The following is a 72,089-nucleotide window of genomic DNA, read 5'->3' on the forward strand; positions in this document are numbered from 1 at the left end:
AGTTATTATAAGAATATTTAAAGTGTGTGAGTTTGGAGGAGATCACATAATTTGCGGTATCAGATTTGGGAAGAATGCAAGATGATGAACGAAAATTAGGAAGGGTTATTTAATAGTGTTTATTAAGTAATAAAATTTGTAATCGTGTATATTGATGATTTATTGAGATTTATAGGGAAACAAAACAAAAACAGCTAATTTTAAGCGTGTTAGTTATCAATTATCAAATTGAAATGAATATATTTTTGAGTTGGAAAATAAAAATTGAAGCTTTAGAGTGATGACACGTGGTAGAAACATGATGTAGAAAGATGACACGTGGCATAAATAGGATTCATTTATTAGAGAGGTAGATTATTATTATTATTATTATTATTATTATTATTATTATTATTATTATTATTATTATTATTTTGCAATAGGGTTTTTTCCAAAATAGACCTTATATTTACAGTTTTTTTCTATTTAAACCAAAAAATTTATTTATTTCCTAAAAAGACCACACATTTTGATGTTCCTTGTTATTTATTATGCATAACCGGTTGACTAGTCAATAGCCGGTATCACGAACGTATCCTTCTTGCGTACCCTTTCTTTTCTTGCGTACCTTTCTTTTCTTCTACACTCGCTAGGTTTCATTCGTTCACTTCAAGATACACAAGTCGATATGAAAATCTAGGGCTTTTCTGAAATCGCACAACAAGAAAGTCATGGCATCCAACAACGATGCCAAGAAGAAAACTAAGAAACACAAGAAAAAATACGCAGATTATGAGGATCCCGAAGATGAAATTCAAATATCAGACATGCCCATGGACTATGAGAGGTAAAAGGTAATAGTTGTTTCATTCCAATCTGTTAACGATCTTTTCTTACCAAACTTTTTGAAGACGAATATGAGATTTTTGGTGAAAAAGATGAATATGTAGATGATTTAGTTCATCTAGAAGATGACGAGAATGACATTGGTGGTTCCAATTCTGTCCATGATCCCACCATAGAGTGGAATCTCATGGAACCAAAGGTTGGAGAGAAATATCAAAATTTTTCTCAATTGAAAAATTGTCTTATTAACTATGATGTGGCCCATGGGTACCCCCTAAGGTTTGAGAAACTTGAAAGTACTAGGTTAGTAGCTAGATGTGGTAGAGATACAGACAAAAAAATGTGATTTTCGTTTGTATGCATCATGGATGAACACAGAAAGAACAGTCCAAGTAAAGTTAATGAAAAAGAAGCACTCATGTTCAAGAAAGTTTACTTTGGACACCTTGTATCCCCTCAGTGGATTGCTTCTCATCTTGTGAAGGAGATTGTTTTCAACCCATCTATTAAACTTAAAGAATTAAGGGAACTCATTAAGATAAAATTCAAGATCACCCTATCTATCAGTAAATGTAACAGGGCTAAACATAAGGCAATGGTGATGATTGAAGGGAAGGCTAGTGATCATTATGCTAGAATTTGGGACTATGCTGCAGAAATACAAAGATCCAACCCTGGTAGTACTGTGCAAGTGGGTGTAAACCTTAATCCTAATGGAAAACATTACTTCCATAGATTCTATGTATGCTTTCATGTATTGAAACATGATGGATTGCTGGATGTAGAAGAGTGATAGGATTAGATGGATGCTTTTTGAAAGGGCAAGTTGTAACGACCCAATTTTCACGTCCAAAAATTTCGTTTTAAAAACATTACTTTAGAAAACATCAACAGTTAAAAACATTGTTGGATCAAACCATAACACAACGTAGTCCATGTTTAAAAGTCAAATCATACAATCCATCAAAATATCAGAGTACAATCCCAGAGAATCTCGTAAATGCGGAAACCAGTGTGTGTCGATGATGTGCCGCTACCGCGCCAGCTCCTTCCTCTTTGAAGAAGAGGTGCCTGAAACCAAAACTGTAAACTGTAAGCACAAAGCTTAGTGAGTTCCCCCATCGTACCACATACCATACAAACACATAACATACATACTGTCAGGCTATTCTGGGGTGCCTGACTACCCGGTACGGCCATTCTGGGGTGCCGACCTACCCATGCGGCCATTCTGGGGTGCTGCCCTACCCGTGTCAAGCCATTCTGGGGTGCTGACTACCCATGTCAAGCCATTATGGGGTGCTGACTGCCCATCGGTCCTAACAACCGATCCTCGGGGACTGGTCCCCTCCTACTACCTCTATCGCATAACATAACAGGCCAGCATGCAAACATATCATCACGTACTGTCAGACATTTCTGGGGTGTCTGACTACCCTTCAGTCCTAACAACCGAACTCTACTACTATCACATATAACATATCATGCTAGCATATAACATATCAGGTAGTAGCAACCTAGATGATATCACAAAGACAATCATCTAACATACGACTCCTACTGGTGGGCCGGCATTGTGGTCGTAGACCCACCACTACTGGAAGGTAACTCACCTCAAAGTAGCTGCTGATCTGATCGGGAACTGATTTTTTGCTACTACTCCGGAAATCCTCCGGCTGCAATTCCCACAACATACTCAATCAAACACTGCTAACTGCCCTTTGGGTAAAATGACCATTTTACCCCTGATCATGCCCTAAGTCAAAGTCAGAGTCAACTTTCAGTTGACCCGACTCGTCGAGTTGGCTCTCCAACTCGCCGAGTCCCTACCCAGACGATTGTCCTGAGTCCCGTTTCTACTCGTCGAATTAGGCTATGACTCGACGAGTTCTTCTTCTAAACTGATATTCAAGTCCTTCATCCTACTCGCCGAGTTGTATGAACAACTCGTTGAGTTCATCTTCATCCGATGAACACTTATGCGGCGACTCGCCGAGTTGTATTGTAACATCCAAAATTTCAGGACAATTAAAACTTTTCAAATCACCCATTTTATTAACGTTGTTACAAAAAGGTTTTCAATACATTATTAAACAGAGTAATTTCCCAGGTTCATATCATAAAACACCAACGCGAGGAACGGTACGATCACGCCTTTGCCTTGCCACAGACTCTTGAGAACCTGAAACATGAAACCACAACTGTAAGCCCGAAAGCTTAGTGAGATACCCCCAGAATACCAACCACATATACGCCTTTCCAGGCCCTGACCTTCCGGTCCATGTGTCTCAGGGGACTTCCGTCCCTGCTGGGTAAACCTTCCGGTCCTACCCACGCCGACCTTCCGGTCCATCACACAACATATCGCCTTCCGGCCCATAACATATTGCCTTCCGGCCCATAATATAATCGCCTTCCGGCCCATGACATACATAGCACACATATAACAAATAACTTACCACATATAGCATACATATCACATATCATAGCATTACTCTAACAAGATACCGGTCTAGCCGGTCACTATCATAACATTACTCTATGAATCAGTCAACATACTAAATGCATACATACGCCTTTCCAGGCCATGACCTGCCGGTCCACATAGTAATGTCTTCCGGCCCATAACATATATTGCCTTCCGGCCCATAACATATAACAACTGGCAACTACCCGGATTTCCATCCGATAAAAGGGTTGGCATTGGTGCCATAAACCCTAGCGATATAGTGAGGATAACTCACCTCGAAACTGCCGACTGAACAGATAGCTCAAGCTGCTCCGATCACTGATACGATCTCCACCCCTGGATAGCCACCAATGCACTGGACTCAAACGATAAACAACAATTACCAAAATACCCCTGGAACCACTGGTAAATCCTTGGTCAAAGACAAGGTCAAAGTCAACCCCTGACTGACCCTACTCGCCGAGTCAACCCTATGACTCGCCGAGTCCCCATACTCAGAACCTCACTTAACCCGCGACCTAACTCGCCGAGTCACCCCAAGACTCGCCGAGTTCAACGACTCTGAGTCCACTCGCCCTTGACTCACCGATTCCTTAAGATTCCCTTTCTACACGTCGAGTATCCCCTTTTTACTCGACGAGTTCCTCCTGGAAGAATCGCGGGGCCACCCCGACTCAACTCGCCGAGTTTGAAGAACAACTCGACGAGTCCCAGTTATTCTTCAAGCTACTCGCCGAGTCTGTTCATCAGACTCGTCGAGTCCATGCCATGCAGTCGATCAAACTGCTTCCTGAGATAAGTATTGTCCCGAAATACACAAGCATGGGACCTTCTGGACCTCTAAGGTCCTAATACAGGGTTATAGTCGTTTAGGGGACTAGGGTAACATTCAATCTATTCACAAAAGGGTTCCATAAACCCTAATTCCATAATCACATCAACATAGCAGAGTATACTCGAATTCTTACCTGGATGATGTATCCTCTGTCCCCAATCCTCAGAATGTGACTCCCTTGCTGCTCCTTTAGCCAATCCCTTCTCTTCCTTGCACAACAACTCTTCCAAGATCAACAATGGTCCTTAGACTTTGCTCCAGATGCACCCACTCGATTTAGGGTTCTTCCCAGAAGGCTAAACTGAACAATGACGGCCAATGAGTGCCTCTTATACGTCCCAAACCTGAACGGTTAGGGTTTTCGCCAAACAGCGCAGACTCGCCGAGTCCATATCTGGACTCGTCGAGTCCAGTCGCGAACCCGCGACCCGGTCTGCGATCCTACTCGGCGAGTCTAGGCTCCAACTCGCCGAGTCCCCTCTTAGAACACCCCCCAAAACATAATTATATCAACATTTGAAATTTCGGGCTGTTACAACTCTCCCCCACTAGAACTAGACTTCGCCCTCGAAGTCTCACTCTGAAAATAGCTCCGGATGCTGCTCCCGCATCTCACGTTCCAGCTCACCAGTCATTTCCGATCCCTTCCGGTGCTGCCACCGGACTAATACTAGAGGTATCTCCTTATACCTCATAGCCTCGATCTTCCGATTTCTGATGACCACTGGCTTCTCGGCATAATTTAGGCTTGAATCCACTTGAATGTCTTCTAATGGAACCACTGCCGACTCATCGGCTATATACTTCCTCAATTGCGACACATGAAAAAATATCGTGAATTTGTCTCAAATCTGTGGGCAACTCCAACCGGTAGACCCTCAGGCCTACCCCCGCAATCACCTGAAAAGGCCCAATATACCGGGGCCCCAACTTGCCCCTCTTCTTGAATCGAATCACTCCTCTCCAAGGAGAGGCCTTCAGGGGTACGAAGTCACCGACCTGAAACTCAAGCTCGGACCGGCGTCTGTCTGCATAACTTTCCCGTCGACTCTAGGCGGTCAATAACCTCTGTCTCATCTGCTGAATCTGCTCTGTCGACTGAAGCCCGATCTCTGTACTGTCCATCGCTCTCTGTAATCGAGAATTACCCAAGATGCAACTCTGCTCTAAATCTCAACGATCACTCGACCCATAAGGGTTAGGAACCCATGAACCACCGGATCCCCGATCCAAAGCCCACTTTGTCCATTCCGGACCGACTGAGAGATCCATTATCACTCTCAGAGCAACTCTCACAAGTTCTCCTTTTGCCATCACATACACCTGCTGAACTAGCCCCAACACCCGCAGGTTGGAAGACCCGATACACTGATGATATCCTCGAACATCTCCCAAGATGAACCACTACATCCATCCTACACTCCGATCAGAATCACACTGAGAATTTAAGATTCTCTCTCCCCCTGCATCCCTTCTGAGCCTCAACAGACATCCCCAAACCGGATGGGTTCCTACTTTGCTGCCGCGAACACGATGCTCGAAGCCATACTCGAATTACTCTAACCATAACTCTGCTCTGCAGCTTTCATTCTCGTGAACTTGCACTCCCCTTCGGAGTTACACACCTTTCTCTTTTCCTTCCAAGGGACCCTCTTGGCCATAATGCCACTCCAAATGGTGCCACGGTGCTTGCCCCAAGCGACACCACCCTTTTTGCTTAACCGCTATTCACATACTCTGGTTCTCATTGCAGGGGCTCTCAATCCCATGTACTCTCTCCACTCATCAAAATCACTGCCTCAGCTAAACAAGATCACTAACCCGGGGCCAGACCTTCCAATGCAATCACACTGTAACATACACGATCCGCAATCTCAAACTGCTCCAGCAATACCAACAGAGTCTCCAGCATGACTGGACCGACTCTCATAACACATACTAGCCACTCGAGGCCATATCTCTGTGGGTCCGTACACCCAAACTCTGCGAACCCTCAGGTTCTAACTCTGGGAACCTTCCGGTTCCAGCTCTAGAAACATGCACAACATAATCCCGTGGGATTAATGCAGTACAACCCATCACGTACCTCAAACATACAAATACTCTGATCGCATAACCCCGGTTACTTACTCAAGCTTGATCCCGGCCTTCTCCCAGGCCTCCACAATCAAATGCCCTAGGTCTGTATCCCGCCCCGCATACCCGACACTCGCTCTCGTCGGCCTATACTCTGAGCTGACAACACTGCTGAATCCCAACAGCTAAGCACCCTCACATACTCATCGATCTCCCGGAGAATTCTCCAATTCTCCCCCACTAAAGCACTGACTAACTGCCACCGATCGTCATTAACGACCTTTCAGAACAATCCTGCACAAGAGAACATTTAGCCACTGACTGCTTCCCACAAGCATGAGCAACTCTCAGCAAGACACATCTCCTCCTTGATCTATCCGCTCAAAAGAATCTGGTCTCTCAATTATCCACTCCACAACTGCAGATGCTACCCGACATTCAACCCAGTGCCGCATTACCACTATCAACTCTCACGAACGATAACCAACGGAATTCCCAACAATAACCCGTAACCAAACCCACAACTTGCCAAAGGATGAATGCCACATCGAAAACCGCACAAGGCTATCGGCACCAAAACACCAAACTATAACCATACCAACCCATCAGGGAACAACGAATGCCAAAGCGAAAATCTGAAGCACCAAATCCATAACCATGCCCAACCCGCGAAATAACGAATACTGCATCGAAATCCACACAAGATACCAGCACGAACAATACGCCACAATCAACGCAAGGCAATCATGACATCAAGAAAGCCTCATACCCGCAGCTTCCTCCGGCACTGCTCCGTCTCCCTCTGCCGCAAGCCGATAAGTACGACCCTGAGCCCTTGGGACTCCGCTCCGTCCTGTCCTCCTCCTGAACTCCTCGAGGTGGCCGGTGCTAGAGCCTGCACCGGTCCTGCAGAAAACTGTGGACAGTTGACCCTCAAATGTTCAACCTGCCGACACTGATAACAAATCCTCAAATCCCGAATTGGCACTGACTGCCGACAATCCCGTGCACCGTGCCCCTCCTTTCCGCACTTGCAGCATGCACCACCGGACCAACAAGCTCCGGTGCCATCCCTCCCACACTTCCCACAAGTGTGACCGCTCCGATCCCCCATTCTAACGTCTACAGTCCTGGACCGTTTCAGCGCCGACCGCGACCGCATCGGGGCCTGCCTCAGCTCACGCAACTGTAACTCAACCTCTAACTCACGCCACATAGCGGCCTCCTGTAACTCCAACAAGGTCTCACACTTCTGCGCAGACACGAACTGTCTGATATCCCTCTTGAGCATACTCAGATCTGAGCCCGCTCCGAAGCGAACGCAGGGCAAAACATCGCCCTCTCAATACACATCCTGGTGATCTCAGTCACCGACTCCGAATCCTGCTTCAGCTCAAGGAACTCCCGAGCAAATCTCTCCCTCTCATCTCGCGGAACATAGCGAGTACTGAACATCTCTCTAACTGATCTCCCTGAAACCGCGGCCCTCTGCGCGTCGGAATATGACCCCACGATCAATCTCCACCAATAGGTCCAGAGCACACCTCGCCCTCTGATCAGCAGGGCATAAACTCGTGGAGAAATACCCCTCCACGTCTGATAACCATCTCATAGCAACAATCGGGTCCTGAACCCTATTGAATGTGGGGGGCTTCGTATAATAGAAGTCCCGATGCTGAAAACCCCGACTAGCTCCTCTCATTGCCACTGCTACAGCCGTTGTAGCCGCCGCGGCAACCGTCTCTGCAAGAGCCGCATATCGCTCCTCGAAATACTTAATCATGGCGGTCTGGATCGACCCAAACAACTCCGGCAACTCAGCCCGGAACAATGCAGCGACCCCATCACCCAGGATCTCGCGAATCCTCGCATCCCGCTCGCTCGTGCTCATCCGATAGAGAACCTCCGACGGCACCGATCCACCCGGAACTCGCTCCCCAGCTCCCGATCCTGATCCGGATCCACTACCATCATGCCTCGAAATCTCCATACTGAAGGCACCCTACCAATCTCAGACACTTCTCAAAATCCTGGGATCCAACTCTCGCAACCCCACCCTAGAGACCATGGTTTCCCTGATACGCGTATGGGTCCTGTGCTTTCAGTAGTACGGGCCCATACTACCTTCCACACCTACCCATATTTGTATGAAGTACTACCACAATACCCTAGGGAACATGCATAACAACTATCAACCCTCACCACTAGAGGAACACTGAGAACATCCCATAAGGGACCCTAGGCTACAGGCATCACATATCAGGCAACATTATCATGAATTCCTGAAGATCCCTAGCCTAACTCTAGCATGCTGTTCTATCAAGCTCAAATAAACAAATATCATGTATGGTATCTTGGGGTTACTTACTGGCTCCGGCTGATCGTACCTCCGCGTCCTCCTTTTACCAAATTTGAAAACCATTTTAATTTCTTATTTAAAATCCTCCTCGATTTGAGACTGGAGTCACACGAATGTTTCCCCAATGCTCACCTCAAAGTAGTTGCTGATCTGATCGGGAACTGATTGTTTGCTACTACTCCGGAAATCCTCCGGCTGCAATTCCCACAACATACTCAATCAAACACTGCTAACTGCCCTTTGGGTAAAATGACCATTTTACCCCTGATCATGCCCTAAGTCAAAGTCAGAGTCAACTTTCAGTTGACCCGACTCGTCGAGTTGGCTCTCCAACTCGCCGAGTCCCTACCCAGACGATTGTCCTGAGTCCCGTTTCTACTCGTCGAGTTAGGCTATGACTCGACGAGTTCTTCTTCTAAACTGATATTCAAGTCCTTCATCCTACTCGCCGAGTTGTATGAACAACTCGTTGAGTTCATCTTCATCCGATGAACACTTATGCGGCGACTCGCCGAGTTGTATTGTAACATCCAAAATTTCAGGACAATTAAAACTTTTCAAATCACCCATTTTATTAACGTTGTTACAAAAAGGTTTTCAATACATTATTAAACAGAGTAATTTCCCAGGTTCATATCATAAAACACCAACGCGAGGAACGGTACGATCACGCCTTTGCCTTGCCACAGACTCTTGAGAACCTGAAACATGAAACCACAACTGTAAGCCCGAAAGCTTAGTGAGATACCCCCAGAATACCAACCACATATACGCCTTTCCAGGCCCTGACCTTCCGGTCCATGTGTCTCAGGGGACTTCCGTCCCTGCTGGGTAAACCTTCCGGTCCTACCCACGCCGACCTTCCGGTCCATCACACAACATATCGCCTTCCGGCCCATAACATATTGCCTTCCGGCCCATAATATAATCGCCTTCCGGCCCATGACATACATAGCACACATATAACAAATAACTTACCACATATAGCATACATATCACATATCATAGCATTACTCTAACAAGATACCGGTCTAGCCGGTCACTATCATAACATTACTCTATGAATCAGTCAACATACTAAATGCATACATACGCCTTTCCAGGCCATGACCTGCCGGTCCACATAGTAATGCCTTCCGGCCCATAACATATATTGCCTTCCGGCCCATAACATATAACAACTGGCAACTACCCGGATTTCCATCCGATAAAAGGGTTGGCATTGGTGCCATAAACCCTAGCGATATAGTGAGGATAACTCACCTCGAAACTGCCGACTGAACAGATAGCTCAAGCTGCTCCGATCACTGATACGATCTCCACCCCTGGATAGCCACCAATGCACTGGACTCAAACGATAAACAACAATTACCAAAATACCCCTGGAACCACTGGTAAATCCTTGGTCAAAGACAAGGTCAAAGTCAACCCCTGACTGACCCTACTCGCCGAGTCAACCCTATGACTCGCCGAGTCCCCATACTCAGAACCTCACTTAACCCGCGACCTAACTCGCCGAGTCACCCCAAGACTCGCCGAGTTCAACGACTCTGAGTCCACTCGCCCTTGACTCACCGATTCCTTAAGATTCCCTTTCTACACGTCGAGTATCCCCTTTTTACTCGACGAGTTCCTCCTGGAAGAATCGCGGGGCCACCCCGACTCAACTCGCCGAGTTTGAAGAACAACTCGACGAGTCCCAGTTATTCTTCAAGCTACTCGCCGAGTCTGTTCATCAGACTCGTCGAGTCCATGCCATGCAGTCGATCAAACTGCTTCCTGAGATAAGTATTGTCCCGAAATACACAAGCATGGGACCTTCTGGACCTCTAAGGTCCTAATACAGGGTTATAGTCGTTTAGGGGACTAGGGTAACATTCAATCTATTCACAAAAGGGTTCCATAAACCCTAATTCCATAATCACATCAACATAGCAGAGTATACTCGAATTCTTACCTGGATGATGTATCCTCTGTCCCCAATCCTCAGAATGTGACTCCCTTGCTGCTCCTTTAGCCAATCCCTTCTCTTCCTTGCACAACAACTCTTCCAAAATCAACAATGGTCCTTAGACTTTGCTCCAGATGCACCCACTCGATTTAGGGTTCTTCCCAGAAGGCTAAACTGAACAATGACGGCCAATGAGTGCCTCTTATACGTCCCAAACCTGAACGGTTAGGGTTTTCGCCAAACAGCGCAGACTCGCCGAGTCCATATATGGACTCGTCGAGTCCAGTCGCGAACCCGCGACCAAGTCTGCGATCCTACTCGGCGAGTCTAGGCTCCAACTCGCCGAGTCCCCTCTTAGAACACCCCCCAAAACATAATTATATCAACATTTGAAATTTCGGGCTGTTACATGTATGAACAGCTCGCCGAGTCTGTTCTTGATCTAAGGAGATTGCCTTGAACTCGCCGAGTCAGGGCATCGACTCGCCGAGTTCCTCCATAGATGAGTTCAGCTTCCAACTCACTGAGTCACACCCCGTGACTCACTGCACACTCGACACTACAAAAAGGGGACAAACTATGAGACTTGCGAGCAAACTCGCCGAGTCACATGAACGACTCGCCGAGTCGTTGCCATGCACCTACTAAATACACAGATTTGCTCGATTCCAGTCCATGCCATTCACAGATCTGGACTCCTAGAACACGAATCACACGTAAAGTTTCCAACTTTACGTGTAGATATTCACCCTTAAGGGTTTTAGGGTTCAAAATGTACCCAAGAGGGTAGATCTAGGGTCTTCATGCAATGGGGGTCCATAAAGGCAACAGATCTGAGCTCCTGGAGCTCAACCATGCCTAGATCTAAGGTCCAATCAGCCTATTACGAAATAATTTGCACATACAAACTTGGGGATTGGCTCAAGAATGACTTAAATGAAGTAATAAGCATAGAAACAAGGGGAAAACGGATTATACCTCAAAGGAACTGCTGAAGGAGTACAAAGATGCCTGGATTCCTTCCCTTCCTCTTGACCTACTTCCCCTTTTGCCTCAAAACCTTCAAGAACACACAACAATTGCCTCAAACTCTCAATGAACAAACTTAGAACGAGGGTTGGGAGCTGGCCTGGGGCAGATATGTTGCTTAAATAGGGTGCAAACCCCTAGAACTTAGGGTTTCATCCAACAGCGGTGACTCGCCGAGTCTGGAATATGGACTCGCCGAGTCGCCAAGTTAAACATGTCCCGGGTCTCGTCCTTACTCGACAAGTCGGGCCTATGAATCGCCGAGTCCAAGGCAAAAAGAAGGAGAATACTCAAATAAGATTTACGTACCAGAAACCAGGTGCTACAAATCTCCCCCACTTATTTTAGACTTCGTCCTCAAAGTCTGCTGCTCGATCCTGAAACAGCTCGGGGTAATGCTCCATCATCTCATCCACCGGCTCCCATGTCCATTCCGAACCCTTGCGGTGCTGCCATTGCACCTTCACTAGCTCCACTTTCTTGTTCTGCAAATCCTTCGACTTCCCGTCGACGATTGCGACTGGGCGCTCAATGTAATTCAGGCTGTCATCAACCTGAATATCCTCTAACGGCACTACCGCTGAATCGTCCACTAGGCACTTCCGCAGTTGAGAAACATGGAAAGTGCTGTGGATCTGGCTGAGCTCGGCTGGCAGATCCAGCCTATACGCCACCTTGCCCACCCTGGCTACAACCCTGAACGGTCCGATGAATCTCGGGCCCAACTTGCCCCGCTTCCTGAATCGAATGACGCCTTTCCAAGGCGGCACCTTCAGGAGAACCATATCCCCGACTTGGAACTCCAAGTTAGATCGACGCTTGTCGGCGTAACTTTTCTGCCGACTCTGAGCAGTCTGAAGCCTGCTCCGGACCTGCTGGATCCTCTCGGTCGTCTTGAGCACCACTTCGGTGCTCCCCATGACTCTCTGGCCAACTTCACCCCAGCATATCGGGGTCCTGCACCTTCGTCCGTACAATAGCTCAAATGGGGGACGGTCAATACGTGTGATAGCTGTTGTTGTATGAGAACTCGGCCAGGGGAAGATAGGTATCCTAGCTACCACCGAAGTCTAGCACGCATGCCCGCAACATATCCTCCAGAGCTTGGATGGTCCGCTCGCTCTGGCCATCCGTCTGCGGGTGAAAGGTGGTGCTAAAATGCAAACGAGTGCCCAACTCGTCAAGAAATCTCTTCCAAAATCTGGAAGTAAAACGCACATCCTTGTCCGAGATCACCGATACCGGCACCCCGTGCCGCGCCACGATCTCCCTAATATAGATGTCGGCCAATTTCTCGGCCGATATGCTCTCCTGAATCGGAATAAAGTGAGCACTCTTGGTCAATCGATCCACGATGACCCAGATCGAATCCACTCCACGCGCGGTCCTGGGAAGCTTCGTAATAAAATCCATCGTGATATCTTCCCATTTCCACAGTGGAATATCCAACGGCTGCATCTTACCATGCAGTCTCTGATGTTCGGCCTTGACCTTCCTGCAGGTCAAACACCGCTCAACGTACCATGCCACATCCCTCTTCATGCACGGCCACCAATAATCTAGACGAAGATCCCTATACATCTTCGTCGCCCCGGGATGAATAGAGAATCGGGACTTGTGCGCCTCCTCCATCAAAATCTGGCGCACGCCTCCGTGATACGGTACCCACACCCTACGGTGTAGTGTCAAAAGTTCTCAGCTATCATAATCGAAGGAGGAAACCTGACCCACCACACGCTCGCTCTTCCGATGCTCTTCCTTGATAGCCTCCTGTTGAGCCTCCCGAATTCGCTCCAACATGGGAGTCACCACGGTCATCCTCATGCATATGTCCCTGATCGGCGCCGCCTTGCGGCTAAGCGCATCGGCCACCACGTTGGCCTTCCCCGGGTGGTAAAGGATCTCGCAATCATAATCCTTCACCACATCCAACCACCGACGCTGCCTCATGTTCAGATTCGGCTGATCCATGAGGTACCTCAGACTCTTGTGGTCCGTGTAGATGGTACGTCGAACCCCGTAGAGGTAATACCGCCAATTTTTGGGGGCAAAAACCACCGCCCCCAACTCCAAATCATGCGTCGGGTAGTTCGCCTCGTGAGGCTTGAGCTGCCTCGAAGCGTAGGCAATGACATGCCCCATCTACATCAGTACCGCACCCAACCCTGAAATGGACGCATCACAATAAACCACAAAATCCTCTACGCCCTCTGGCAGGGCTAAGATCGGTGCCTCGCACAATCTCTGTCTCAGCGTCTCAAATGCAGCCTGCTGCTCGGGTCCCCATCGAAAGACCACGGCTTTCTTCGTTAGCCGCGTCAGGGGTACGGCTATCTTGGAGAAATCCTGAATAAATCTCCGATAGTAGCTCGCTAATCCCAGGAAACTCCGAATCTCAGATGGAGACTTCGGAACCTCCCATCTCATCACGGCCTCGACCTTGGCCGGATCGACCAGAATCCCGTTCTGGTTGACGAGGTGTCCAAGAAATTGCACCTCGCGCAACCAGAACTCACACTTGGAGAACTTGGCATACAAGCTCTCCCTCCTCAGGGTCTCCAAAACCTCCCTCAGATGTTCCTCATGCTCCTCCTGAGTCTTGGAATAAATCAAGATGTCATCGATAAAGACTATCACAGACCGATCCAGCATCGGTCTGCACACGCGGTTCATGAGGTCCATGAACGCGGCAGGAGCGTTGGTGAGCCCAAACGGCATCACCACAAACTCATAGTGGCCATAGCGCGTCCGAAACGCGATCTTCTGCGTATCCTCCTCCCTGACCCTCATATGATGATAACCTGAACGTAAGTCAATCTTGGAGAACCAAGATGCTCCCTGAAGCTGGTCAAAGAGGTCATCAATCCTCGGGAGTGGGTAACGGTTCTTCACCGTTACCTTGTTCAGCTCCCGGTAATCTATACACATCCAATGCGACCCATCCTTCTTTTTCACAAATAGGATCGGGGCTCCCCAAGGCGAACTGCTCGGACGAATAAATCCCTTGTCTAGCAGCTCCTGCAGCTACGTAGACAACTCCTGCATCTCGGGAGGAGCCAACCGATACGGTGCTTTGGCTATCAGAGCCGCACCAGGAATAAGGTCAATCCTGAACTCCACCTGTCGCTCTGGAGGTATCCCAGGTAGCTCCTCCGGGAAAACATCTGCAAAATCTCGAACCACCGGAACCTCACTCATTGTCGCCTTACCCGCCTCCTGGGTATCCATCACATACGCGACATATCTTGCGCATCCCTGCTGAAGATAGCGTCTAGCCCTCGCTGCTGAACATACAGTGGGTCCACACTGCGGCCTTTCGCCATGAATCTCTAACTCTCCCCCGCTTGGGGTCCTGACCCGCACTAGCTGCTGCGCGCAATCTATCACCGCCCCATTAGGGCTCAACCAATCCATGCCAATAATCACCTTGTTCCCGCGCAACGGAATGGGAACCAAGTCTACTAAGTAACGCTCCTTAAACAAACACAGAACGCAATCTCGAAACGCCATCGATGCACGCACTGATCGATCATTAGCAATCTCTACCTCTAAAGGGTAATCTAACTCGCCCGAAGTCTCATGAAACTTCTTGCTAAGTGCAAGAGAAACAAACGATCGGGATGCACCCGAATCGAACAATACCCTAACTGGGATGTCGTTCACATGGAACAATCCTAATGCATACATATACATACGGAGCACATATCAATATCATAACATCATAAAATAAAAAAAATAGAGGGAAAGAATCATACCCGTCACCACATCGGGTGCGGCGCGTGTCTCCTCGGTAGTCAACTGGAATGCTCAGCTCCTCACCACCGGAGCCTCTGCCTTGCCCTGCCGGCCATCCGTGATCCGCAGGGTCGCTGGAGCTGGCGCCTTCACCGGTGCTGAAACTGTCAACTGGGGGCAATTGGCCTTCTTGTGGCCCCTCTGGTTGCAGTGGAAACACAGCAACTCTGATGTCTGGATAACTGCTGCCGGAGCAGTGCAATCCCTGCTGATGTGCCCAGACTTGCCGCACTTGTAGCAACCTGATGATCCCATCCTACACGCCCCCTCGTGTGGCCTTCCGCATTTCCTGCAGCGGCTTGGTCCTGACTGGCCTTTCGGCCTACCATCTGATCCCTTGGGCTTCTTCCCCGAAGCCCCTCTTGCCTGTCCCTCCTCTAATTTCCGTTTCCGGATGTGCTCCAAATCTATCTCCCTCTCCCTCGCCCTGGCAATCATAGAGTCCAAGGTAGGGCAAGCCGAAAAGCTAACATGCTCCTGGATGTCAGCTCGTAGCATATCGTGATAACGAGTCCTCCTCATATCTTCGTCACCAGCATACTGGGGCACCAACAAAGCCCTCTCCCGGAACTTGGCGGTGATCTCCGCCATAGTCTCCGTCGTCTGCCTCATGTCCAAAAACTCCCTGGCCAGCTGCTGAAGCTCGACAGCCGGCGCAAACTCTGCCCTGAACCTGGTCACAAAGTCCGACCATGTCATAGCCTCGATAGCTGAGGCTCCCAATGAGTCACCCACTGACTCCCACCAATCCCGAGCTCGGTCCCGTAAACACCCCGCTGCATACCTCACCTTCGACCCCTCGGGGCAGAAGCTAGTCAACTGTGCAGACTCGATGTTTGCAATCCTTCGCCTGGCAGCAATGGGGTCTTTCACCCCATGGAAGTCCGGCGCACCACTGCCCCTGAAGTCCTTGAAGGACAGTGTGCGAGATCCCGACTCGCTAGATGCCAAATCACTCCTGAATGCCCGCAGGCGATCCTCCATCAACTCCATGATCCCCTCCTTGATCGACCCAAAGAGGATGGGGGTCGACTCAAGAATGCCTCTGGTGATCTCTGATGCGATGAACTCGCATAGACCCTCATTTACCGGTTCGGAACCTGATCCCGAACCTGACCCCTCTCCCGAACCGCCATCTACCAGCCTCGATCGAAGTACCACCATTCTGCAATACATCACAACAATCATTAGAGATACTGATATTTCCTGAGGGATCACATTTACTTACAAGTTCCCTGGTCTTGTCTTGGCCTTCCTTGGTTCGGGTACAGATCCTCTGCTTTCAGTAGTACGGGCCCATACTACCTTCCACATCTATCCGTACCTTCTTCAAGGACTGCCTCGACTCCACCAGATCCCTTTCGCTATTGCTGATCACCACTATACTCATCCCAGGCTCGCCCTAGGGAAATCTCCGACTCTACTCGATCCAGTCCTCAGCTGCTGCAGGCCTCCTGGTAATGCCAATTAGCCATTACCCGAATACCACCACACGCAACGAGACTCAGATAATCCTTCGAGTACCCGACTCGTCCCTACCACGGTTGGACTCAAACAAGAGCTGCGCAGTAGGATCAAATCTGGTACTCTAAGATTATTCAACCCTGATCACATGTGACGTGACGTATTCCCCTAGTAGCTAATTCCCATTATTCGGAGTCCCACATAGCACGAAGAAAGCAGCATTCAGACAAGGGTAACAATCTCAATCGACTCTATCTGCTTACAGGAACTGCACTAGCATAAAGTGCTAAGCTCATACTATTAGGCATAACCTAGTCAGGCTATCCTACCGCTGTCTACTCAATAACTAGCATGCAATTTTCATTCAACCGGAACATATAAAACAGGCACATAAGGCATCACTCCTAGATCCTTAGTCCTATTCTAGCATGATGTTCTACAAAAGCTGATAAACATAACATAAACTTGTATGGGTACTTTGGGGAATACTTACTTGAGCTCGGCCGGTCGCACACATCACACACTTCGTTCTTTCTTAAACTCTTTTCTCAATTTCAGAAAACATTTTCGTTTTAGAAATCTTTTAATCCCTCGATTTAAGTTCAGACACCCCCGAAGGTGAGTCTAAATCCCTCAAACCAGGGCTCTGATACCAACTTGTAACGACCCAATTTTCACGTCCAAAAATTTCATTTTAAAAACATTACTTTAGAAAACATCAACAGTTAAAAACATTGTTGGATCAAACCATAACACAACGTAGACCATGTTTAAAAGTCAAATCATACAACCCATCAAAATATCAGAGTACAATCCCAGAGAATCTCGTAAATGTGGAAACCAGTGTGTGTGGATGATGTGCCGCTACCGCGCCAGCTCCTTCCTCTTTGAAGAAGAGGTGCCTGAAACCAAAACTGTAAACTGTAAGCACAAAGCTTAGTGAGTTCCCCCATCGTACCACATACCATACAAACACATAACATACATACTATCAGGCTATTCTGGGGTGCCTGACTACCCGGTACGGCCATTCTGGGGTGCCGACCTACCCATGCGGCCATTCTGGGGTGCTATCCTACCCGTGTCAAGCCATTCTGGGGTGCTGACTACCCATGTCAAGCCATTCTGGGGTGCTGACTGCCCATCGGTCCTAACAACCGATCCTCGGGGACTGGTCCCCTCCTACTACCTCTATCGCATAACATAACAGGCCAACATGCAAACATATCATCATGTACTGTCAGACATTTCTGGGGTGTCTGACTACCCTTCGGTCCTAACAACCGAACTCTACTACTATCACATATAACATATCATGCTAGCATATAACATATCACGTAGTAGCAACCTAGATGATATCACAAAGACAATCATCTAACATACGACTCCTACTGGTGGGCCGGCATTGTGGCCGTAGACCCACCACTACTGGAAGGTAACTCACCTCAAAGTAGCTGCTGATCTGATCGGGAACTGATTGTCTGCTGCTGCTTCGGAAATCCTCCGGCTGCAATTCCCACAACATACTCAATCAAACACTGCTAACTGTCCTTTGGGTAAAATGACCATTTTACCCCTGATCATGCCCTAAGTCAAAGTCAGAGTCAACTTTCAGTTGACCCGACTCGCCGAGTTAGCTCTCCAACTCGCCGAGTCCCTACCTAGACGATTGTCCTGAGTCCCGTTTCTACTCGTCGAGTTAGGCTATGACTCGACGAGTTCTTCTTCTAAACTGATATTCAAGTCCTTCATCCTACTCGCCGAGTTGTATGAACAACTCGTCGAGTTCATCTTCATCCGATGAACACTTATGCAGCGACTTGCCGAGTTGTATGAACAGCTCGCCGAGTCTGTTCTTGATCTAAGGAGATTGCCTTGAACTCGCCGAGTCAGGGCATCGACTCGCCGAGTTCCTCCATAGATGAGTTCAGCTTCCAACTAACTGAGTCACACCCCGTGACTCACTGCACACTCGACACTACAAAAAGGGGACAAACTCGGAGACTCGCGAGCAAACTCGCCGAGTCACATGAACGACTCGCCGAGTCGTTGCCATGCACCTACTAAATACACATATTTGCTCGATTCCAGTCCATGCCATTCACAGATCTGGACTCCTAGAAAACGAATCACACGTAAAGTTTCCAACTTTACGTGTAGATATTCACCCTTAAGGGTTTTAAGGTTCAAAATGTACCCAAGAGGGTAGATCTAGGGTCTTCATGCAATGGGGGTCCATAAAGGCAACAGATCTGAGCTCCTAGAGCTCAACCATGCCTAGATCTAAGGGCCAATCAGCCTATTACGAAATAATTTGCACATACAAACTTGGGGATTGGCTCAAGAATGACTTAAATGAAGTAATAAGCATAGAAACAAGGGGAAAACGGATTATACCTCAAAGGAACTGCTGAAGGAGTACAAAGATGCTTGGATTCCTTCCCTTCCTCTTGACCTACTTCCCCTTTTGCCTCAAAACCTTCAAGAACACACAACAATTGCCTCAAACTCTCAATGAACAAACTTAGAACGAGGGTTGGGAGCTCTGGGGGGTGAATGGGGGCTGGCCTGGGGCAGATATGTTGCTTAAATAGGGTGCAAACCCCTAGAACTTAGGGTTTCATCCAACAGCGGTGACTCGCCGAGTCGCCAACTTAAACATGTCCCGGGTCTCGTCCTTACTCGGCGAGTCGGGCCTATGACTCGCCGAGTCCAAGGCAAAAAGAAGGAGAATACTCAAATAAGATTTACGTACCAGGAACCAGGTGCTACACAAGTAAAGGGTCAACTCCTAACAACTATAGGAAGGGATGCCAATAACCAAGTATATCCTATATGTTGGGCTGTGGTAGACATTGAAAACAAGCAAAACTGGAAATGGTTCTTGGAGCTTCTTCGTGAGGATGTTGGAGTACAAGAAGGTGGCGGTCTTACAGTTATATCAGACCAGCATAAGGTATATTGTTATTCTTGTCCCTTATGTCATAAATTTCAAAGTTTTTCTTGTCCATTTTTTCATAAAAAAAGGTGTCAAATAACATTGCTATTCTTTTAGGGGCCACTTGAAGCAGTAAAGGAGGTCTTGCCAAATGCGGAGCATAGACAATGTGCTCGCCATATATATATGCAAACTTTAAGAAGTCATATAAAGGAGAAGAGTACAAAGATCTATTTTGGGCTGCTGTTGGTTGCACTGTCGAACCTGAATTCATATATGTGATGGAGAGATTGAAGGCTATAAATGTGGGTGCATATGAATACTTAATGTCCCATAACCCGAGCTCATGGAGCCGTGCTTACTTTTGTCAAGGTAAGTATTACATTTTCCTTTTTACTTAAATTTGTCTTTATACTTTAATATAGCACTTAACATTTGGTGTTTGCACTTAACATTTGTGGTTTGGACGTTTTTGCCCTTGTTGATGTGCTAGATTGAACAAAGGAATGAGCAATTCCAATGCAACCAAAGTGGATGAATTTGTAAATCAAAGCGGATAAGGTTGTTGTAATTTAAGTAAAGCTGAAAACAGAATTCTGAAAACAAAAATCTGAAAATTAGAAATCTGAAAATCAGAAATCTGAAAAATAGGAAATCTGAAAAACAGAAATCTGAAAATCAGAAATTTGAAAAACAAAAATCTGAAAATATAAATATGAAAATAGCAATCTAAAAATCTGAAAATATAAATCTGAAAATAGCAATCTAAAAATCTGAAAATATAAATCTGAAAACAACAATCTGAAATCTGAAAATAGCAATCTGAAAATCTGAAATCTGAAAACAACAATCTGAAAATCTGAAAAACAGGTATGTTTATTTGAAATCTGAAAAACATAAATATGAAAATAGGTGTGTTTATTTTTTAACAGATAGAGCATGTGAGACTTTTGAGAATGGTGTTAGTGAAAGCTTCAATGCGATGATTGTTGATGCTAGAAAGAGGCCATTGCTAACAATGTTGGAGATGATACGTTTAAGTGTCATGGAGAGAGTTTCTTTTATGTATAACCTACAACAAACGTGGGAGCCTCCTATTTGCCCTGCAATCATTAAGAAATTAGAAACATTTGGTGAACACTACAGGTTAGTACATTGCTTGTATTTGGAAACATGTGTTGGCCTATTACAACTTCTAATAAGTGCATTTAATGTATTTATAGGTCATGGTCTGTCATACCAAGTGGTGGAGGGATATTTGAGGCAAGGTCAACCTATGAGTCATACTGTGTAGATTTGCAGTCTTGGTACTGCTCATGTAGACTATGGGAATTATCAGGGATTCCTTGTGTTCATGCAATAGCTGCAATGTTTTACAATCAGCAAAATCCAGAGGATTTCATCAGTCCTTGGTTTTCAAGTGAAAGATTCAAGGATAGTTATGCTACTTTTTTACAACCTATGAATGGTAGCAACCTATGGCCAACAACTCCTTATGAAAAACCTTTGCCACCTATGTCTAGGCAGATGCCTGGGAGGCCTACTGTGAACAGGAAGAAGCATGCCAGTGAGAAAGGAGACGGTGGATCTAGGAAAAGAACTGTTAAGTGTAACAATTGTCAAGAGTTTAGACATAATAAAAAGTCATGTAAGAATCCTACAAAGGAGCCTGAGCCCAAACCAAAAAAGAAGATAGGAAGGCCAAGTGTGAAGATTGAAGGTACTTCAAAAAGACCAAGAAAAAAAAAACTAAAGTTCTATGTGCATATTCACAAGCAGTTGTTGATTTGAGGGAGTCTGGATACATTTCCCAAGAAATTGAGGAGCTAATGGGTACAAGGGATGATGTTACCCAAGAAAATGTGCAACTACCAACAATGGATGATGTCACACTTGAAGCACAAGGCATTGCAGAAACACAAATGGATGATGTAACTTTTGTACCTGAAACTATTGCACCTGGTTCGACCCCGGCAGAACCAATGACATTGGACTAATAGAGTAGAGGTGATTGTATTTTTGTAGAGGGGGTGGGGGTATTTTTGTATAGTACCATTAATATGGCCATTTTGGTCTTTTTGTTGCAACTTATTATTTGGCATTTTTGTAAGTGTTAATGATGGCCAAGTTCACACCCACATGTTATTTAGAAACTGATCCACTTTGGATTAACATTCCCCTTTGTAAACTGTTTATGAAATGTTGTGTACTTTGTTTATTTTCTATATTCCTTTTTGTCTTTTTCTTATTAGGACATTCTACTTTCAAATATCTATCAAATTATATCATATTAGTTTATAATAAAGGCCATATAACAGCCCCATATTAACAATTTTTTTTTAACTTAACAACCCTTATATTAACAGTTTTTTTTTTTTTTTTTAATAAAGTTACCCTTTTAGGAAAAACCAAATTTAATAATGAATGTATGCCTTAAAAGGGTAAAATTGAAAACTGAAAATAATATATATATATATATATATATATATATATATATATATAAGGTTAGGTTATTTTGTTTTTAGTATCTATTGTGTGCATGTATGACTGATTCTGGACCAATCATTTTAGTTATTTTAAGAAAGTAATTAATGCATATTACATCTTGAAGATATAATAGGTATTAATTACATCTTCAGCATTTAATATGCATTAATTACTTTCTTAAAATAACTAAAATGATTGGTCCATAATCAATCATACAGACACACAATAGATAGTGAAAACATTTGAACCTAACACTCTATATATATATATATATATAGAGAGAGAGAGAGAGAGAGAGAGAGAAAAGTACTTATATTATCCTACGAAACCTAACCAACTATTTTCACGACCCGATATTAAAAAAAAAAAATGAAAAAAGGTTTTTACAACATTTGGGTCGGATAAAACCCACATGCCTTTCACGACCCGATATATTGTAATCCAATCGACGGTAACTTAAGGTCTTAAACCCTAACCCTGGTCACTGACGAACCATCACCGGAGTAACCTCTCCTCCAGCACCGACACCATTGCAATCAACCATGCCGAATGCCGACGGAGGTCCACCGGAGGTAACCCTGGAAACATCAATGGGTTCTTTCACCGTCGAGGTAAAATATTCGACTACTCTCGAGCTTTTCTCACTGTTACAAAAGAACTTTGAACAAACTAATTGATGTCAAATTGATCAGATGTACGATAAGCACTCCCCCAAAACCTGCAAAAACTTCATTGAACTATCTCGAAGGGGTTACTACAACAACGTTAAATTCCACAGAATCATCAAGGTCTGTAACTCCAAAAATCCCCAACTTTCAACACTTTTGTGTTTTCGTTTGTCGAGTAATGATAATAATCCATGGAAGTAAGTGCTAATTCTGGATAATTGTTTATATTTTTGTAACAGGATTTCATAATTCAAGGAGGTGATCCCACCGGCACAGGAAGGGGTGGAGAATCCATTTATGGGTACGTTTTCTCATCTCCAATTAAGCTTTCCTTTTACGATTTTTATGCTTCAATCTTACGAACTTGTTAGATTCGAGATTGTTGAAGTTAATCCATACTTCTGGAATCCGTAATCCCAATCAAATCTGTCGTTTGAAGTCTGAACACAAAAAAGTAGATATCAAAACTCGAATTCAAATTGATTTTTCAACAATCTACTGGCAAGTTGCGCTTATGTTTGAGAAATTTGACTTTTTTTTTTGACATGAGTTTGTTTCCATTGTTGAAGCTCAAAGTTTGAAGATGAGATCACTCCAAAGCTGAAGCATACTGGAGCTGGTATCATATCCATGGCTAATGCTGGTCCAAATACAAATGGGAGTCAGTTCTTCATCACCTTAGCACCAGCTCAATCACTTGATGGTAATTATATTTTTTCAAAAAGGGACTATTTTGATCAATTTGCTCCATTTTAATATTTATACTTATCATAATTTCAGGAAAACACACGATATTTGGAAGAGTATGTAGAGGAATGGAGATTGTGAAGAGACTTGGTAGTGTTCTGACTGATAATACTGATAGGTATATTGCTTTCTTATTCTATTTATTTGGAAAATGTATGATTGATTTTGATAAATTCTTGTCTTGTTATTATTATTATTATTTTTTAATGTTTTGTTTTGTTTTAGGCCTGTTCATGATGTGAAAATACTACGAACAAGTGTTAAAGATTGATGGTTTTTGGCACCATAGATTTCTCAAAGCAAGGTGTTGCTACTATCCATAATCCCATGAATGTAATCGAATTATATAGGGCTTCATATGTATGCAATTTAACATGAAAACATTAGTATCTTGTAATTTGACATTGCAACAAAATTATGATTTACTCCTCCATGTTCTAATTTGGTAAGTTATTGGCTTCTTTACTTTACTCTTTATTTTTACTCTAATAAATAAAATCATTTCTTTCACTTGTCATTCTCTCATACATCATGTTACATGTCATTTTGTGATAATTTTAGATTAAATTATATCCATATATGTCATTTTTTTTTTTCTATTTTATTAAATTTCATATAATATTTAAATGAAAAAACACAATAATAAATGCATATCAAACTTTTGTGGTTTTTTTTCTTCATTTTATTAAATTTTGTATAATATTTAAAGGTAATAAATATAATATAAATAAAACACGTTTCTGCCATTTGTAATTCTCTCATTTATCATACCACATGTCATTTTTTGATAATTTTAGATTAAATCATATCTATATATCTCATTTTATGCTTTTTTTTTTTATTTTATTAAATTCTATATAATATTTAAATATAATAATAAATGCATATCAAAATTTTATTGTTTTTGTTTCCATTTTATTAAATTATCTATAATATTTAAAGATAATAAATATAATATAAATAAAACCATTTCTGCTACTTGCTATTCTCTCATGTATTATGTCACATGCCATTTTTTGGTAATTTTAGATTAAATTATATACATCTATGTCATTTTATTCTTTTTTTTTATTAAATTTCATATAATATTTAAATGTAATAAATGTAATAATAAATGCATATCAAAATTTTGTATTTTTTTATTAAATTATATTATTCTATATAATATTTAAAGGTAATAAATATAATATATAAATAAAACCTTTTCTGCCACTTGTCATTATCTCATACATCATACCACATAATATACATATATATGTCATTTTGTGTTTTTTTTCCCAATTTTATTAAATTTCATATAATATTTTAATGTAATAAATATAATAATAGATGAATATCAAAATTTTGTGGGTTTTTTTTTTCATTTTATTAAATTTCTTGATAATATTTAAAGGTAATAAATATAATATAAATAAAACTGTTTCTGCTATTTGTCTGTCACACCCCCAAACCTGAACGGCGGAAACGTTCGGGGGCGGAGGACGTCATGTACAATATCATAACAAATGAATAGTAAAGAAAATACACACCACCATCATATACATAATTGAAAAGTTACATGATTGTAGTATTACATGTTTGCAAAAGTCAATTACAATATGATGTACAAAAGATTAAACTAACGCCTGAGCGTAAGTCTTCAAAAGCTGTTGCTAACCTGGTTTAGCAATTTCCTGAGAATACAAGTTATTTCAAAGAAAAAGTGTCAACATTTAAGTTGGTGAGTTCATAAGTAGTGTTTTGAGAAAATGTATGTCATTTGAAAGTTCACGTTCGTTTTCCAGAAAATCCGATATTTTCTTAATAAAGTGGGTTGTGAATCATTGTTGTATAAAGTGAATGTTTGAACCAGGAAAAATCCTATCTTTTCCTAAAAGTGAAATGCAGTCTCAAATGACCAAGACCGTAACTTGTAAGCAAATCTGACATGCTCAAAAGAATGATGTTGTAAATCGTTATTGTACAAAATGAATGTATTTGCACCAGGAAAATCTCATATTTTCCTAAAAGTGTGGTGTAGTCTTATATGAACCAAGACCATGAATGTAAGTAAATATGTCATACTTAAACCGGGAATGTATAGTTTTATTATTAAAATAAAACTAGTTGTGGCAGTGTTTATCCTGAATTCTGAGCATGCTGATAATACCCTATAATATAGTTATTACCCCCCCCCCCCCCCCCCGAGCATGATTGAGTTAAGTATTACTACGTGCATGAGTCATTGTTTCTGCGTGTTGTGAGTTCCTCATAACCATACTAGACGCAGTACCTATGTTGACATTTGTCACCCCGGGGACTGTAGCTAACAGTCAGGGTGCGGAGTCGTCAGCCCCGTATAGATCTATACACACTTGTCACGCTCTCCCTCCAAGAGACTCTGGTTATAGGTGGGGACTTTCGTTTGGTACAAACAAAGCCATATGACATCACATGATTGCTAACAACAAGTTCACGAGTAATATGATGAAAAATCGTTTGTATGAAATGATTCCCTTTTCTACCGTGTTACAAAGGCGAAATGATGATTTGAGCTTTCTTGTAAAAGCATCATGTTATAGTTGAAATGGTTACCCTTGATATGTTGTAGTATGCAAACGTATAAATAAAACATATTTCTATTTATAAAACATATTGTATCCTAAGAGCGTAAAGTTGTGTTGTGAGGTGTTTTTCATGATAACAACTTCATATGATAGTTAAAATAACAGTACGAAAAGTATAGCAAAAGATTGGTGTTTCACACGATTTTAACCGTTTGTTTATTTATATCCCCCCCCCCCCTAAAAGTGTTTCAAAAGCATTCAAAAAGCATTTAAAGTGTGGTTGTAGGGGTATGAACTCACTTGATTGAAGTGGTTGTTTTGAAGTAGTCGAGAGAAGAATCGAGCAGAACTTCGACTAGAGAGAGTTGAAATCTCGGGATTCTCGGGGATCTCGGGAGTGTAGAACTTCCTTCGGGACTCGAGTATGAAAAACCGGGGCTTTGGGAAGGCTTATCGAGGTAATCACGCAGAGTAATGACACTTAGATGGAAAGAGATGAGCACCAAACTCGGCACCCTTAAGCTTCTATTTATAGGGGCTGATTTGAGGTCTCACGTCGTGAGGTTTAGTCAGCATTATCCTCTTCGACGAGTTGACGTGTCTGACACTCTGGAACCCATCAGTCATGAGCTCACGTCGTGTGTAACGACCCAATTTTTCAAGTCCAAAAATTTCATTTTTAATTAAACACTTTGCAAAACATTTGAAAATAAACAACATTCGATCATATCATTTCTTAAAACATATTACGTGTCTGAAAACCAAAACATGGAATCAACTATAGTGTCAGAGTACAAATCCCAGAATAATCTCTTAGTGCGGAAAACAAGAGGTGTGTATGATGTGCCGCTACCATGCCAGCTCCTACCCCTTCGCTGAAGAGGTACCTGAAACCAAAACTATAAACTGTAAGCACGAAGCTTAGTGACCCCCCTCCCCCCCCCCCTTCAATACCTCATACCCTACAATCATAAAATGAACAGCTAGGAGATACGGGCCTCGCCCACACTCATGGAGATACAGGCCTCGCCCACACTCCGCTACCTGGGAGATACGGGCCTCGCCCACACTCCGCTATCTGAGAGATACGAGCCTCGTCCACACTCAACTACTAACTGAAACATACAAGTATCACACAGACAACGAGTATAAGCAATTCTATCATACTGACATATAACATAATCAAACTCAACTATGAGATACGGGCTCTGCCCACACTCCGATACTAACATATCGTCTATACGGGCCGACCTTGGTGCCTTAGACCCGTTCCTACTATAAGGGAACTCACCTCGACAAGTAGCTACCGAAAGTCTGACTGCTAGACGTCTGGCTGTTGCACCAGTAATCCTCCGGCTATAAATCTATAAACAAAGATTAGCCACTCATAAATACCCTTAGGTCAAATGACTGACCCACCCCTGGTCCAAGGTCAACTCCTTGGTCAAAGTCAACTTCCAGTTGACTAGACTCGCTGAGTCATGGCACAGACTCGCCGAGTCCTTCTCCTACTAACCCGGTCCTACTCGCCAAGTCCCTCTTCCCACTCACTGAGTCACCCTTAACTCACTACATGGGACGATTGAACCGATTTGCGATCCGACTCGCCGAGTCCAAGAACAACTCGCTGAGTCCCCACGAGCAGATCTCTTACTCGCTTCCAAATCCTCACCAAAGCATCCTTTATGAGGATTTGGGTTCCTGGGACTATTGCTACACGCTAAATTGCTAATTCCGCGTACAGATGCGAAGGGTTGGACCTTCAACACCTAAACCCCTCTTACTCAGTAACAGTTCATATGACTCGCCGAGTTTGAAGAACAACTCGTCGAGTTCTAGGCAATCTTCATAGGACTCGCCGAGTTGTTCATCCAACTCGCCGAGTCTAAGACCATCTTCATAGAACTCGCCGAGTTCCACTTTGGGACTCGCTGAGTCCCTTCGACCCACTTCCCATACAGACCAAATCTGAGACATGCAACGCTTCTAAACCATAGATCTATGCTCCTAGGGCATGCTTATCACGTAAAGTTGCAAACTTTACGTGCATGCATGGCCCCATAAGCTCAAAAAGGCAAACCCAAGCTCTTTAAGAGGTCATACACTTAATAGGGATCTCAATAACCCAAACCACAGAAACTTTACACTTCCAAGATGTCCATAAGGTCCTAATCTGAAGTCCTTTCAGAACATAGAGCATAACACATGGAGCTTGAGGTTTTAGGGCTTGAAAACCACTAATTTGGGACAAAAAGGGGATCTAATGAACTAGTGATCAAGGTAAGAACTTTTCTACCTGAATGGAAGCTTCTCATAGTGTAGATTCCGGATCTACCTCCCCTCCTTGCACACTTCAACCTCTTCCTTCTTCTTCTAAGCTCCAAACCTTCTTCACAAAGCCAAAATCACTCTCGAGAACAATATGGGAGCTAGGGTTTCGCTCTGCAACTCTTTGGAAGTGTTAGGGACAAGGGAGGCTGAGTTAGAGTGTTTAAATAGGGTGCAAACACCCGGGTTAGGGTTTTTGCCCCAACAGGGCCTACTCGCCGAGTCCAAAGCTTAGACCCCGCGTCTCATCCCGCTTCTACTCGGCGAGTTGGTCCTTCAACTCGCCGAGTCCAAGGCGAAAATGCATAATTTAAGAAATATTAATTACAAGGAATACGTACCAGGAACCAAGTGCTACATCGTGAGCATGGTTCCCTCACGTCGTGAGGCTGAGTCAGCCTCGGGTTTTGTGTCCCGAACTTGTAAAATCCGTAACTTTCGCGTACGAGATCCGAGTTCGACGTTTTTTATATGCACGCGTAGGTGTGAAAAGGCTCTACAACTCTCGTTTAGAATCCATTGGCTAATTTTGACTTTATTTTTTTTATATTATTTTTAACAGACCTGGACAGGAAAAGTCCGTTAAAAATCCATAACTTCTTCATCCGATGTCCGTTTTCGTCAGACTTTTTACCGTTGTAATACCATCGTTGAGACCTTCGATTCTCGTTTAGGTTGTGTCGGTTAAAAATCACTCGATCTCTATTTCGAGTTTTTAGCTGTCTACCGCTATATCCGAAACTTCGAAAAATCATAACTTCCTCATACAAAGTCAGATTTGGACGTTCTTTTTATGTATGTTCACGGTTTTGGGATATATATGACTTTCATTTAGACACCTAAGGTTGAAAAGTATCTTATTGAAATTTCTCGTTTTATGCTTAACGGTGTTTTACCGGTATTGTCGCGGATCTTTGATTGATCATAACTTATTCGTTATAACTCGGATTTTAGTATTCTTTATATCATATGAAAACCTTGTTACGATATCTACCACTTGGTATATCCCAATTATGGTTTTATAAAAGTTTAATTTTGACCCTAATTTGGCTGGTGTTACATTGTCATTCTCTCATTCATCAAGCCACATGTAACTTTATGGTATCTTTAGATTAAATTATATCTATGTCATTTTGTGTTTTTTTTCATTTTATTAAATTCTATATAATATTTTAATTTAATAAATGTAATAATAAATGCTTATCAGAATTTTGTGGTTTTTTTTTTCATTTTATTAATTTCTATATAATATTTAAAGATAATAAATATAATATAAATCAAACTATTTCTGCCACTTGTCATTCTCTCATGCATCATGTCACATGTCATTTTGTGGTAATTTTAGATTAAATTATATCAATATATGTAATTTGTGTTTTTTTTTCTATTTTATTAAATTCCATATAATATTTAAATGTAATAAATAATGCATAGCAAAATTTTGTAGTTTTTTTTTCCGTTTTATTAAATTCTATAAAATATTTAAAGGTAACAAATATAATATAAATAAAACCGTTACTACCACTTGTCATTCTTTCATGTATCATGTTACATGTCATTTGTGGTAATTTTATATTAAATTATATCCATATATGTCATTTTGTGTTTTTTTTTTCAATTCCATTAAATTTCATATAATATTTAAATGTAATAATAAAGGCATATCAAAATCTGTTTTTTTTTTATTTTTCCATTTTATTAAATTGTATATAACATATAAAGGTAATAAATATAATATAAATAAAACCATTTGTCATTCTCTCACATCATTTCATATGTCATTTGTGGTAATCTTAGATTAAATTATATCTAAATATGTCATTTCGTGCTTTTTTCCATTTTATTAAATTCAATATAATATTTAAATTTAATAAATGTAATAAATATAATAACAAATGCATATCAAAACTTTGTGGTTTTTTTTCCATTTTATTAAATTCAATATAATATTTAAAGATAATAAATATAATATAAATAAAACCATTTCTGCCACTTGTCATTCTCTCGAGCATCATGTCAAATGTTATTTTGTGGTAATTTTAGATTAAATTATATCCATATATGTCATTTTATGTTTTTTTTTTCATTTTATTAAATTACATATAATACTTAAATGTAATAAATATAATAATAAATGCATATCAAAATTTTGTGTTTTTTTTTTCATTTTATTAAATTTCATATAATATTTAAATGTAATAAATATAATATACATAAAACCGTTTCTGCCAATTGTCATTCTCTCATACGTCATGCCAAATGTAATTTTGTGGTAATTTTAGATTAAATTATATCTATATATGTCATTTTATGTTTTTTTTTCCATTTTATTAAATTCTATATAATATTTTAAGTAAAAAATATTATATAAATAAAACCATTTTTTGCCACTTGTCCTTCTCTTATGCATCATGCCACATATCTTTTTGTAGTACCTTTAGATTAAAGCTTATATATATATATATATATATATATATGTGTGTGTGTGTGTGTGTGTGTATGTGTGTGTGTGTGTGTCATTTTGTGTTTTTTTTTCATTTTATTAAATTTCATATAATATTTAAAATCAATATTAATAAAACCGTTTTTGTCACTTGTCATTCTCTCATACTCCGCATCTCATTTTATGGTAATTTTAGATTATATTATATCCATATGTCATTTTTTGTTTTTTTTCGATTTTATTTAATTTCATACAATATTTGAATGTAATAAATGTAATAATAAATGCATATCAAAATTTTGTGTTTTTTTCCATTTTATTAAATTCTATATAGTATTTAAAGGTAATAAATATAATATAAATAAAATCTTTTTCTATCACTTATTATTTCTCATGCATAACGTCACATGTCATTTTGTGGTAATTTTAGATTAAGTTATATCCATATATGTCATTTTGTGTTATTTTTTCCCATTTTATTAAATTTCATATGATATTTAAATGTAATAATAAATGCATAACAAAATTTTGTGGGTTTTTTTTTCATTTTTATAAATTCGATATAATATTTAAAGGTAATAAATATAATATTTAATGCATATCAAATTCATTAATGTAACTTTCCTTATAATTTATAAATTTCTAAATTTAATCTTATTATTTTAATTGTTTATTTATTTAAATTATTTGTTTAATTTTTATTAAAAAAATAAGCACTTCAGTCTTATAGTTAAATATTTTTCTCTTTTTCCTTCTAAATTCAAACTTTCTAAAATTTTCGATCTTCTTATATTTTTTAATTTTTTGAATAAACTCATGTAGTAATGGGTTTCATAATTAGTTTATAAATAACTATTGTATTAAATATGATCAAGAAAGCTATATAATTCATAATTGAAATAATGTTATAATTATTTTAGTAGAGGATGGATATGCAAACATTGTTGGTGACTTTTAATCGGTTACATTTTTTTTAGTTTTAGACTTTTATCAAAAAAGCAGTCGGATGAGAACACCAATCTGAACTAAAACTAGGCTTTTGGTCCTAGAAAGACCAAATAAAAAGAAAAAAATAATTAGATTCATATACAAATTAAAATAAAAAGAATTGGACTCACGATTTTTTTGTTTGTAAAATCGAATTCTACAGAACCGGATAGAAACTTGACTTTGTGATAAGAGTTGGTACTCACCATAATTTTTTCCATCTTTGTGTTTAAGTTGATTTGATGTATGTGAAGATGCATATATCTACTGTTTTAAAAGATTAAATATTTAAAAATAAATAAATAAATAAAACAACCAAGAAGAAGATTTTGGGCTCTCAACATAGATCAAAGACCTTATTTCTAGAATGAGGAGGCTTACATACGTCAAGAATCATAATCATAATCACATTGGGGGCAACTCACAATAATACGAACATATACACATATTACCACTACATTTTCCAACACCAAATGGCTCTTTTTTGCTACACGTATCTTCGCATCCTCTCACCTCACATTTCCTCATGTTAATCGTCTTTTTGCACACGTGCTCCGGGATTCTGATACCATGAGCAACACCAAACACCATAGTTGTGGTTGCACAAGCTATTCATCTCAAAATAAATATATATATTCTTTTTAATAAAATGAAGAAATAAAGAAGTGATTTATGTTGGAATTACTATAATTGAATGAGAAAATAGAAATCATACCTGAAAAGAGTAGGAGTATAAGCAAAAGTGTTGGGAATTTGCTTGATTTTGATGTCTTCATTTTGAGGTTTGATGGTTAGGCTTAAGGAAGGTATGTTATGTATGCATTAGTTTATAAAGGGTTGTTTTGTTTCCTCTCTTTATACAGTTTGTAAGCCTCTACTTTATTCTATGCCTCTTTATTGTGTGTTTTTTAAATGATTATTGTGAATTTAAGAATTAAAATCTAATAAATATTTTATTAAAGTAAATGATAGTTGGAAAACTTTATATTTAATCTCAATAATAAATTTATTTTAGCAACTTCTATCAAGTTATAACAATGTGTAACGTGGTAGATTTTATAGAATATAATGTTCTAATAAGAAAAGGGTAAATGACACAAAAAACACTCTTTTTACACAGAAATTCGATTTTGACACTGTGTTTTTTTTTGTGTCAATTTTGACACTGTGTTTTCCAATTTGTTACAATTCTGACCACTTGACCGGTTAACCAGGTTGCATGCTGACATGGCATGATGACGTGTCAGTTTTGATGACGTGGCATGCTGACATGATATGTTGACGTGTCAAAATTGAATTTTTTTTCTCACAAAAAACACTAAGTTTTCATTTTTTTTTTTATTTTGACACTACGTTTAATTTTTTTCTTTCAACTTTGACACTGTGTTTTTTTGTTCCAAATCGAACATCATTTTTTCCAATTTTGTTCAATGTTGACAATTTTTTATTTGAAACCGTATAAATATTTTTTTAATACATTTAAACCGTATAAATATGTTTTTTTTTTTCATTTAAAAACCATAGTTTTGTATAAATACATTTTTTTTTACACTCAAACCATATTTTTATGTATAAATATGTATTAGCTATATAAAAATTGTATTTTACATTAATATGCAACTTTAAAATGTGTTTGAAGGTTTATAGGCGTGTAGTTGATCAAAATTTGGATATCAAGTTTGCAACCCATCAAATTTTTACATCTTATTAGAAGTTTATGGTTAGTTTGATTCTCATGATATAACTAATGCTTTGAATGTAAAAAAAAAAAACACCTTGTATTTAAATAAAAATATGGTTTTTAAACGAAAAAAATATGTTTATACGGTTTAAAATGTAATAAAAAAAAATATATTTATACGGTTTTCAAATGGAAAATAGACAAAATTGAACAAAATTTGATAAATGATGTTCGATTGAAACAAAAAAAACATAGTGTCAAAATTGAAATAAAAAATTAAACATAGTGTCAAAATCGAAAAAAAGTGAAAACTTAGTGTTTTTTGTGGAAAAAAAATCAATTTTGACACGTCAGCATATCATGTCAGTATTCCACGTCATCAAAACTGACACGTCATCATGCCACGTCAGCATGTAACCTGGTTAACCGGTCAAGTGGTCAGAATTGTAACGAATTGGAAAACACAGTGTCAAAATTGACACAAAAAATAACATGATGTCAAAATCGAATTTCTATGTAAAAATAGCGTGTTATTATAATTAATAAGGTAGATTTTTCAAAATATAATATTGTAATAGAATAAATAAAAATAAGATGTTATAGTACACATAAATAAATAAAAAACATAATTAGTTTTGTCAAACATTTAGGATTGCAATAATTACATGTTCTTTTCTTTGTGCTTACTCACTTCCCCTTTAGTTTCAATGTGATTTGTAAGCTTCATCAAACAAATGGCAGATGCTTGTTATGTCTCATGACACGTGGATATAAAATCTTCAAATGCTTTTTTGCTTTAAGACCTCTTTAAGACCAAATAGATCTTAAATATTTCCATTTCTAGTGAATGGAAAACATATTGAACTTTGAACAAGTCATTTGTAATGTATATGAACAAAAATTGAAACGATAGTTTTTTTCCACACATTTTATTACTTTGTTCAACTATAATAGAACTGTAAAAGATAATGTTTGAATTTACTTTTTATTATTCAAGTGTAAGAATCAAGTAATATAGTTTGAACTTTGAAGTGTTTTAAGCATATTATGATTATGTAAAGAGTTCATAACCAACATGACTGAATTTTTTTATATATATTACCATAATAATATTTTCATAACTATAATAACGTTTTTACATCTTATTTATCATTAACATATAGAAGATCATTATTTATAGTTCTAGGGACATACGATTTTTTGTTTCAATTGGTTATTCTTTTTCAAAATCTGCACAAAAAAGTCATATCCAGATGTATTTTGAAATTGAAATTGAAATTAAAATTTGAAATGTAAGATGAAGATGATGAGGTTAATATGCTTATTAATACATATTATTCAAAAGATAAAGGAAGTTGGTCAATTACAAGTGTACTTAAAGTTTGAAAATATAATTTTGGTAAAGAATACTTCAACTTGTACGTTAAAACTTAAAAAGAATGATGAAAAATTGCTTATTGGAACAAGTTAAATGCAAATATTGATTAGAAATGGGTAAAACCAATGTAGGATGTTATTCTTAAAATATGTAAAGTAAGAATATTTGATAGAATGCAAGTGAATTTGGAAATGGTCAATAAGTACGAAAAAATGTAAATAGAAGTAAATACTTAAAGCTTGAGGAAAAAGACTTGAAATTGGTAAAATGATCATTTTAGACATGAAAATAAAAGTGGAAAATGATTAAAACCTAATTAGTATGATTCCTTATCTTACAATGATACAAGAATGAAAGAAATAACAAAGTTGGGTTCAAGAATAAAAATGTATTTTGTTTAATCCTAAAAATAACCGGACAATGATAAAACTAAAAACTTATATATTTAGCACATAAAAGTGCAAGTGAATATACTATAGACTTAGAATGATATTTATAAAGGCTTGGGAATACATTAGAAGCAAAGTAGATGAAAAGTAATGAGTTTTACAATATTTTATGTTTTTGAAATTTTTAACGGATCAAATTATCAAATGTTGCATAAATAATAAAATTAAGCGATATTTTGAAATCTAATTATTGGTATTAATGAGAAAAGTATCAATAAACTCTCGAAACAAAAATTGATTTAAAAGAACCTATGAACATTTATACATGTTTAAAACACTATTGGTGCATGTATAGACTATGAGGGTGTTTTACTAAGTTTTTTAGTTTTTTAACTTATAGTAGTGTCAAAACAAAGTTTTTAAAAAAAATATTTGGATTAACTTGAAAAAAAAAAGGAAAGAAAAGACTTTTAGAGGTGTTGGACAACTATATGCTATAAGGAGTTTTGATAAGTTAGAGGTTAGTAATTTTAGAAAAATGACTTATCTTTGGTTTCATACTGTTATAAATTGTTTTTAAAAAATAATCTATTCAAACATTCATTTTAACTTATACCGGTGTAGATCCAATAATAAATTAACAACTCATTTTTTAAGTTTATGGCTAAACACCTTCTATAACATAACATGGAGTTAAACACAGTTAAGAAAGAAAATGACTAATTGGTCAAAAATAAGATAAGTCTAAAATGACAAAAGTGATTACTAAGTTTATATGTATGTTTAACTGTTGGAATGGGTTTGAAATACTATAATAATGACTATATTAACATAGACATCATATAACTATGAGATTTGAAGCATTTTATTAAAATAAAAAAATAAGATCGTATAGTAAAAGAATGAAATAATACCAAGATGGTTTTAATGTGAGACACATGTGGTTATTGAAACAACTTTGGAATGATGCTAGAATTACTAAAACAACATAGTTATTGCATGATCATGAGAATTACAATAGCTAGCTAAAACTAATAAAAGGGAAAACTTCAAGAAAATCCAACCATATTTTCATAAATGCTTAAAGAAACCACTATATTATTTTTTAGTGTATTAAAACTTTATATTTTCTGAAATTCTTATTTAAAGTTTTTTAATCTTAGAAAAACCTAATCTATTTTCATGAAAGAATTAAAAAACCATTATATTATTTCTTTAATGCTTTTAAACCCTCATATTTTTTTGAATTTTTTTAATCTAATAAATTGTAAAAATCAAAACGTCGAGAATCGATTGCCTAGCATTTTGTCTATCTAGTAGACCTGACAATGGAGTGGGTTTGGAGCGAATCGGCCTTGATCCAAACCCTTTTAAAAAATTTCAAAATCCGATCCAAACCCGCTCCGTAACCCGCAGGGTTTTAAATGATCAGACTCATACCCTTATCCACCGAATCAATGAATATCCAAAACTGCCCCGTAACCTAAAGGTTTTTTAAATAATCAAACACATTTTAATTAATTCCTGAAATAAAATTTCATAAACAAAAAAAGGTATACTATATCTTAATACTTAAAATAACATTTTGTTAAATAAAAAAATTGATCTAGAAAAGGACGTTACATACTCGAGGAATTTCAATCGGAATTAAAAATCACTATTGCAACAACTTTGGATTGATTTATGATTGTCGGTTGTAGTGATAGCGAATAGCAATTGCCAACTTTTTTCATGTTAAAAAGTGATTTATTGAATTAGAAATGGATATGTCGATTTCTTGATGAATATAAATTGAATGACATTATGATTTTTGATAGAAGTCTATAGGTTTACAAACCGACTTATCGATTCCTATGTAAAAACATTTTTTTTTCTTTGGCCTTTGCCCTTTGAAATTTTGATTGGAATTAAAATTAAATGTTAAGAAGTATAAAATATAAACATATAATTCTAAAATTTATATGGTGCGAGTTATAAATGGAACGGATCGGTGATGATCCATACCCGATCCATTTAATAAAAGAGTTAGCGGGTATGGATCGTTAACGAGTAAACGAATCAACAACTACGCTGCAAACCCATATACTTCTTACAGGTTTTGATCGGATCAGTGTCAAAAACCGCTCCACTGTCAGGTCTACTATCTAGGTATAATTTACCGAGCTCAATTACGTTTTAAAAAATATAAAGATTTTAACATACAAATAAATAATACAGTAGTTTTTTTAAAACTTTGATGAAAATATGTTAGATTTTTATAAGAATTTCCCCGTTAAAAGGAAACTTGTTTATGAAATAAATGGAACCCTTGATGTCAAACGACCTATGCAAATAAGACAACTTGGATTGGATGATCAATAAGTACGAAGATGGTGTCGAACTTCAACAAATTATAGTCAAATATGTCAATTCAAAAGATCAACTAACGAATGGTTGTATTTCGATGTAATAATCATTAAAATCTTATCAACTCTAAAAAAAAATCTACAAGAGCTGAATTTTTCTCTATTTTGTTAAATGTTTTAGAAAATTTCAACATGAATATTGAATAGTCAGATTATAATGTTGGAGAAAACATCCAACATCCACAACTTTCAATGATTTCAAAGCAATAATCAAATCACAAAGTTGAAAACACAAATCCATACGAACACTAACATCTGTTTCATGAAAATAGTTTCAAAAGTTTCAACCAAATCCTTGATAAATCAACAAAAACACAAAACGAGTCTAAATTAAACATAAAACATATCAATGTCATAAAACAAAACTGACACAAGATTTGAAACAAGCTCTCGACTTAATATCCACCCTTGAGATCATTGACAACATCATATGGAATCGGAGTTACAGTCTCTAGAGTCGTCCCTTCAACCATAAACCCTGGTTTCGGTCCAAGTGGTTGCCTTTTGGTACTGATCACAACCCCCTTCGCCTTCGCTTCCGCCTTCAGCTGATCATTCTTCTTAATCCTCTGCTTCAGTTCCTCATTGCACCTCGAAGGCATCACATGTTCAATTCGAACATGAATCCTCTTCTTGATGATTCTGTTACCAACCTGTTTGATCGATACGTATTAAACACACAAATCGAACAAAAGGGGGATAATCAGAAACCCTAAAATTACATCCAATGATCTCTCGAACCCAAATGCGAGATAGATCTTAAATAGCAACTAAAGTATCAAATTCTTGAGATACGCATAAAGAGAGAAGTGGGAAGGAAGGGAGATTTGACCTGTTTGTTCATTTCGACGCCGATGGCGCGCTTGGTGACGTTCCAGACTTGACCGGTGCGGCCATGGTAGAACTTGTGGGGCATACCTTTATGAATGGCGCCGTTCACCTTGACATCGACATAATCTCCGACGTGATAAGTTCTGAGGTAAGTGGAAAGATGAATGGTACCCTTCTTCCTGAATCCTCTTGCGAACAAATCCCTTGTTCTTGAACGTAATCCATGTCCCGCAGGCATCTTTCCCTCTCTCGATCGATACCAAAATTGCAGACGAAATCGAGTGGGTGTTTAGAAGAGGCTGTAAAACTGTGGCGCGATATATGAGATGTTTGGTAGGTATCTAGGGTTTTTGATTTGGGTTTAATGGGCTTTCATTTACTGGGCTTTTTGAATGTAGACTAGCCTAGGATATAGGGTTTTTGATTTGGGCTTAATGGGCTTTCATTTACTGGGCTTTTTGAATGTAGACTAGCCTAGGATATAATGTGCCTCACCTTCAAACATGGTTAAAGGAAATGCTATACAAAAATAAAATAAAATCTCTGGTTAGGATTTTTTTTTTAATACTGATCGAGTTTTATAAATAAATATCATTCTAATTTGAATTATATAATTAAAGTATTGTAGATTTGTTTTATATAAAATTTAATAATTGAAACTTTAGTTTATTTAAAAAGAATCATTGTAATTAGGTATAAAAAGTTTTTGAGTAACACAAAACTTGGAATCTATAAAATAAGAGTAAATCACACGAATGGACTTTATGGTTTGGAGTAATTTGCGTACTTGATACTTTTTTTTTAAATCGGATTATTATTATTGTTGTTTTTGTTACATGTTTGGTCTCTATCTTATCTAAAAATAATATTATTTAAATAGAGAGTTAAGTAAGGTAAGGTGAGGAGTGAGATTGAGGTGTTTTTTTTTAAATAAATTAAAAAAAAAAAAAAGCAAGGGCAAAATACTATTTTTAAGTAAGACAGTGACCAATCGCATAACAAAAACAAACAATAGGGACCTTCCGAGTTAAAAAAATAAGTTAGAGACTAAGCACGCAAGTCATCCTAAACCATAAGGACTATTCATATAATTTACTCTAAAAATAATAACTATAAATTAAAATTTTTGTTGTTTAATCAGTCAAATTCTCTTAATATTTATCCGCTAAAACTTTGATTATTAAAAAAACTACTTCATGAAAATAAAGGAGCTTTTCAATTATATTTATAACTTTTAATTTGTGTTTTAAAATTATATTTGATTTATCCACATAGGATGGTAAGTACTAATGATTTAAGTAGATATAATTATGTTTATTTGATTAGACATAAATCATATACATTTGAAAAGTTCAAGGAGGATCACAACGAAGTAAATATTCAATTCGGAATGAAGATAAATGTTTTTTAATCCGATAAGGAGGGGAATACATTAGTATTGAGTTCTACAGACAGCTTAGAAATTGTGAAATAGTTTCACAGTTAGCTTCCCTAAATATGCCGCAATTGAAAGGTGTTTCTGAAAGGAGAAATTAAACCCTGTTGGATACGATTCTATCTATGATGAGTCGTGTTACTGTAACGTCCCAAAAATTAAGACTAAAAATTTTGATTTTTAAATTAATAAAACCAAATCCAAAACAATATCATGAAAACCATAGTTATGAATTAGCAAATGGATCATGGATTTGAAATGACATAAACAATATAATCACAAACTGAAGCTCATATCATTGCTTGGAATCAATAGTTTGAATCAATGAATCCTAGAAATGAGAATAACCAAATTACCACCAATGGAACTAGAATTTGATTCAAACATCATGAAATAGCATCATTAGCCAAAAGATTGACAATTGGATCACTGATTGAAGGAAGATGTACTATCTAACTTCTAACCATAAACTCAAGCTCATATCATTGCTTGAAGCTTCAAATTCATATTTGAAAATCTAGGGTTTTAGACACCCATCAAGTCACGTTCAAACTCATAAATCCCATAACTATTTGTTAGTCAAATTTTGTAGATGGGTCAATGAGTTAAACTACATCAACAATTTCACAATAATCACCCAATTTAAGCATAAACTCGGATTTCACCATTGTTACTTAAGAAAAATCATCAAAATAACTCCAATCTTACAATTCTCACAACCATTTGTTGGTTGGAGCTTGGAGATGGATTAAGGAAATGAACTACATCAATAATCTTATATAAACAACATATATGAAGTATAAATTTTGGATTTGCAATACCACATAAACTCTAAGACGAATTTGGGGGAAAAGGAAATGATTCTACCGTTAAAAGAAAGATCATGAAATAGATTGATCAATGTTTCATCCAAGAGTTCCAAGCACCAAAATACCATGAATATTATAGAGAAAATCAATCCAAAATTGTCACACCCCCGAACCAGACGACGGAAACGTCAAAGGGCTCGCGTGACTTTAATCGAATATCATCACAATGAATATACATGAATCATAACATAAACGTCACCATGCATCAATATATTACAACTAGAATTGTTCACATCAAATACATTGTTTTAATATTACACATTCATAACCTAAATAGTTTGAGTGCTTTTAACAACATAACATCTAACATTACTTCATATTACTCTTCCGCTAACCTGTTACCTGAGAATATAAGTTATTTTGGAAAAACGTCAATATATGAAATGTTGGTGAGTTCATAAGCAATGTTGTGTTAAAATGATTTGTGTACTTTGTAAAACCCATAAAATCCGATATTTTTTTAAAAGACTTTTGTTTATCAAAGTGTGAAGATCCATAAGTTGATGCATGAATGATTTTAAACACACACACACACATATATATATATATATATATATATATATATATATATATATATATGAAGGATATTTTGTATTATAGTTATAAAGTTTCGAGCGAGTAGTATTGAATTCCCCGGAAAACCTGATGTTTTCCGATGTTGAAATGTATTCGTGATTATTGATTTTTGTATTGCCTTAACGAATGAATATTGATTAATCCACATTGTATATCATCCTAATTTTATCTACTTAGATTTCTCGTAAGCCTTAGCGAACGAAGAGAAGGGGAGCATTATGTCCCACTACTATCGTAAGTACCTTAGGCTGTCGTGGATGCGAAAGACACGATGGTCCAACTCGCACTTGATTAATGTGACCTTGCTAGCTTTTCTAACGGGACACTTTGGTCCACTAGCACATAAAAGCTATTGAAAGTCCTTTTATAAAATATTGGGTCATTGAAGGCCCAATAACATATAAGCGGTATCCCTTTGGACCCAAAGATTATGTTGGTGGGCTTACAAGGCCCAACAAGCATGATTTGAAACTCATAAGCCCAAAGTTTGTAGATTTACTCATTGTAGTCATCACGTATCTATTGAAGTGTTTTGATTTAACGATTGTTGTTTTGTATTGATTTGAGACCGAATCAATACGTTTATAACGATTTTTGGTATTGAAGGTGTATTCGTTTTCCGTTTTGTCGTTAGTCGGGTATCTTGTATTTTGCCTTAATGAATTAATTTGTTTAAAAGTAGAATTTGACATTTTCACTACCTTTCTTTTGTAAAAATGACACTTTTAATCCTTTATATAAAAGAATTTCATTTTTAGTCCTTAAAACATTTTCTTGACACTTTTGTATCATAAAGTTGTTGAAAAGACAGTTTTAACCCAAAATTTATTTTGTTAACAGCTTTAGCCCTTCCAGAATGGTATTTCTCGGTTAAAACCCCATTTTTCACAACTTTTACAGTTTTGGCCCAAAATCTAAAAAGATTACATTTTTGATCCTTTTTGGAATTGAAAAGCATTTTTGACCTTTGGAATAGTTTTATTTCACTTCTTATCCCCTGTTTTTGCAGAATGTTACAATTCAGAAGGTATAAAGTCTATACCTTGCTTGCTCTTTTGATAGATCCCATTTTGGGGAGTTTTAGGGCTTTTCTAAGCCATTTTGGTCACCAACCATGATTGCAAGCATGGTTTGAGGGTGATGTTTCAGATCTAGGTCCTTTGTGGGGTTTCAAGGCAAAAAGGAGTGGCTTTTGCACTCAAGGAAGGCCCCATGCATTGTGAGAGCTTGTTTTAGGACCTTTTGAGCTTAAAGTGCCATGCAAGCACGTAAAGGTTGTAACTTTACGTGCTAGATCGATTGTAGAAGCTTAGATCTACATTTTGATCAAGTGTTGTACATCAGAAAGCGAAGATTCAGTGAGTGGTTGTGACCAACTCGGCGAGTCCGTTCTTGGACTCGGCGAGTCCGTTCTTGGACTCGGCGAGTCCAAGGTTCTGTCCCATATCAGTTGAGGGTCATAAGGACCTAGTTGAGTGTGGAAAGGTTTTAAGGGGGTCCCAAGGGGTGACCCAACGTTCTGGACTAAGCCATTGTTCTGGAAATTCATGGTACTCGGCGAGTCCAAGGCAATCTTCTTAGGGATGAAGATGGACTCGACGAGTTGTTCATACAACTCGGCGAGTCAAAGGCAGGACTTGAGCATCAGTTGATGATGAACTCGATGAGTTGTTCATACAACTCGGCGAGTCGAATGAGGATTCAGTCGATGTTCATTGAGAAGGAAAACTCGTCGAGTCATCGCCTAACTCGACGAGTAGAGACGGGTTTGAGGTCTAATGGAAGGATAGGGACTCGGCAAGTTGGCGAGCCAACTCGGCAAGTCAGGTCAACTAGAAGTTGACTTTGACTTTGACTTGGTCAAGGGGTAAAAGGGTCATTTTAACCTAAGAGTAGATTTCAGTTTCTGACTAAGTGTTTTGTGGGAATTTTAGCCGGAGGATTTCCGGAGCAGCAACAGCAGTAGTTAGAGGATTCCCGCATGGTTCAGCAGCTACTACGAGGTGAGTCATCTTCCAGTAGCGGTGGGTCTAAGGCCACAATGCCGACCCACCAGTAGGGTTCGTATGATAGATGATTGTCTTTGTGATATCATCTAGGTTTGCTACAACCTGATATGTTATATGCTAGCATGATATGTTATATGTGATAGTAGTAGAGTTCGGTTGTTAGGACCGAAGGGTAGTCAGACACCCCAGTTACGTCTGACAGTATGTGATGATATGTTTGCATGCTGGCTTGTTATGTTATATGCGATAGAGGTAGTAGGAGGGGACCAATCCCCGAGTTCGGTTGTTAGGACCGAAGGGTAGTTCAGGCACCCCAGATATGTATGATATTATGTTTGTGTTATGTCATTTGTGATAGTAGTAGTAGGGGGTGAAATAGTCCCCGAGGTTCGGTTGTTAGGACCGAAGGGTAGTCAGCACCCCATAATAGCTCGACATGGGTAGGTCAGCGCCCCAAAATGGCTTGACACGGGAAGGACGGCACCCCAGAATGGCCGTACGGGTAGGTCGGCACCCCAGAATGGTCGTACCGGGTAGGTCAGGCACCCTAGAAATGTCTAGCAGTATGTATGTGATATGATTGTATGGTATGTGGTACGATGGGGGACTCACTAAGCTTCGTGCTTACAGTTTTCAGTTTTGGTTTCAGGTACCTCTTCAGCGAAGGGGAAGGAGCTGGCGCGGTAGCGGCACATCATACACACACACATTGGTTTTCCGCATTATGAGATGTTCTGGGATTGTACTTTGACATTATTATTATTTTCATGTTTTGGGTTTTCAGACACGAGATATGTTTTATGAAATGATATGATCGGATGATGTTTTACTACAACGTTTTACAAAACACTTATTTTAAATGAAAATTTTGGGCGTGAAAATTGGGTCGTTACATGTTGGAACCCCTGGAAGAGTGCTAGGGCTTGTTAGAGATAAGGATCTTGGATTGAAAATGTAATAGAAATTCAATGGCCCCCAGATTTAGTTACTCATATTAAGATACATTAATATATGTTTCTGAAAATTTCTTCTGGTTTAGAATGGAATTGCATTTATGTAAATATAATAGGGAGGGAATGGAGTCATATAGTGGGGTTGGTTGGCTGCTGATTAGGGATGGAACGGGCTAGAATCTCATGGGAATCAATAATATGTATGTATATAGTACGTTTGTGGTAGTGATTCAAGTGCGGTTATATTCATGTATTATATTGATTTAAGTACGGTTATATTCATGTATTATATTGATTTATGACCGTATTAGATTGTATTTTTGATTGGGATATAGAGTACGGTTAAATAGTCGTACTTTATTAGTTAGTTTAATCTAACACTCCCCTCTATTAATATGGCTCATCATTTGTACTATATGTATACTTTCAACCATATTAGATCACGGTTTTTATAGTAGTGCTTCTATTCGTATTAGTCATCCAAGAACCTAATAAAGTTGAGCTTACAATTCCAGTTGCGGTCCGGCCTCTCATCACTAAATTTCAGGAGGTATTTCCCGACGACATACCCCCAAGGTTGCCCATGATGCATGAGATTCAACATTGTATTGATTTTATACTCAAATAGGTAATCCCAAACAAACCCGCCTACCAAATGAACCCGACGAAATATGCAAAATTATATCGACAAGTGACGGAGCTACTTGAAAAGGGTCTTATTCGAGAAAGTATGAGTCTGTGCGTCGTTCCCGCTTCACTAACACCTACAACAAGGGGGTGCTTTCCGTATATGTATCGATGGTCGGTCTGTCAACAAAATTACTATAAAATATCGTTTTCCTATTCCTCGTTTTGACGACTTAATATATCAACTTCATGGACCATCCATTTTTTCTAAAATTGACCTAAGGAGCGGATATCACCAGATCTAGTTGTGGCCCGGAGATGAGTGGAAAACTGCCTATAAAACTCGAGACAAACTTTATGAATGAATGGTCATGCTGTTCGGGTTATCAAATGCTCCGAGCACATTTATGCGTCTCATGAACCATGTGTTTAAATCTTTTATAGGCCATTTCGTTGTGGTCAATTTTGATGATATACTGGTATTTAGCAAGAATGTTGATCAATACATATCGCACCTTCAACAAGTTTTCATGGTTCTACGGGAACAAAAATTGTATGCAAATGCAAGTGCTATTTTCTTACCACAAAGGTTACATTCCTTGGGTATTTGGTGTCTTTAGAGGGTATACACATGGATGCCAGTAAAGTTAATGCAATATGGAGTTGGCCCACACCCACTTTAATTAATGATATTAGAAAGTTCCATGGTTTGGCTTCATTTTATCGACACTTTATTAACAATTTCAGCAGTATTATAGTTCCTATGACAGAATGTATGAAAGCAGGTGTATTTAAATGGTCAAAAGCAGTTGATGATGTTTTTGTTGCATTAAAACATTGGGTGACACAAGCACCATGTTTAGTTTTTCCTAATTTTAATGATGTGTTCCAAGTGGAATGTGATGCTTCAGGGTTGGGTATTGGAGGAATATTGAGTCAGAATAAACGACCAATCGCATTTTTTAGTGAGAAGTTTAATGACGTTCTTCGTAAGTATTCTACTTATGATAAAGAATTTTATGCAATTGTACACAGTTGAATATTGGCAACACTATTTATTACCCAACGAGTTTATTCTCTATTCCGATCATGACGCTCTTAAGTTTATTAATGGTCAACATGCACTCAAACCCCGCCATGCCAAGTGGGTCGAGACGTTACAAGCTTATTCTTTTGTTATCCGACACAAGGTTGGGGCATCCAATATCGTTGCTGACGCACTCAGCCGCCAACATGCTCTTCTCTCGGCTATACACTTGTGGGGGAACAACCTAACAATGGGACCTTATTTTACTGCATGTTGAATTTGCTTATAACTGTTCAGTAAACTGTACAATAGGTATGTCTCCGTTTTGCATTGTTTACAGTCGCAATCCTATAACTCCCATCGACCTTTCTCCGATACCTCATGATAGGGTTGTTAGTAGTAATGGGATAGATCACTCCCAATATATTAAAGAGTTGCATCAACGAGTACGCGACAATATCATTAAACACAACAAGTGTTATCAAGTTCAGGCCAACAAACATCGTAAACGGGTCGTGTACAAGGCAGGCGATCTTGTGTGGATTCACTTACGTCCAAAGCGAGTCCCGAGAGGCCGTTTCAACAAGTTACAACCTCGTGCAAATGGTCCTTTTCGCATACTTCAGCGTATTAATGATAATGCCTATAAGATAGAGCTTTTGGGTCACTATAATGTTTCTGCTACTTTTAATGTTATTGACTTTTCACCATATGAGTCGACCAATGACGAGGAGGTGGACTTGGAGTCGAGTCCTTTTTAAGCCGGGGAGGATGATGCAGATGCATGGCCAACTCACGTTGCTTATTTTGGGTAATATCTCACATTTTAATAAATTGATTATTATTTTTAGATTGGTTTATTTCAGATTTTAAAGACCCATTATATATTTAGGGATTAGGCTTTATCTTATTATTATTATTATTATTATTATTATTATTATTATTATTATTATTATTTTATAATGTCGTTTGGTTAAGCCGGACTTATGGGCTCTTCATAAGTATCTTATTTGCTATTTGTTTGGAGGTGATTTTTTGATGAATAAAAAGAATGCAACCAAGAAACTCTCTTCTGTTTGCATTTGTGAGTTTTGACCATTTGAGTATTGTATGCATCAAAGAAGTTGATGACACAAAGTTATTTATAGGTGCACAAGACGGATTGATTTTGCTCACAAAAAGTTGAAATCGGTTTAAGTCAAGATCGGATAGATTCCAAATCAGTTTCTGAGCAAAAAGATCCAAACTTGTATGAAGTTAGGAATCGGTTAGGATTGATTTGAAACCGGTTCGTGTGAACCTATTTTTCTACTAGACTTTAAACTTGATGTTTGAATTTAATGTAATATAAATGGTTGATAAGAAACAAAAAAAATACCTAAAACCCATGGCAATGCTATGATCTTAAGTATTTTCCGGGCATTTGGGACCATTTAAAGGATTCAAACAATATTCTACGGGCATCTGGGTTTATAAAAGAGGTGAAAATCGGTCTTGAGAAACCTCTAAAACCTTGTATAACAACAAATTGAAAAAATAATGGATAAAAACCATATTTTGTTATTATATGAAAATCAATTTGTTATAGGTTCGAAAGCTAATTTGTAAACTGTATTTTCAAATCAGTTTCACCCAAATCGGTTTCATTTCTATAATCCAAAAACCGACATAAATCGACAGATAAGTTTTAAATCGAACCTATTTCACCCAAACCATTGGTTTCGGTTTTCAAACCGGTTCCAAATCATGAACCGGTTTTTTTCCCACGGTTATTGGACTCCATACGGAAGTCCAACTAACACAAAGTTATTAGGTTATTGGAGATTTGGGCCTTGGAGTTTGGATGATCAGCCAATTGGACTACAATTTGGGCCACAGTCCGGTCCATAGGCACGAAAACCGACTCCAAAGTCCAAGCAACCCTCCAACATTCTGGAGAGCAGAACTTTCCTCCGATAGGTTTCCGCTGAAACTGAACGTTTGTGTGATTTCAATGGGGACTCGAGAGGTGTATGAAGAGAAGCTACGAACGGGAAATCTGTATCACGAGCCCACCATCAATCCTGGCCTCGGTACTCCCCGCTGCCCTCGTTGTCTCTCCCTCCTCGACTCAGACTCGGTGCGTTCGGTTGATTCATCGTCTTCTTAATCTCATCCCACTTTCATTATTTTATTCAATTTCATCATGTAGTTTTCTTTCTATCCTTTGAATTTGAGCTGATTTATGGTTTATACACATGCTATGCTTTCATTGATGCAGGACAAAGGTGAATGGACCATCACTCCAGTGTTGCATGACGCCACCGCTGTGGTAAATACTTATCACCACTATTTTGCTCCAATTTTTCGATTTTAATATGCGAATCATGACAATTAAGCCATTCTCGTTGTTTATTGATTTTCAATTACGAAATTAAGCTCCTGAGAAGTTCTGGTTTTTGATCACTGATCAGGAACACATTTTAGGTTTTGATTATACATACCAGATTTGGTTCTTATATCAAACAAACTAGATTCAAGCTTAGATGCAACATGTGATATTTTCATTTCATCCGATTGCCTAATTTAGGCGTTAGGGTTTACATACAAACTTTTTGAAATTGAGTTGCAGTTTGCTGTATCCTAACAAACTTCTCCTGATAGGAATGATGGATTTTCAGAAATGAACAATTTACCAGTTTTGATGGAAATATTTAGTTCTAAATGACAAATGATAGAGGAGTTTGTGAGCTTATGACAAATGATAAAGTTATTATTATCATTATATATCAACAGTTCTCATGAAATTACTATTTAGTGTTACTTAATAGTTGTATATAACAAATCTTCTGGATTTGATAGGCTGGCTGTGGTTTAGGTGGAATGCTGAGTGCTTTTTATGGTCTGAATACAGGTATATAATATTTTATACATTTTATGAAGATTGACTTAATTTATACAGACTCAAACATAATTTTATCACAGGAATGCCTTATCTCCAAAAACATGTCAAAGGGCCAAAGTGGCTTCCATTTGTTATAGGGGTATATACTTCTACAAATTAAATATTTTTCCTTTTTAATTTTCTTTATGGAATTTTAAAATTCTCACAAGTCTCTTATTTCCACAGGTTCCTCCATTGTTAATGTTTTCTGCTGCAAGTGCTGCATTAGGAGGTATGTAATCAGTTCTCAAATTAAAAAAAAAAAAACTTTTTGTTTTGTGTGATGGATCGGAATTGGCCATTCCTGAAGGAATGTGATTCCATTCCATTCCATGATTCCAACCAACCAAATTGGCTGATCTATCATTTTTATTTAATATTATAGGATATGGGCTTCCAAATTTCACACAGCTGAGTGTGACATCATATTATGCTGCATCAAGTGCTTCTCATTATGGTATTTCATTAATTACAAGATACATTGAAGACACTTATATGACACGTTCACAAAAACAAAGGCTTCGGTGATTTCAGCCTTTCTTTTGTAAAACATGATCTGTTTTGGCCCTTGTAGTGTAGATATATGTATGATATTGTTTTTGAACTAGAATTATAATGATTCTAAAATGATTGAATAATGGAACTGAAATGCAAATATATGTTAAATGTATCAAGTATTTTACATGTTTGATCATATGGAAAATTAAGCCTAAAATTAGTTAACCATTCCTTGGAATATATAATTATAACCAACCCGAAAAAGCACAGATTTTTGTTAAGAAAGTTGTTTTTGTTTTATGAAAAAAATGACCATGTAGTTGCGGCTAGCTGTTAGGACCCCAAAATGACCATTTTACCCCTCTAGAGTTTTATTTGTTTTTAACACTGTAAAAAACGCCAACTATTCTTGATGATTTTTTTGGCAATCTCAAACTCTCGGACTTTTTTTCATTGATTTTGAAACTGAAAATGGCATCCTCACAAGTTTCTGTTTTTGTTTGTATAGTGGCGGACTCAGGAAAAAATATTACTGGGATTCATCTTATTTAAAAGTTAAACAAAATTTTAAAAGTAGAAAAAATCTGAAATTTTGAGATTTTTTGGGCGGTTTTTCTGTTGAAAATATATTACAAAAATAGATTTTTTCAGGAAAAATAAGTGCCAAAAGGGATAATATCACCAAAAGACAAGTTTTTTAGAGGTTGTTTTAGTAAAATAGGGGTTAGGATCCACTTTCAAGTTGGGTTCAGAGACCCCCCTTATTAACACATTGGATCCTATTAGGATCCATTTTTAAGTGTGGTCCATGGACCCCCTTATAACACATTGGATCCGATTCCACCTCTAAAGGTGCTTATTGATAAAATGAATCACTGTGTTTCGATTGTTTTGATAAGATCAATATGGTAATTTGAACGTCTTGTTTGCTCATTTTTTAACTTTGTCAAATGCATTTTAGATGATGTGCCCTTGTTCTATTATGGTTATACCAAACACTATACAAACAATCAATCTTGTCTTTGTTTTATTATGTTTTTTTTTATTAGGCTAAAGGGAGTGGTGACACTCTTAGCATCTTGTCACATCAACATTTTAAATGTCACTTCATTTTTCTCTTTTTAACATTTAAACTTAACATTTGGTAAGGAGTGATAACATTCCTAGCACTCAATTTTTTATTATTATTTTTTTTAATTTAATTTAATTACTATATTTTAATAAACAAACATTTTTTATTTAATATTATATAAAATATATTTTTTGTATTTTCTTTTGGTAATTTAATTTAATTACTTTATTTTAATAAACAAATATTTTTTATTTAATATTAAATAATATATATATATATATATATATATATATATATATATATATATATATATATATATATATATATATAATACACAAACATTTTTTTATTTAATTAATGACATATATTTTTAACGACAAACACTTCATATTAAATAAAAACGATTACAATAACTTAAAACACGATTTAATACTACTTAAGACCTAAAACATTATTTAATACATAAAAAAACACACTTAATTATTAAAACTCACTTCATAAAAAAACACACACTAAAGCAACGAGTCTTCCTCCGAATACCGGCCTTCCAATTCGTCTTCCGGTGGCATATTTAGATCAAGATTGTCTATCGTCCAAAGATGATCGGTCAAATGGCGGCAAAGATCGGTATGGATTACTGCACTCTGAATTATCCTCAATCTTTGTATCCATTATTGACCACCATATTCTAGTGATTGTGTCTCTGGGATGATTTAATTCTCGTCGTACACACATATGGCGTTTCCTTCATGTTCTACTATCATATTATGCAATATGACACATGTATACATCACCTCTGTCATATTAGAAATATCACGAAACATGTATGGTTTTGCAACTATCTGCCAACGCTTTTTAATTGCTCCAAAGGCTCGTTCGATATCTTTTCTTGCTTTTTCTTGGACTCTCTTAAATTGGTCCTCTGATGGTCATTGGAACATGAAAAACTTTTAACAAAAACAGAAAGGCCAGGATAGATCCCATCCACAAGATAGTACCCAAATTTGTATTCTGTTCCTCGGAGTACAAATGATGAATCTGGTGCAGTACCGTCCTACACCTTGTTGAATATTAGTGAATTATTGAGAATATTAATGTCATTAAGCGAACCGGCACTACCGAGCATGCCAGATCCACAAATCCTGTGAGGTTACAGCTTCAAGTACAACCGTGAGATAATGATAATTGCCCTTTGTGTATTGCCCTTGATATGCATTAGGACACGCATTCCATCTCCAGTGCATGCAATCAAAACTTCCTAACATCCCATGCAAACCATGCACATTTCCATGATGAACATACAATTGTTGTATGTCACAAGCAGTAGGCCGACACAAATATCGTGGACCATACAAAGATATGACAGCTATGCAAAATTCATGAAGACTTTCTCGGGCAGTATGTGCGGACATTCTAAAACTCTCGGATAGTGCATAGGGGGGGTGGCATATGCTAACATACGAAATACAACAGTACATTTTTGAATTGGATCAAAGCCTAATGTACCTCTTGTGTCTGCGCGTTGCTGCATATACACTGACACTGAAGTCACACCTTCTACAATACGCATAAACAAATCTTTATGCATCCGAAATCGTCTGTGGAAATAATATCCTTCAAAGAGAGCATTCTCGTCAAAATAATCTTGCATGAGACGTTGATGGGCCGCTTCACGCTATCTTTGAATATATCTTCTTTGTTTACGTTGAACATTGCTTGATTTAATGTTGTTAAGACGTTGTTGTAGCATGTTACGTACGGAGACGACCGACTGTACTACACTATCAAGAACATCGTTCGATGAAGATGACGAAGACGACATTGAAGTAATAGTTTTGCTTTGATACAAATTGATTCAATGTTTGAAGAGTTAAGAATAGTTTTGCTTTGCTACGACTTGGAGTTAATGTTTTATATAAATTGAGTGATTTGATTCCTTGTGATTTGATCCTCTGCATATATTCTATGCATATGACACCAAAGCTGAATCACCAAAGTTGAATCCCAATTGTAATCTTTAGCGAGATCCCGCTTGGCGTTGTTAATAACTCGAGTACCCGACGTTCCTCTTCGAAAAATTGATCTCCCATAGGTGTTAAGTAAAGTTGTAATGCACGATTATTTTCCTTTCTATCACGGTTCATTTCTTTTAACTTTTTCACTTCCAAAAAACCCTCAAACTTATCGTCTAACCCTTTGATTGACTTTCTTATCTCCTCTGCTTCAGTCGACGAACTTTGTGCTCCTTTCAACTTTCTTTTTGGTTTGTCTCGTCCCATAGGACGAGTTGGAACTTCATAAGGACAGTCGTTGTTGAGGTCAATCCCTCCGATATGCGCATCAGAAGATTGACTATGGATGGACTCTGAAGTTTTGGTTCGTTTGGACATCCCCGCGTAATCGTCTGGAGTTTTTAGATCTAACCATTTTTGATTGCCCTTCACAACTCCCTAAAACGATTCATTGCCAAAAGGTTTTCCGACTTTCGCCTTGTAAATCTTTCGAACCTTAGCCATAACATCCACCTCAATTGAACCGCTTTGGGGATTTTTCATCGCGTTCATGTATATTCCATTGAACTCCATTGTGGCTCGGTTGGCATTCCTCCACTTCGAGTAAAGTGCGTCAAGGTTGCAGTACTTCTTATTCATGCGGTTGCAAAAGTTATTCCAAACTTTTTGGTTGAAGGTTGTTGAGTCTTGGTCTTTCCCGTGGATCGGGTCCTCCGACACATCTAGCCATGATTGAGCTAGTGACCTTTCTTCATCATCCGTCCACCCTCTACTTGGAGCCCTCCCTTTTCCTTTTTTTTGTGTGTGTGGTTCCACTTCGGGATCTTGAAAGGATTCTTGAACTGGATCTTCAACGGGGCCTTCATCAGAAGAATCGGATGACTCGTCGAGTAGGCAGCGTGGTTGAGATTGAAAGTTAGTTTGTGGTTGGGGTTGAGAAAAGAATTGAGTTTCTTGAACCGTTTCAAACGGATCAAGATCCATATCCGGACGATGTGTTGGTTGAGATTGGTTGTGGTAAAATCCCATTGGTTGAGAAGAGAAGGGATTAAATGGAAACATTTACGGAGCCATTGTAGGAAAGTAGAAGTTAGCGGGAGAGTGAATTGGTTGATCAAATGATGGTCGATAACATGGTGGTGATGGAAGGTTTGTTGATTGAGTGTTTGGAGATAGAAGGTGTATGTGATGGAAGGTTTGAAGATTTCTTTTTGTTGGTTCTTGGGGTTTTTTTGTTTCAGATGAAGACATTCTTTGTGTTGGTGAATTGAGATAATGATATTTTGTGTGTGTGTGAAATGTTAAGAATGTGGTTTGATTTATAGTAGTTGAATGGCAGATGAAATTTTTAATTTTATTTATTAAAAAACATTTTTTTGTGTGTGTGAAAGTAGTGACTATAAATTTTGAATTTTATTATAAAAAACTTTTTTTTACTGTCCAAAAGTAAATGTACAATTGAATTTTGTGGAAAGTAAATAAATAATTGAATTTTAGGTAGTTGGAAATTAAAGTGGTAAATTAAATAAGTGGCTGGGAAAATGAGTCAAACTATTTGCATCTCATTCAATTCCTCAGCACCAATGAAATTCTTCCACTGTCTTCTCTTTCTACTCGTCATGTAATTCACGATTAACTCTTGGTGAGTCCCCTAGCTAGAGCTAGGGGCGGTATTGTCTTCTTTATAGCGAGCCTTGGCGACTCGGTGGCGAACCCCACTTCGTTCAGCCTTATGGTTGTACAAAATACTACAAACAATTAGCCTCTTTCAGTTCCATTCTGTCATGTTCAGTCATGCGTAATACAGTTCATCTAACAAACACTACCTTAGTTCTCAACATTTCTTTAACATTAATATATTATTTTAAGAAAACAAACTTATCTATATTGTCTTTAAATTCACTAACAAACAAATTTCACTGCATCATAAGACCACAAACTATTGTTTTATGATTTTTGCACATATTATGTCAACTTTCAGTTCTATATTATTGTTATAAGTTTAAAACTTTGTTACAAATTTGAACAAAGTCCAAAATTTAAATTTTGTTAAATTTTTTTTTCGTTTTTAACAGATTCGTCCCAAACTTTGTTTTTACAACTTTTTGAAAACATTTATAAACTTCTTATAAAACCTTATTCCCAATTTATGTACAACATTTTAAAACTTTTATTGAACTTTTTTAAATCTTTTATTGTAACGACATAAATTTTCGAAACAATTTTTCACATTTTAAAACGTACTTTCATTCATAATAGTCATAAAAATGTCAATGTATCACATAACAACCCTTAACATTACATCCCAAGATCATAACATGTAAAACTCTTCGTGTGTGTACTGATCATGCCGGCGCCTTCCCGCGGTTGTCACTAGTACCTGAAACACATCACACAACACTGTAAGCATAAATGCTTAGTGAGTTCCCCCAAATACCTCATACCACACATACGCCTTTCCAGGCCATAAATCTATGGGATCTTCCTATCCGAGTGTCTTAGGGGACTTCCGTCCCGAACTCCGGTAGACCTTCTGGTCCTACCCGTATCGACCTTCCGGTCCACAAACTCTTGACCTTCCGGTCCATATCATCTTCAACTTCCGGTCCATATCATACATAACATACATAGCACATACATATCACATAACATATAACACATACATCTCATTGCATACAAGACCTTCCGGTCACACATAGGTACCCTTCCAGGTACAGTATAGTGAGAAGACTCACCTCGGTATCTCGGATAGCCTCGTACTTGGTCACACTGGTCTAGCCCTAGCCTAAACACATAACAATACTCATAAATAAATAATGGCTCTCAAAGGCTAGATCAAATCCACTCTATAACTTCCACAGAAGGGTAAAAGACCATTTTACCCCTCCCTGACCCAAAAGTACAAAGGTTGACCAAAACCCTAAAAGTCAACAAAAGTCAACAGAGGGCACTACGCGGCGCGTACCTACTCTGTACGCGGGGCGTACGCCAGCGAACCACAATCGGGGCTTCAACCCCTTACGCTATGCGTACTGGGAGTTACGCCCAACGGAAGTCCTAGTTCAACCATTTCTTAGATTTTGGTCTTAAACGATTAAGACACTCCTTCAACTTCCAGATCTGACTCTCTTACAACCTCTTAATCCATAAAGTCGGAACCTTTAAGCCTTTGCATGGCTGTAAAGGTCCCTACACCCACAAACCTCTTTCCTTTTTCCCTCCAAAGGTCTAGATCTCATGCATGGCTCCATCTTTACGTCCAAGTTTGCATTTTTATGAACATACAACACTTAAAGACCAGAAATATGATAGATCTAGGCCAATGGAGACTATTTGCTCATAAAGTTTCCATCTTGGGACCAAAATCCCTAGAAATTGGTCCAAGAAGCACATAACTCAAATAACAAGGCAAGGTTTGAGCTTTTTTACCTCAGGAAGAACCTCCAACCTCTGAAAAGCTCAGATCTACTCTTTCCCACAAGCTTCTAGCCTCCAAAATGACCTCTTCTTTCCTTCCACCACCTGAATTTTGGGATGTTACAATTCTCCCCCACTAGAACCAGACTTTGCCCTCGAAGTCTTATGCCGAAAATAACTCCGGATGCTGCTCCCGCATCTCCGAATCCGGTTCCCAAGTCATCTCGGACCCCTTTTGATGTTGCCACTGGACCTGAACCAGGGGCACTTCCTTGTTCCTCAGAACCTTGATCTTCCGATCCAAGATTGCAATCGGCCTCTCAATATAATTCAGACTCGCGTCCACTTGGATATCCTCCAACGATACCACTGCCGACTCATCGGCTATACACTTCCTTAGCTGAGACACGTGGAAGGTATCATGAATTTGGCTCAACTCCGTAGGTAGCTCCAAACGATATGCTACCCTGCCCACCCTCGCGATCACCTTAAATGGCCCAATATACCGGGGACCCAGGTTGCCCCTCTTCCTAAAACGAATCACTCCTTTCCAAGGGGATACTTTCAGAAGAACAAAATCCCCAACCTGAAACTTGAGCTCTGATCGACGCCTATCCACGTAACTCTTCTGACGACTCTGGGCCGTCAGCAATCGCTGTCTAACCTATTGTATCTGCTCTGTCGTCTGAAACACTATCTCAGTGCTGCCCATTACTCTCTTCCCTACCTCTCCCCAACAAATGGGAGTCCGACATCTCCTCCCATACAACAGCTCAAAGGGAGGCATACCAATGCTCGAATGGTGGCTGTTGTTATAGGAAAACTTAGCAAAAGGCAGATACGTGTCCCAACTCCCTCCGAAGTCCAACACACATACCCGAAGCATGTCTTCGAGCTTCTGAATCGTCCGCTCACTCTGTTCGTCTGTAACAACCCAAAAATACGACCCAAAAATTTCAATTTTTATTATAACAAAAAAAACCATGAAACTGAGTATCGCATAATAAAACCATATGTTGCGTGTTTAGAAAACCATAATAAAATACTGTGAGAAGAACTGTATCACAACTATATCCAAACATACCAAGAAACTGAATCAACTCCCAAGACAAAAACTGAAGCTGTGGTGTGTGCGATGCCATCATCCCGAGCTCTTCCCTTTGCTTGCGGAAGTACCTGAAACCAAAACTGAAACTATAAGCACGAAGCTTAGTGAGCTCCCCCAAACTACCACATACCATACAATACATATGAAGCACATACTGGGCCTTGCCCACTGACTGGGACCCCGTCCCCTGCATCGGACCGAAGTCCGGACTAATTACTGGGACCCCGTCCCCTACATCGGACCGAAATCCGAAACTGACTGGGACCCCGTCCCCTACATCGGACCGAAGTCCGAAATTGACTGGGACCCCATCCCCTACATCGGACCGAAGTCCGAAACTGACTGGGACCCCGTCCCCTGCATCGGACCGAAGTCCGGACTAACTGAACACAACATAGCATAACATATCAACTAGCATAAACACATAAATCCTGTCTGAGCCACGGAGGCGTCAAACATACTAACTACTGCATTGGACCGAAGTCCAGAAACTACTGCTGACTGAACGGGCCGGCGTTGTGGCCTTAGACCCGTTCCTACTGGAAGGAAACTCACCTCGTGAACTGGCTGCTGTGTGTATGGCTCTGGAAGCTAACTGCTGCAGCTCCGGTATCTCCCCGGCTACAAATCCATAAACACACTCAATCAGATGCTAATCACTGCATTGGGTAAATGACTCTTTTACCCCTGGTCAAAGTCAACTCTCCCGGTCAAAGTCAACCTATAGTTGACCTGACTCGCCGAGTTGGGCCGCCAACTCGCCGAGTCCCTAGTCTCACCTCTCAACCCTACTCGTGGCTACTCGTCGAGCATTGCATCGACTCGATGAGTACCCTCTTGATTCAAAAGCTCAGACAATCTGCATCCGACTCGCCGAGTCATATGAACAACTCGACGAGTTGTTCTTCGAGCTAAGAAGATTGTCTTGGACTCGCCGAGTTGTATAAACAACTCGTCGAGTCCCTCCATTACTAAGTCTAACCTCCGACTCACTGAGTCCATCCTACTGCTCACTAGTCCCCACTCGGAATCACTCAAAGGGGTAAAGATCGGGGACTCGCCGAGTCACATGCATGCAGATACTAAAAACTCGATCCTGCTCAAAATCACCGCATACAATTTATAGATCTGAGTTTCTTAGGCTGATTTACCACGTAAAGTTTCCAACTTTACGTGCACATACGTATGAAAAAGGACATAAAGGCTAAAAAGGCACTTAGAAGAGTAGATCTAGGGCTATCATGCAAAATGGCTCTATAAAGGTGATAGATCTACGATTTTGGAACTGAAGCATGGCTAGATCCGAAGGCTAATCAATCTAATGTGATCTCTCTACCAAGAACAAGCTAAGAAATGGCTAAAAGAGGCTAAATATGCTTGTGAAAGAGAAATAAATCATAGAAACAGAAGGGCATCGGCTGATACCTCAATAAACTCTGAAATGGGTGCAAGACCTTGGATCTTCTTCTTCTCCTTTGGATCTAGCCTCCTTCTTCTCTTCAAAACTTCAAGATTCACACAAGAAATGCTCAATTACTCAAGGGAATGATTAGGGTTTGCTAAATGATGCTCTGAGGGTGAAGGGAACGAGTTTGGGGCTCATAAGGTGGTTTAAATAGGGTGCAAACCCGGGGATTTAGGGTTTCTACCTGGCAGGCAGACTCGCCGAGTCGCCGACTAACACGTGCTCGAAATCTCGTCCTTACTCGACGAGTCGGGCCATAGACTCATCGAGTACCTCTCGAAAACTTCTAAATAAATGCCACGAAAGCAACATACCAGGAATGGGGCGTTACAATTCTCCCCCACTTGTCTCAGACTTCGTCCTCGAAGTCTGCTACGGCTGAATCTGCAAACTCCGGGTAGTGCTCTCTTATTTCTTCCTCAGCCTCCCACGTCCACTCAGACCCCTTCCGGTGCTGCCACTGCACCTTCACTAACTAAATTGCCTTGTTCCTCAAGGTCTTTGTCTTCCGGTCCAGAATCGCGACCGGCCTCTCAATATAATTCAGGCTGCTATCAACTTGAATATCTTCTAAGGGAACCACTGCTGACTCATCCACCAAACACTTCCTCAACTGAGACACATGGAAAGTGTTGTATATCTGGCTAAGCTCTACTGGAAGATCCAACCGATAAGCAACCCGACCCACTCGGTCCAAAACCCTGAAAGGACCAATGAATCTGGGGCCCAACTTGCCCCTCTTCCGAAACCTGATGACACCCTTCCAGGGTGAGACCTTCAAAAGGACCATATCGCCCACCCGGAACTCCAAGTCTGAACGCCTCCTGTCGGCGTAGCTCTTCTGCCGACTCTGCGCAGTCTGCAGTCTACTATGGACCTGCTGAATCAACTCGGTCGTCTTGAGCACCACCTCTGTGCTCCCAACGACCCGCTGACCGACCTCGCCCCAACAGATCGGGGTCCTACACTTCCTCCCATAAAGCATCTCAAAGGGAGGTTGATCAATGCTCGCATGATAACTGTTGTTACACGAAAATTCCGCTAATGGAAGATACGTATCCCAACTGCCACCGAAGTCTAGAACACATGCCCTGAGCATGTCCTCGAGAGTCTGAATCGTCCTCTCGCTTTGCCCGTCCGTCTGAGGGTGGAAAGCGGTGCTGAAATGGAGACGAGTACCCATCTCGTCGTGAAACCGCTTCCAGAATCTGGATGTAAAACGGACGTCTCGGTCTGACACCACCGATACCGGCACTCCATGACGTGCCACTACCTCACGCACATAGATATCGGCTAACTTTTCTGCCGATATGCTCTCTTGGATCGGGATAAAATGAGCACTCTTCGTCAACCGATCCACTACTACCCATATCGAATCTACCCCTCGTGCGGTCCTGGGAAGCTTGGTGATAAAATCCATGGTAATGTCCTCCCATTTCCACACGGGAATGTCTAACGGCTGCATCTTGCCGTGAGGCCTCTGGTGCTCCGCCTTGACCTTCCTGCAGGTCAGGCATCTCTCAACATACCAAGCGACATCCCGTTTCATGCAGGGCCACCAATAATTGGGTTGAAGATCTCTATACATCTTCGTCGCCCCTGGGTGGATAGAAAATCGTGACTTATGAGCCTCGTCCATCAACACTTGCCGTACCCCACCCCAGTACGGTACCCACACTCTCCCATGAAGTGTCAGCAATCCCCGACTGTCATAATCAAACGAAGTTACTTGGCCCACTATCCTCTCACACTTTTGCCTCTCCTCCTTGAGGCCCTCAACCTGAGCCTCCCTAATCCATTCCAACAACGGAGTAATCACTGTCATCCTCAAACACAAATCTCTGATAGGGGCTGCCGACACCTTGTGGCTTAGGGCGTCGGCCACCACGTTGGCCTTCCCTGGATGGTACAGGATCTCACAATCATAATCTTTCAGCACATCCAACCACCTCCTCTGCCTCATGTTCAGACTCGGCTGATCCATAAGGTACCTCAAACTCTTGTGATCCGTGTAGATAGTACAACGGACCCCATAAAGATAATGTCTCCAAATCTTGAGGGAAAACACAACCGCTCCCAGCTCTAAATCATGGGTAGGATAGTTAGCCTCGTGAGGCTTCAGCTTCCTTGAGGCGTAAACTATCACATGGCCTCGCTGCATCAACACTGCTCCCATACCTGTGATTGAGGCATCACAGTAGACTACAAAGTCCTCTACCCCCTCTGGCAAGGTAAGGATCGGAGCCTCGCACAATCTCTGCCTGAGGGTCTCGAACGCTGCCTGCTGCTTAGGCCCCCAACGAAATACCACCGACTTCTTGGTCAGTCGGGTGAGCGGCACTGCTATGTTGGAGAAATCCTGAATGAACCTCCGGTAATACCCTGCCAACCCTAGGAAGCTCCGAATCTCGGATGGAGACTTCGGGACCTCCCACTGCATCACGGCCTCTATCTTGGCCGGATCCACCAAAATACCCTTCTGGTTGACGAGTTGACCAAGGAACTGCACCTCGCGCAACCAGAACTCGCACTTGGAGAACTTTGCGAAAAGTCTCTCCCTCCTTAAAACTTCCAGCACCTCCCTCAGGTGCTCCTCGTGCTGCTCCTGCGTCTTGGAATACACCAATATATCATCTATGAATACTATTACTGACCGATCCAGCATCGGTCTACACACGCGATTCATGAGATCCATGAACGCGGCTGGAGCATTGGTGAGCCCAAATGGCATCACCACAAACTCATAATGACCATACCTGGTCCTGAAAGTAGTCTTCTGCACATCCTCATCCCTAACCCACATCTGATGATATCCGGAGCGTAGATCGATCTTGGAGAACCAAGACGCTCCCTGAAGCTGGTCAAACAAATCATCTATCCTCGGGAGTGGGTAACGGTTCTTCACCATTACCTTATTCAACTCCTGGTAATCTATACACATACGGTGCGACCCATCCTTCTTCCTCACAAACAGGATCGGCGCTCCCCAAGGCGAACTGCTCGGCCGAATGAAACCCTTGTCTAGCAGCTCCTGCAGCTGCGTAGACAACTCCTGCATCTCAGGGGGAGCTAGACGGTACGGTGCCTTGGCTATCGGAGCCGCACCAGGAATCAGGTCGATCCTAAACTCGACCTGCCTCTCAGGAGGTATTCCCGGTAAATCCTCGGGAAATACATCCGGGAAGTCTCGCACAACCGGAACATCGTCAACTGTCGTCTTGCCCTTCTCCCGGGCATCCAAGACATAAGCTACATAACCAGCACAACCCTGCTGAAAATAGCGTCTTGCTCTCGCGGCAGAACAAAAGGTTGGTCCGCGCTGTGACCTCTCGCCCTGAATCACTAACTCTCCCCCACTGGGAGTGCGAACCCTCACTAGTTGCAGCTCACAATCAATCACCGCCCCATTGGGACTCAGCCAATCCATGCCTACTATAACCTTATTCCCTCGCAGGGGAATAGGAACCAGGTCCACCGAAAACTGCTCGTCAAACAACTGAAGAGAACACCCTCTATGCACTCTGGCGACCCTCACGGTCCTGTCATCTGCTATCTCAACCTCTAGTGGACAATCCAGCTCCCCTGGAGCTTTACTAAATCTCTTGCTAAGCGCTAGCGATACAAATGATCGGGTGGCCCCCGAATCAAATAATACCATAGCAGAAATGCTGTTCACAGAGAACGACCCCGTCACCACATCAGGAGTCGCTCGCGCCTCCTCTGCTGTCATCTGAAAAGCCCTACTCTTCGCCACTGGCGCCTCGGCTCGGCCCTGCCGGCCATCTGTAATCCTCAAAGTAGCAGGGGCAGTTGCAGCCACCTTTCCTACTGCGGCTAAACTCGGGCACTGGGACTTTTTATGTCCCCTCTGATTGCACTGAAAGCAAATCAGATCTGATGCTGCGATGGCAGTAGCAGGGGTCGTACAATCCCTGCTCAAATGTCCAGTCCGACCGCACTTGAAGCTGCCGGAACTCCCTGCCTTGCACACTCCATCGTGCATCCTCCCATACTTGCCACATCGACCGTGGCTCGGCTGAATCCTGGATCTGTGATCTGAAACCTTGGGTTTTTTGCCCGAACCTCCTGAACCCGAAACCGCCTCCGGTTTCCTCTTCTTCTCCATCTCAAGATCAATCTCCCTCTCTCGAGCCCTAGCAATCATGTCATCCAACGTTTTACAGCTGGACCGGCTCACAAACTGGCGGATATCGCTCCGCAACATCTCATGATAACGGGCCTTCTTCATCTCCTCATCGGCTGCATACTGAGGAACAAGAAGAGCCCTCTCCCTGAACTTGGCGGTGATCTCCGCCACGGTCTCTGTAGTCTGGGTGAGGTCCTGAAACTCTCTGGCTAACTGCTGCACCTCAATAACCGGTGCAAACTCCGCCCTGAACCTAGTAGAGAAATCAGCCCAGGTCATGGCATCTAACACTGCATCATCTCCAATGGTATGTCCGACCTCTTCCCACCAATCCCGTGCCCTGTCCTTCAGAAGACAGGACGCCAATCTAACCTTGTCCCCCTCGGGACACCTGCTCGTGCGGAACGCGTTGGCCACATCCGCCAACCATCTAGTACTCACTATGGGGTACCGCGCCCCGTGATAATCTGGAGCTCCACATGCCCTAAACTCCCTGAACGTAAGTGTGCGCGACCCCATCATGGCCGCCACCTCGGCACGGAAGGTGCCCAACCTCTCATCCATCAGCTCTAGGATACCCTCCTTGATCGAACCGAAGATCACAGGAGTCTGCTCCAGTATGATACGAGTAATCTCTGAAGAAAGAAATTCTCTGGTCTGCTCATCCATGTGCTTGTCCCCCGAGCCTGATCCTGATCCCTCCCCGACACTTCCACTGCCGGTTGCTGGCCTCGAACGCAAAACCACCATTCTGAAACACATCATAGCAACATCAGAAAACTGAAATATCTCAAGGGATCTTTGATACTACCACTAGCTTCCTGGTCTTGTCTCGGCCTTCCTTGATTCGAGTACGGATCCTCTGCTTTCAGTAGTACGGGCCCATACTACCTTCCACATCTATCAGTACTTTCCTCAAGAACTGCCTTGACTCCACCAAGTCACTTCTACTACTACTGATCTCTGCTACTCTCATCCTAGGCTTGCCCTAGGGAAATCTCTGACTCCACTCAAACCAGTCCTCAGCTACTGAAGGCCTCCTTGTAATGCTAATTAGCCATCACCTGAATACCATCACATGTGATGAGGCTCGGATAATCCTTCGAGTAAAAGGCTCGTCCCTACAATGGTTGGACTCAAACAAGAGTTGCGCAATAGGGCTAAATCCAACACTCTGAGATTATCCAACCCTGATCACATGTGACGTGACGTATTCACCTAACGGCTAACTCTCATCACCAAGAGTTCTACAAAGCACGAAGCAAGCAACATTCAGACACCGGAAACTACTCAAGCAAATCTACTCTCATAACGAGGAACTGTACTAGCATACAATGCTAAGCTCGCGCTACCAGGCATAACGTAAACAGGCTATCCTACTGTTGTCTACTCAATACTAGCATGCAATTCTCATAAAGCTGAAACACATATAGCAGGCACATAAGGCATCCTCCTAGATCCTTAGTCCTATACTAGCATGCTGTTCTACTGAAACTGGAACAATTAATCATAATAAAACTTGTATGGGTAATTTGGGAGTACTTACTTGAGCTCGGCTGATCGCATGCACCACACCCTTATCTTGTTTAAAAATTCTTTTTCTTTCTAAGTGCTTTTCAAAATCCTTTTCTTTTTTAAAAACTTTTTACCACTTCCTTAGTTTGAGTTCAGACACACTCGGGAGTGCGCCCGAATCCCTCAAACCAAGGCTCTGATACCAACTTGTAACAACCCAAAAATATGACCCAAAAATTTCAATTTTTATTATAACAAAAAAAAACCATGAAGCTGAGTATCGCATAATAAAACCATACGTTGCGTGTTTAGAAAACCATAATAAAATACTGTGAGAAGAACTGTATCACAACTGTATCCAAACATATCAAGAAACTGAATCAACTCCCAGGACAAAAACTGAAGATGTGGTGTGTGCGATGCCATCATCCCGAGCTCTTCCCTTTGCTTGCGGAAGTACCTGAAACCAAAACTGAAACTGTAAGAACGAAGCTTAGTGAGCTCCCCCAAACTACCACATACCATACAATACATATGAAACACATATTGGGCCTTGCCCACTGACTGGGACCCCGTCCCCTGCATCGGACCGAAGTCCGGACTAATTATCTGGGACCCCGTCCCCTACATCGGACCGAAGTCCGAAAACTGACTGGGACCCCGTCCCCTACATCAGACCGAAATCCGAAACTGACTAGGACCCCATCCCCTACATCGGATCGAAGTCCGAAACTGACTGGGACCCCGTCCCCTGCATCAGACCGAAGTCCGGACTAACTGAACACAATAGCATAACATATCAACTAGCATAAACACATAAATCCTGTCTGAGCCACGGAGGCGTCAAACATACTAACTACTGCATTGGACCGAAGTCCAGAAACTACTGCTGACTGAACGGGCCGGCGTTGTGGCCTTAGACCCGTTCCTACTGGAAGGAAACTCACCTCGTGAACTGGCTGCTGTGTGTATGGCTCTGGAAGCTAACTGCTGCAGCTCCGGTATCTCCCCGGCTACAAATCCATAAACACACTCAATCAGATGCTAATCACTGCATTGGGTAAATGACTCTTTTACCCCTGGTCAAAGTCAACTCTCCCGGTCAAAGTCAACCTACAGTTGACCTGACTCGCCGAGTTGGGCCGCCAACTCGCCGAGTCCCTAGTCTCACCTCTCAACCCTACTCGTGGCTACTCGTCGAGCATTGCATCGACTCGACGAGTACCCTCTTGATTCAAAAGCTCAGGCAATCTGCATCCGACTCGCCGAGTCATATGAACAACTCGACGAGTTGTTCTTCGAGCTAAGAAGATTGTCTTGGACTCGCCGAGTTGTATAAACAACTCGTCGAGTCCCTCCATTACTAAGTCTAACCTCCGACTCACTGAGTCCATCCTACTGCTCATTGGTCCCCACTCGGAATCACTCAAAGGGGTAAAGATCGGGGACTCGCGGCCTGACTCGCCGAGTCCGAAGAACGACTCGCCGAGTCACATGCATGCAGATACTAAAAACTCGATCCTGCTCAAAATCACCGCATACAATTTATAGATCTGAGTTTCTAAGGCTGATTTACCACGTAAAGTTTCCAACTTTACGTGCACATACGTATGAAAAAGGACATAAAGGCTAAAAAGGCACTTAGAAGAGTAGATCTAGGGCTATCATGCAAAATGGCTCTATAAAGGTGATAGATCTACGATTTTGGAACTGAAGCATGGCTAGATCCGAAGGCTAATCAATCTAATGTGATCTCTCTACCAAGAACAAGCTAAGAAATGGCTAAAAGAGGCTAAATATGCTTGTGAAAGAGAAATAAATCATAGAAACAGAAGGGAATCGGCTGATACCTCAATAAACTCTGAAATGGGTGCAAGACCTTGGATCTTCTTCTTCTCCTTTGGATCTAGCCTCCTTCTTCTCTTCAAAACTTCAAGATTCACACAAGAAATGCTCAATTACTCAAGGGAATGATTAGGGTTTGCTAAATGATGCTCTGAGGGTGAAGGGAACGAGTTTGGGGCTCATAAGGTGGTTTAAATAGGGTGCAAACCCGGGGATTTAGGGTTTCTACCTGGCAGGCAGACTCGCCAAGTCGCCGACTAACACGTGCTCGAAATCTCGTCCTTACTCGACGAGTCGGGCCATAGACTCGTCGAGTCCCTCTCGAAAACTTCTAAATAAATGCCACGAAAGCAACATACCAGGAATGGGGCGTTACACCGTCCGTCTGTGGGTGGTAAGCGGTACTGAAATGCAGCCTCGTGCCCAACTCCTCGTGGAACTTCTTACAGAATCTAGAAGTAAAACGTACATCCCGATCCGATAGAATTGAGATCGGCACCCCATGCCGCAATAACACCTCTCTCACATACAACACTGCTAAATATTTGCATTTCTGGCCTTGGACTCGGCGAGTTGAAGGACCAACTCGCCGAGTAGAAGCGGGATAAGACGCGGGACTTAAGTGATGGACTCGGCGAGTCGGGTCCTGGACTCGGCGAGTAGGTACTGTTCGGCCAAAAACCTTAATACGAGGGTTTGCACCCTATTTAAGCAATGTTAGGACGGCCATATTGTCCCTTATGCTCCCCAAAACACTTCTCATTGAAACCCTAGCCGTTTGTGCTTTGTTGAGCCCATTTTTGGTGTTATTGTGTGGTTGTTAAGCTTGGAAGGAAGGAAGGAGCTTGGAACTTGAGTTGAGACCAGTAGATCCAGGGATTTTACTTCATTTTCAACAGCTTCAAGGTATAATGCCCCTGTCTTGACTCATCCATGTGTTTATTCATCCTTAACTAGGGATCTCTTTGGATTTCTAAGTCATATTTCAGATTTGGAAGTGTTGAGTGGGTTTTGACTTCAGATCTGGACCTTAAGAGGGGTCTCATGGCATAAAGGTGCCAACTTTAGGGCCATGAGAGCCCCATGCACATTGTAGGACACTTTATATGGGTTTTTGAGCTAAACACCCCATGCATGTGTGATGTGAATATTTAATGCACTGGTTTTTTATTTATAAGTCCTAATTTATCGCATCTAAACCACACCTTACAGGCAGTGAACCCGATCGAGTATATTATAGCTTTGATAAGCAAGGGTGTCGAACACAAGGGGAACGGTGGTAAATTAATTCAGAATATTTGGTTATAGGTTACAAAACACACGAAAGGGATAAAGAAATAGTTTAATAAATCTCAAACGAACAATTAATTGACAAATCTCGATAAACTAACAGGAGAACAAATCTCTTTAGGTACTTTGGTTTAGATAAATTACACCTTAAAAACATAGACAATTGCATACACAAGTTCATTTATTCATGTTCACCAATTCCTAAAATGATTAGATTCGCGTTCACTATTACTAATCCTTTAGCAAACAAGTCAATTCAAACAGTGACCAGTTGATTAAACTAACATATTTCCTAGTGTTCAGTTCGTATCAAGCAAGACTTGTAATAATAGTTAATCAAATTGGTCGATCGTTCAATTAACCTCTTGTTGATGGTCACCAAACAAGGCTCACACGTTAACTTACTTATTTCCAAGTTAATCATAGTTTCACATTCGTTATTCCTAGACTTATAATCTTGATGGTCATCAAAGTCATAAGATACAAGCAATCAAGCAGATGTTCGTACAACTTAATTTACTTGACAATTAACAGCAAATAATTATCATTAGCACATAAGGATCTTTTAACAAACTTGGCAAGATAAATTAAACATAAACAAACAATTTAATCTAGCAATTAATATATAAATCAAGGTTTCATTCAATCATAAACACAAAACAAAAGGTTTTTACACCTAAATCAAAAACTAAACACATAATAGTATCACAGTGGGATGCTAAACATGGTCACGTTAACAAACCACATGATTACCGACACGTATCCGCTCTCTAATCCTTCTGATCTCCGCTCCCGTTAGCTTAACGACCTTCCAGCCGCCTTCTAGACCCTCAAAACGGCTTAACAGAAGTTAATTATCGACTAAATTAGGTTAGAAGTCAAATCCCCCTCTCTGGTTAGCTGATAATCACTTTTTATAACCCTTGGAACCGACTTACGTACGCTGGGCGTAGTGAGAGTTGTATCGCGATTAGGAATTCCGGAACCAAACCCATTACGCTGGGCGTAACTGAATTTACGCGGGGCGTAATCCATATTTCACCATTACGCTAAGCGTACTTTGCGATCACGCTGGGCGTAATTGACTCCTTCAGTATTTATTTTTTTCTTTTAGCTTCTAAGCCCTAATTCCGCTCCAGTCTTTTCTTTTCCGCTCTAATGACAACTAATAGCTGCAAATCATATTCAAAACAATATAAGTACCTTTTTAGTTCTAAAAGATAATAATAAAGGCTAAAATATTAAGATATAATGTATATATATATATATATATATATATATATATATATATATATATATAAATACACATATCAAAATACCCCACACTTAGTATTTCTTTGCCCCCAAGCAAACTTACTTTTATTTTACTAATATCACACTAAACAATCCATTTTAAACTCAGCCATTATGTCAAGACCGCAACGCATGCATTTGTGTCTAAATTTTTTTCCTAAGGACCCCCTAATTCTAAATACTCACAATCCTCATAAACAATCGCCCACTTCTTTTGAACAATGCTCATTTTATGCAACCTTCCGAATTCATCCGCAGAAAACTTTCTAACCTCAAGGTATTTTTGTAGAGCAACCCAAGCACACATAATCTAGAAAATTACAATTTATGATACCACTATGAAGCTCTTTTGGAATTCTTCACTTCTTTGATAATTTAATCTTGATTTCTCTGAATTCTTCAAATTTTCCACCTTTTTGATTTTCTTTGATTTTGGGTATCTTCAACTTTTTGAATTTTTGGAATTTTGATCTTCAAATTTACACTTTAATAGCTCCAAAACTCTTTCAACTTTTCTTGTAATTCTCTCTCTTTTTTTACATGTATCTCGCTTTTTTCCTTTTCACTCAAAACCTACATGCTTAAGCAGGGACGCTCTACTTCAACCTTTATTGGTTAAGACATTAGTCTAAGTGCAATGACTACATAATTCTTCCTGGATACATTTCAGGTACAGGTTGCTAAACATATTGCATCCCTCAAACTAAGCGAAGTTGTATTTTTGTCCCATGATTTCACTAGAATAAGGGAAGCCACAAATGCACTATAACGTGTATTAGCTCAATTAAACATTTGAGTTCACATCGGATCATCTCATACAATATTAGCAAAATTTTAAATTATCACTAGATTTTTCTAAATTAAACTATTATTTCAGTTTTTAATTTACTTTTATCGACCCCCTACCCCACACTTATTTCATACAATGCCCTCATTGTATGCATAAAACTAATTAAGCACATAAAAAAGGAGAAAAAGGAACAGACTCCCCTGGGGTAGTTGTGGCTAGATCGAATGGGGCTGCTACAAGGTGCTCCAAATATTGCTGACAAACTGGAAACTGGAACTGATGCTTCTAAATTTTCAAGAACGCCGACTTCTAAGATGTGGTGCAAAGATTGCAAATAAATGCAATATGTAGTAACAATGACGTGGGAAAGTGTCAACCATGTCGTCTCGTCAAGAGATGTGAAATCTAAACATGGCCACAATGTCAAAATTGCCGGTCACATCGTCATATCGAGAATGGAAGCTTCTTCTCGCGATGAAAACTCCCCCACAACAGAGGAAAGTGTCAACCATGTCGTGGCAGCCGGGATGATACTTCTACCTCGCGCCGAAATAAAACTCTATGGTGTGGGAACAACTCATCCATACCATAAGAGTTAAAATATAGTAAAAAAATGCCACTCTTCTAAATAATCGCTCAAGAAATCAATATGCACCCCACACTTATGACAAATCGTGGGTCTTGACTATAATCTTCGAACTCTCACACGACTCTCTCTAGCAACAGTCGGACCTAGCTGCTGAACTTACTGCCAGCTTTCTAAGGGCGGAAATTCTGCAAAGATCTAAACAACCAAAGAGCCTCAACATGGAAAACAAAAATAAAACAACCTAAATTAAACTTAATTACATACCAAATAAAAATACTAATACTAAGCAACACAAAAATAAACTAAAATAACACAAAAATAAAAATAAAAATAAAAAGGATAAACTAAGTCACTCGTTATCCCTGTCATCGTGTTGTTGTGTCCCAGATGTACCAGCTCCATCAGGTCGTGACTGGAATGGTGGAGGAAAAGGAACCGAGTACTGAAACCCCTGGTGGGCAAAGAATGCGGTCATCGCATCCCCATACCACTGCTCTCGTCTCTCTACGTGTGCAACGCGCTCACCCAGGCTCTGCACTCCCTCGTCAATGCGGTGAAATCCCTCGTCAATGCGCTGAGCCAGGTAACGTATATCAATCTCCGACTCAGGTCCCTGCTGTGATCCTCGAGGAGCACGTCTACGCCGTTGGGCTCGTCCCGGCTGTGGCTCGACTGCACCCTCCTCGTCCGCCACATCATCTGGTCGTACCCGCAAGACACCATCCTTGCCCCGCTCAAGTACACGCATCGACTCCAATAACTGAAGGCTCATCGGCCTCATATCATGAAACACCATCGATCTCGTAATCTCACGCGTCAACAACTGATAGGATCAAGCTAATCGCGTGATAAAATGCCCCCTGCAAATCGGGCTATCCTCCCGAAGTCCCCTGGCCCTCCTACCCAAATAAGCAGCTAAAGCAACTGGAAGGTTCAGGTGCCTCCCTGGAGTAACAAGTGCCCATAAGAAATACAAGTCTGTAGACAACACTCTCTCACTATTCTTATGGTGCGTGAGAGACATGGAAATCAGACGGTGCAGCAATCTATATGTGGTAGACCAAATCATCCTCCCCCGTGCAGTAGATGGTGTGTACACTCCCCCAGTAATCTCGGCCCAGAAAGTGTTCTCATTGTAGTTATCTGGCCGGCCCGTGAGACAATCAGCAAGGAATGCCGGGAAGTGGACACTCCTTGTCTCGTCTACTGTATATATCCCAACTCGAGTAGCAAGCTCAATTGCACTGCATTCCCGACTCACACCACCAAGTCTAAAGGAAAAGGCTGTCCTATCATCGGGTGTCTTCCTAGGGTCATAGGAAACTGTAGCATAAAACTCCAACAAAATTCCCGATACACAGGCTCCTGGATCCTGAACAATCTTGCCCAATCCTGACATACGAACAAATGCACGCCACTCGCGTCCGAGTGGGTGTATTGCAAAAAATCCTGGTTCAACGCATCAAGTCCAGTCTGGGCTGCCAATTCCCAATCAAATGAAGGTGCTATGTCAATCTCCTTAGTAAGCAGCAGAATTAGATTGTTGACATATTTGGCCCGGGTTTCATTGTTTAGAGTTTGCAAGAATCGCAAGAAACGGTGATCGGTCACGTCCTCGGGTGGGTTGGTCCTTTGAGTTCTACGAGCCATAATTCTGCAAAAATAAAAACAGCACACAACCATAACAAAATACCACATCATCAAACAGATTCAAGTGAAAAAAAATATTGGTGCTGGTCTAAGCTGTACGTTGGGCGTGCATCCAGCATATGCTGGGCGTACGTCCAGATGCTCGAATCGCCCCCCTGTTTGGTCATTGTTTAGCCATAATCAACAGTCAACAAATTTTTCAAGAAAATCATGAAGGGTAGTCAAAATATGGGTAAACTACTTAGACATATTTCCAAAAAAGTCGTATCTGGGTCTGTTCGTCACTGGCCTTAAGCCATAATCACTCTTCAACAACATTACCCCATGAAATGCACAGGGCAGTCCAT

The 72,089-nt window shown here is 40.1% G+C and overlaps 4 protein-coding genes and 1 long non-coding RNA gene across 5 annotated transcripts; 3 read left to right on the forward strand and 2 right to left on the reverse strand.

The window, feature by feature from the left end:
• The first annotated feature begins 19,909 nt into the window (after window positions 1-19,909).
• On the forward strand, window positions 19,910-21,739 carry LOC145089597 (uncharacterized). Its single transcript, XM_079028017.1, has 4 exons — window positions 19,910-20,114; window positions 20,675-20,888; window positions 20,966-21,462; window positions 21,522-21,739. Exons 1-4 carry the CDS (start codon window positions 19,910-19,912, stop codon window positions 21,737-21,739), a joined length of 1,134 nt encoding a protein of 377 aa, XP_078884143.1.
• A 942-nt stretch (window positions 21,740-22,681) lies between these two features.
• LOC145086833 (Cyclophilin-like peptidyl-prolyl cis-trans isomerase family protein) lies at window positions 22,682-24,093 on the forward strand. The gene is made up of 6 exons (XM_079024670.1): window positions 22,682-22,840; window positions 22,922-23,017; window positions 23,137-23,198; window positions 23,467-23,600; window positions 23,678-23,762; window positions 23,870-24,093. Exons 1-6 carry the CDS (start codon window positions 22,772-22,774, stop codon window positions 23,913-23,915), a joined length of 492 nt encoding a protein of 163 aa, XP_078880796.1. The 5' UTR covers window positions 22,682-22,771; the 3' UTR covers window positions 23,916-24,093.
• Window positions 24,094-32,291: 8,198 nt separating this feature from the next.
• On the reverse strand, window positions 32,292-32,773 carry LOC145090461 (uncharacterized). Its single transcript, XR_013701587.1, has 2 exons — window positions 32,664-32,773; window positions 32,292-32,556 (listed from the first exon to the last, which is right to left on the reverse strand). It is a non-coding gene; the product is annotated as an uncharacterized LOC145090461 (long non-coding RNA).
• Window positions 32,774-38,041: 5,268 nt separating this feature from the next.
• On the reverse strand, window positions 38,042-38,955 carry LOC145086834 (large ribosomal subunit protein eL21z/eL21y-like). Its single transcript, XM_079024671.1, has 2 exons — window positions 38,634-38,955; window positions 38,042-38,454 (listed from the first exon to the last, which is right to left on the reverse strand). Exons 1-2 carry the CDS (start codon window positions 38,868-38,870, stop codon window positions 38,197-38,199), a joined length of 495 nt encoding a protein of 164 aa, XP_078880797.1. The 5' UTR covers window positions 38,871-38,955; the 3' UTR covers window positions 38,042-38,196.
• Window positions 38,956-48,044: 9,089 nt separating this feature from the next.
• LOC145086836 (uncharacterized) lies at window positions 48,045-49,721 on the forward strand. Its single transcript, XM_079024672.1, has 6 exons — window positions 48,045-48,247; window positions 48,389-48,439; window positions 48,970-49,021; window positions 49,093-49,151; window positions 49,238-49,283; window positions 49,437-49,721. The coding sequence occupies exons 1-6, from the start codon at window positions 48,122-48,124 to the stop codon at window positions 49,577-49,579; spliced, it is 477 nt and encodes a 158-aa protein (XP_078880798.1). The 5' UTR covers window positions 48,045-48,121; the 3' UTR covers window positions 49,580-49,721.
• The last annotated feature ends 22,368 nt before the right edge of the window (window positions 49,722-72,089 follow it).

This window comes from Lactuca serriola, chromosome 2, assembly GCF_051521515.1.
Source record: "Lactuca serriola cultivar US96UC23 chromosome 2, Lser_US96UC23_V15, whole genome shotgun sequence".
Classification (NCBI taxonomy): Eukaryota; Viridiplantae; Streptophyta; class Magnoliopsida; order Asterales; family Asteraceae; genus Lactuca; species Lactuca serriola.

Coding starts and splice junctions, on each gene's coding strand:
- LOC145089597 (XM_079028017.1), top strand. CDS start 19,910: ATGTGCTCGCCATATATATATGCAAACTTTAAGAAGTCATATAAAGGA. Junction 20,889..20,965: donor ACATTTGGTGAACACTACAG/GTTAGTACATTG, acceptor ATGTATTTATAG/GTCATGGTCTGTCATACCAA. Junction 21,463..21,521: donor GCCAAGTGTGAAGATTGAAG/GTACTTCAAAAA, acceptor ATTCACAAGCAG/TTGTTGATTTGAGGGAGTCT.
- LOC145086833 (XM_079024670.1), top strand. CDS start 22,772: ATGCCGAATGCCGACGGAGGTCCACCGGAGGTAACCCTGGAAACATCA. Junction 23,601..23,677: donor ACCAGCTCAATCACTTGATG/GTAATTATATTT, acceptor TCATAATTTCAG/GAAAACACACGATATTTGGA. Junction 23,763..23,869: donor CTGACTGATAATACTGATAG/GTATATTGCTTT, acceptor GTTTTGTTTTAG/GCCTGTTCATGATGTGAAAA.
- LOC145086834 (XM_079024671.1), bottom strand. CDS start 38,870: ATGCCTGCGGGACATGGATTACGTTCAAGAACAAGGGATTTGTTCGCA. Junction 38,455..38,633: donor GCGTCGAAATGAACAAACAG/GTCAAATCTCCC, acceptor TCGATCAAACAG/GTTGGTAACAGAATCATCAA.
- LOC145086836 (XM_079024672.1), top strand. CDS start 48,122: ATGGGGACTCGAGAGGTGTATGAAGAGAAGCTACGAACGGGAAATCTG. Junction 48,248..48,388: donor CCCTCCTCGACTCAGACTCG/GTGCGTTCGGTT, acceptor TCATTGATGCAG/GACAAAGGTGAATGGACCAT. Junction 49,284..49,436: donor TGCAAGTGCTGCATTAGGAG/GTATGTAATCAG, acceptor TTAATATTATAG/GATATGGGCTTCCAAATTTC.